Source organism: Cololabis saira, chromosome 22, assembly GCF_033807715.1.
Source record: "Cololabis saira isolate AMF1-May2022 chromosome 22, fColSai1.1, whole genome shotgun sequence".
NCBI lineage: Eukaryota > Metazoa > Chordata > Actinopteri > Beloniformes > Belonidae > Cololabis > Cololabis saira.
Window position 1 is genome coordinate 11,228,450 of NC_084608.1, and position 55,139 is coordinate 11,283,588.

At 40.1% G+C, this 55,139-nt stretch overlaps 1 protein-coding gene across 1 annotated transcript; it reads right to left on the reverse strand.

Moving 5' to 3' along the window:
• Nucleotides 1-14,580: 14,580 nt before the first annotated feature.
• LOC133423023 (receptor activity-modifying protein 3-like) lies at nt 14,581-54,029 on the reverse strand. Its single transcript, XM_061713108.1, has 4 exons — nt 53,708-54,029; nt 24,727-24,756; nt 24,328-24,487; nt 14,581-15,192 (listed from the first exon to the last, which is right to left on the reverse strand). Exons 1-4 carry the CDS (start codon nt 53,757-53,759, stop codon nt 14,937-14,939), a joined length of 498 nt encoding a protein of 165 aa, XP_061569092.1. The 5' UTR covers nt 53,760-54,029; the 3' UTR covers nt 14,581-14,936.
• Nucleotides 54,030-55,139: the final 1,110 nt, after the last annotated feature.

A 55,139-nucleotide genomic window follows, 5' to 3' on the forward strand; every position in this document is an offset into this window, starting at 1 on the left:
AGCTGAGCGTGGCAGAGGGATCACTAGGGGAAAGGAGAGGGGAGGAGGAGGAGGAGGAGGAGGAGGGCAAGAAAAATATGGGAAAGGTGAAAGCCAGAGAGAGGATTAGAGCAAGACATGAAAAATGTCAACACTGAGGGGATGAGGAAGAGGTGCAGGGGATGGTGAAATCCACTCACCGAAGGAAACCGTGAAGATGCTGCAGTCAAAACCGTTCGTCTTGTTCCTGTATCCAAACATAACGCACGACTACATAATTATGGACCAGCTGTCATTTTTCATAATTATACAATACAATAGATGTTTGTTGGGTTTTTTTCCCCCCTGCATATTTAGTTTGTTTTCATAAATGTATCCAAAACTTGTGTCATTTGTAGTAAATTAATTTGTTTCCTGGCTGGAGATTCATGACACCGTCTTCTCTGCCCCGCATACCGAGCATCTGTCGAGCATGTTTTTCTTTCCAAATGTTGCAACGTGACCTGGTTTTGTCCTCAAGAAAGCAAAGGCCAAGCCATTCTTGTTAAACGTTGTTTGCTTTCCTGGGGTAAGCCGTGAGTTTAACCAGATAAGGTCCAGTTAAGGCAGAAAGCAGTGTAACTGAGCTCCCTGAATCCGAAGGATGGACTCGATTAGTACGCCTGATTTTTATATTATTCTTATGTAATCTGAAATATTTATACCAAATATGGAAGATACTTTCATCAGCCGACTTCATTCGTTAAAGATGACAACTGGTTGTGTGTTTATATAATGTTTATCTTCTTTCTTCTCTTTCATAGGAGGCAGTGGCGGTCGTTTATCACCAGGCCAGGGGTGGCTGATCCTGCCACCACCCACCAGGAAACAGTCCCACTGTGTTCTGCGTGGGACTGTCCGGGCACATCTGCATGGAAATAATTGACTTTATGCTTGTCTGTTTATATAAATAAACATTTTATTAGCTTAGCTGGATTTGTTAAAACATCATGGATATGATAGAAAGAAGATATACGGCCATCGCATCCTATTTGTCAGTGTTGCTACATCTTCCTTATATAATATATTGTGTTTGTCCAAGAACGTGATTGTTTCAAGACAGGAATCCAACAAGCCAATTCGGACTCAATCTTCTTATTGATATTGTTTTTGATCCCTTGTTTAGGGTGTAAAGAAAGTGCTTAGAGAGACAGATGTTGGACGTCCTGTAGGAGCAGCAGATAGAGGAATGAGTGGCAGCAACGTGACGCAGAAACCTCTAGGTGTGATGCTGCTTTCCAGCTGGCTGACACTAGTTTTACATCACTTGTTTTCACCAAAAAGGGGACGTGGTGAACCTGAAGGGAGGGATGGGAAATTTCTCATCGATCAGAAACAGAGAGGAGCTGCTGGGAGCTATAGTTCTCACTGATTTGAAATGTAACATTAAACAGTGTTGTCGCCATGGCGCGGCCAAGATATCAAACAATCATAAGCACATTGAAGTTCACTACAATATCTAGAACATTTTAGAAAAGGACAGATGTGAAGCTGCGCATTTAATGACTGATGACTGACTGACTGACTAATGAAATTAAAGGTATAGTCTATGATCGTATTGAAAAACATTTATTGTTATACTGGGTGAAATGGTCGTTCCATCCTGAGAGTAGCCAGTGAATAATGTGTTCAGAAAAAGGAAAGAAAAACATCCGACCTCTCTGACAGCTTTAATTCTGTAAAAACGAAAAACTTAGAGGAGGTGCCACTTTCAAATCTTGCTAGCTCTCCAACATCAGGGACTATACCTTTAATGGACACATTTTATAATTTTGGTTTGTCCAGCTGAGCCGAGCAGAGGGATCACTGGGGGTAAGGAGAGAGGAGGAGAAGGAGGAGGACGAGGAGGAGGACGAGGAGGAGGAGGTGCAAGAAAAATATGAGATGAGTGAAAAGTTTAGGGTAGCCTTGCACCCAACATGACACCAGAGACCCACAATCAAAGAAAGAAACAGAATCACAAGATAAACCCTTCCTGAAAAGGAGCAGAGTCGGCTCTGGACAGCCGAGGGCCGGCTGATGTTCACTGAAACTGATTGATTGTTTGGATGACATGCTTTGAGTAAACTTGTTTTGGTTTTTGTTCATTTGTCTAGTCTCTTGCTGGCATTAAACACAATATAAAAGCTGCTCTGTAACTACAGTCTTCATGCCCCTCTCGGTAGATGAATCCATTGATCCATTATCTATCCAGCTCTGTACGGTTCACTTCAAGAACTCTGCTGGAGCCCACCGTAGCTGTCTTTGGGCATAAGGCAGGAGTACAGCCCGGAGAGGAAGCCCATCCATCACAGGGCCAGACATGCTCACTCCTATAGGCAATTTACAAGCACAGATTAGCCAAACATGCATGTTTGGACTGTGGGAGGAAACCAGAGAAACCCAAAACAAGCACTGAAGATTCACACCAGGAACCTTCTAGCTGTGATTTAACAGTGCTAACCGCCAAGCCGCCCTATTGCCCCCACCACATGATGTTTGGACTTAAATGTACACATACGCCGGCTTACTTAACGCCAGTGGTTCAGACCCACAAGCATCTGGGTCTTGAGCAGCATCAACTAAAAATCCAGTGGTGTGCTGGGCCTGGTTCGTTACAACATCCTCTGTAAAAGTGTTGCAAAAACACAAATATATTTACTCTGTTGCTGGCCTGAAAACAACAGATTCAGCTCTTGGTCATGATTGGCCAACTCTTCCTCCCCAGCAAAGACACCCGGAGGCATGTCTGAAACAAAAGCAAAATGACAGCGGACATATTGGAGAATACAAGTATAGAAAGAAATGTCATCATCAGGTTATGTTTATTTTTATTCAGAACTGTCCTTTTTTCTTTTCTTTTTCTTTTCTCTCTCTACCTCAAACTGCTGCACCTTAAATGTTTATACTGTTTATTCTGTATCATAGAAATTCCACATTTGTTTTATTGTGTATTCTATTTTATCACCAAAGAGCGAAATTACCGGAGTCAAATTCCTTGTTGGACAATGTTCGAACCTGGCCAATAAAGATGATTCTGATTCTGATCTATGATATCATGCAGAGGCGATATTAGACTGAAAATTTAGAAAAGAACTCAAAAGGAAGCGTCTTCAGTGTGCAGAGAACCAAGTATTTTACACGTGGGGTCAACAGCACAACATATATCTTGTTTTTTGAGGATTCTGTGCCTTCGCAAATGGCCATTAAATGACCATCATTATAACACTGTAGATAATCAAAATTACATGAAAAAGCAAAATTAATACTTTAATCAGAGTTAGAGTTTAAAGTATTGATTTTAGTATTAGTATGCACTACTCTTTTAACCTCAACTACGTTTTAAAAAGTATTGAGTTGAATCAATGCATTTTAACGCCAATTTTTGTAACCTAAATCCAACAAAGTTTTGATTTAAAGTGATGAACTTCACAAAAACTTTCAAAGAAAACCAGCATATTTTAAGGAGCCATAAAACTTCTACCCTGCAGTATATTCCACTTCACAGGGTTCATGAATCATTTTGAGACATCCGTGACTTACATTGAGATAGAAGCCTCTGACAGAGGTGGCATCTTCATAACTCTAACTTTCTTGAGCGCTGACATGTTCAGACCACTGTGAGATGTGACTGGCTTTGCGCTCAGATGTGACTTCTTTAGAAAGATGGAAAGTACAACATTTGTTTACCAGGGCAGGACAAATAGGAGAAAGATTGGGGCGGTTAGGGTAGGAACGGTGAGCTCATCAGACTTCTAGAGACGCATGAAAAAGTTAAAAACCAGAAAATAACACAAGGTTGTCTGTGAGGGTGGAGGAGAGGAGTGGGAATTCTGGAGGGTGAAAGATTGGGAGGATGTCCTGTTTGGGTCATGTGCCCCAGAGCTTTTTACTGTGGGAAAGAGTGTGTGTGTGTGTGTGTGTGTGTGTGTGTGTGTGTGTGTGTGTGTGTGTGTGTACTTATGAGGAGTAGCTTTTAAAGGTGCAGTGTTCTTGTAAGGAGATTAGGAAAGCTGTATTTTTTAGAAGATTGTGTTTTGGTCATTACAGTTTTCTGAAAAAGCTCTCAGACTTATGTAAGTTCCTATAATGTCTTTGCAGATGCAGAACCCCACTATTTTTGTGTGGGAGAAGAAGAAGGTTCCCTCTCTTGGGCCTCTGTAGGAAAACACAGATGCACAAGAACTTTATGATTAATATAAAAGCAAAAGACGCCACACGACCCCTTTAGGAATAAGTCATACAGTGGAGCTTGGATGAATATCAAAACCATTTCTGAAAGCATGATATATCTGCAGTATGTGTGCACAGAAATGCTAAAAGCATAAAAGGAGCTTTTGAAACACAATGAAAGAACTTGTCCACACAGTATCTTGTCTGTTTGTGAGAGAAAATAAAGAAATGTGCACTCTGCAGTTCATCTTCATATAATAATGGCAAGTGACAAGGTTCAGATATGATTTATATTTGGCAATTACAGTGCCAGCTAAAGCAGCAAATGAACTTCAGAAAGTTGAAAATCAATCATTTCAACCCACACTAAACACGAGGAGCTGGGCAACATCAATAACAATTTGGTGGAGTTAGAAAACAAAATGCTCCATTTATGAAAGTCATATATCTTTTGTTGGATTGGAACACTACACTGAAACTTTGGAAGAAATCAAACAAATGAATGAAAGACACAAACAAATCTCTCCATATACTCAGGCTTTGCCTGTGCTATTGATTTGTATCAATAACTCTGAAAATCTTCAGCATGATTTATAAAAAATATGCCATAAACTCAGAATAAACCTGTAGGCCTGCTTGTAACTGATTCACTATCGGCTTTTTTGAGAGTTTCAATTGATCTGCACTTGATTTAGTTTCCCTGTTTTACATGGATTGGTATATTTGTGATCCAGTTTATCAACCAGAAGCCAAAATCCTTAAAGGAGCATGAGGCAGGATTGAGGTAGGATTTAGGAAAAAAATCCGTATACATTTTAAGTTTTCTAGTAATAATGTCAGATGAAGAGTTCCAAACCAAAAAGAATGATTCCTCTAGTGTATCTCTCCGTTGCCTTGAACAGGCTGTGTCCTGCAAAATGCGCTGCATTTCTGGGCCCGAATTTCCCGCGCTGTCCTGCGGATGTGACGTCACATGACGCTGCATGCACGTTCTCCCCGTTCTCCCGTGCCGGCTTCACTGTTGGCTGCAGTACCCCCGGTGGCCGTCGTGGCGCTAATGAGTCTCATTTCTTATTCTTGCCTCATGCTCCTTTAATTATCAACATAAGAAAACGTTAATGTAAAGACAAATGACCCTTATCTGCATGGTTCCTCTGCTCATCACCTCAAGTGGGGCAGCAAATACCCTGGTCAGTGCAGTTTGGCCTATTAATAGCTTTTTACTGCAGACAGAGATGACTGCAGGTTCTCTTTGCCTTGTGGGGTTATATCCTTATATGCTGCATCATGTTCCTTCCTGCTTTTAATATATATTTACATCTTCTTGCAGTATGTGAGTTATCTTTTGTTATTACCTCCTCACCACTGTTTTTTGTCACCACATCATAACATCTACTCCAGCTACCAGCATTGTTTGAAACTACTTCTTACTCAGTGATATATTACTGGCTAAGTAAACTCAGTGTACGGCTGCCATTGAGGTGAAACTGCATGTAGACTTCAAACTCAATAAGAAAAAGCTGATAAAAGATCTTTAAAGTAGCTGCTTCATTGCCACAGAGGAATAAGCTAGCTACATCACAGTGGTGATAGGACACATATTAGGGATACTGTAACTTGTACATTAATGTGTGAAGACCACATTTGTGCTGAACAATGCACACGAGTTTGGGGACAGCATGTACTGCATGATGTCATCTGCAGGACATCTTTTTCAGTGAGGGCCTTGCTAATTTCAGCAGGACAAAGCCAAATTCCCGTTTGCAGGTCTCAAAACAGCATGGCTTTTGTGTGCTTAATTGGCCTGGCTGCAGTCCAGACATGACACCTTATGAAAACATTTGGTGCATCATAAAAAACCCGGTGATCCAGCACAAGGTCCTGTTATCAAAGGAGCCCCTGAACTTTTAAAGTTCTGAAATCTTCGAACAAGCTGGAATATAAAAACAAAAACATTTTGCTTTCAAAACTGTAGAAACTGTGGCCTCATTCATAGTGGATGATGCATATTTGATCTCAACCATCCAATGGTTGTATATCCAAGGTGGCTGAGCTCCTGTAAGTTCATCCACTAGTTCATCAAGTGCAGTTTTAAAGTTTAAAACATAATATTTAACTATCGTGATGCTAACTATCAGATGTTGTTGTACTCCCTGCTTACTTGTCTCACCTCGGTGTATGAATGCTTTTTATTGATTTATCTACCGGTATTTAGATTTGAGACAATGTTCTTTACTCATTCTTCCAGTCAAGACAAGCTGATGTGTCAACCTGTGGCTGACAAGACCCAGAACAGTGAGGGAAAGCAACGGTAGGAAGAACAAACACGAGAGAACATTGGTGATGTTCCTACTGCCAGTCCATGTCCAGTTTTAGCATCCAATCTTCGTGACTGACCGTTACATCACAAATTACAAGTGATCAGATCTAACCTGTGTCCTATGGGAGGTATGGTCGCTATGGTAACCTACTTATATGCATGAAACGTATGTAAACAAACCAAATTTTCAAGAACACGCCACAGACAAAGGATGTGTCTGTATATTACTTCCTTTTTGTGGCGATGTTTCTACTGGTACCTTAGAACAGCAGGATCCACACGGTTCAGACTGGTTACTTGTTAGTTAAAAGGTCATTAACAGCAAACAGTCATTCCGGCCAATCTGGTAGATGTAGTTATTGTTTGTATGGCACTTATAAATGACAGAAAATAATATTTGAAACCCTAATTGAAACCACACTGTTGAGACTGAGATGCAGCAGTATAAATCCAGCTGGCGTTGCATATGAAACCACCTCTGCACACGTTCTCCTTGGCTCTGTTGGGTTTCATTCGGTACTCCTACTTGATTGTTGGTAAAGCTTGTGCATGAAATTAACAGGTGATCAGCCTACAAGTTGGACTTTTGTCTGCATCTTTTGCGTGACTGTTCTGCATATCATCATCTTGATAAGCCCTGCCACGTTAAGAGTAAAACAGTGGGGACATTACCCACTGAGTGGTGTACCGAGAGTATCAATGCAACCCCTGTAAAAACCCACAGAACATTTTTAAGTAGCTATTTTTAGTTAAGAATAGTCCACCTTGAGTATTACAATACTACAAATTAACATCAGCCTTGAAAGGCCACTGGCTTTGTGCTCTACCAACATTTCACCCATTACAACAGAGTAGGCCTGTGTTCAAGCCTGGCACTCTCACACTTCCTTCTCTGCTTTTGGTCAAAACGGCTGGGTCAACCCACTTCCCAGTATTCTTCTGTCAACTCTGGGAAAAAGCTTTAATATCCTTCCTGAGTCCAAGAAGCTGGCTGACGAAGCCCCACAGAAAGCCATCCTTACGGGCAACAGCTCTGCGTTGTGTCTCCTTCACCGCAGAGTGAACTATTGTGTCCTCTGTTCGCATCACTAAACTCTGCTGTTTCACGAAAAAGACAAAAAACATCTGTGTTGTTTCCTGGAAAGCATTGAACAGAGTAAATATGGCCTGATTTTAAGCCATCTGTTTGTTTAGTGGCGTCAGTAATGAGATTGCGATTGTCTCGTGGTCTGTGAGTTCACCGCTGCCAGTTTTGAGCCTCACAGTCCACCCAGTGGAAGAATAGACTGTCAACAGCAGAATCAACACCATTGACTGTCACCCACAGACAGCGATGGCTGCATTGTTTAACTCTGTGTTTATTTATAAGATGCAATGATAAGATTTGAAGCTGCATGCCTGGTGTTCTCTGCATTGTTTCAAAGGTTTACACAGACACATAGCCAACCAGCCGGGGATTCAGTTTTATGGCTGTTTGTATAAACTGGAATAATGCAGTCATCCCAATAACTGAATACGATCTGAATGCAGACGCACGTCTGTTTAAACTCTCCCAGGGTTCTGCAATGTTTTTCTTTTGTGGTCAATATGGAGTTACTTTGCTTAAAAATGGCTATATTCTCTAAATGGTAAATGCCATATTTTGGTTAAACCTTTTAAAATAAAGCTGAAATTCTACATTTGGATCATATTTTGATTGTTTGTGGGGAGGTTGGGGGGCGGGGTCGCGGTTGTGCAAAAGGCAAAATGATAAAAACTCTGCCACTGTTCAACTGTATGTTGTTTATGGAAATTGGAAATTTCCCCTATGTGGGACTATTAAAGGATTTCTTATCTTATCTTATCTTATCTTATCTTATTTCCTGGTAATCGGATTTGTTACACCGACCTAAATTAATCATAAAATTATCAACGTAAGCCTCTGGTCACTTATAGAGTAGTTATTATTCAAAGTTTATTTAGACGGGACAATGCATATTATTTAACACTACATTACGCAGTGTAAATACACCGGGTTTAGCAGAAATGCTAGTTTCCACCCGCAGTCCCCACAAACAACCAGACACACTCACACCTACGGGCAATTTAGAATGATCAATTTACCTAGCATGAATGTTTTTGGACTGTGGGAGGAAACCGGAGTACCCGGAGGAAACCCACGCAAGCACGGTGAGAACATGCAAACTCTACACAGAAAGACCCTGCTGGGCCTGGGAGTCAAACCGGGGATCTTCTTGCTGTGAGGCAACAGTGCTAACCACTAAGCCACTGTGCTGCCTGTTATGCCTCTGGAGTCACATAAACATACGACGGTGATGAAGTTCAACGTGAGGAACCATCGATATGTCAAACTAAGTAGCAAGTCATTTCTGTGAAACTTAAAATGGTCAAAACTGTGTCTGCATAGAGCAGGACGCCTCACTACTACGTTGTCAAGGCCTTTAAACACACACAGAAATAGAGTTTTTAAACAGTCATTGTCAACACAGACATCTGATCAGGAAATGCACTTGTTTTAACCCCAGCAGGATAATGGAGCAATAATAGCATGACCTTTAACAAGCAGGTACTTGTACAAGCCTTTCTCCTCCACTCTGATTCAGACTCTGCAGGTGTTTCGGAGCGTTAGTATTGAATAACTGGAGGGTTCCTGGATGTGTTTGTGATCAACTAAATTAACTTTTGACAGGAAAGCAGACTGATTATCCCTATGGCCTCAAGTGCTGAATTCATGAGAGCCGGTTAACATGTGTTAAGTGTTGTGATGACAACATTATGATGTTTTAGGAACCAGAGAGTGTTGTCTGATGAGATCAGAAAGAAAAGTCTAGAGAAGCCTGTTAAAAGTAAAGGCTACAAGACCACCTATAAGCAGCTTGATGTTCCTGTGACTACAGATCAGAGGTGTCTTCAGTATTCACATTCATTACTCAGGTAGAAGTATAGATACTAGAGTTTAAAAATACTCCTGTAGAAGTATCATCTCAAGTTTTTTACTCGAGTAAAAGTATAAATGACCGGTTTCAAAACTACTTAAAGTATAAAAGTAAAAGTAATGTAAGGGGGAAAAAAGCCATTAAGGACAAAAGCCATTGAAAATGAATGCATCTTAGTATAATGCAAATATATTAAAGAACCATATATGTGTACTATTGAGCATTAACATGTGTTTCAGAGAGCAGGAGATATGATGACTAGTTGCCTATAAGTATTGTAATGGTGCAAAAAGTCAAACTTCAGAGGCATGTTATCATTTATCCTAACCTTTATTGGAATGTACATCCAAGTTTAGTTGCAGGAATCTGAGGGAACGGATGTAAGAACAAAACTGGACAAGAACATCTGAAACAACCACAACCAAATTCACTCTATCCGGATGGAGCAATTTAACTGGATAGTTTTTATTTAAAGGCCGAAATGAAATAGAGTAACAAGGCTGTTTTTAAAATATAAGGAGTAAAAAGTACAGATAATTGTGTGAAAATTTAAGGAGTAAAAGTAAAAAGTCGTCTGAAAAATAATTACTCCAGTGAAGTATAGATAACCAAAATTTCTACTTAAGTAAGGTAACAAAGTATTTGTACTTCGTTACTTGAAACCTCTGCTACAGATGCAAATTTAATTCAGATGTTAAGGGCCCACAAGACCGTAGTCAACCTTGACCAAGCAATTGATGAGAAATTGAAGGGGCCAATAATGTCAATGATAACCTAAGGGCCTAGAACAGTTTCCAAGCCTCAAAGTCAAGGTACAACCGTGTCAGATCACACCGTCCATCACCGTTTGAGCCAACGTGGATGACTGAGGACTCCACTGTTGTAAGTAAATCAACAAAAAAAACAGAAAACAGACTAGAATTTCACAAAATGCATATTGACAGGCCAGAGTAGCAGTCCAATTCTTCCTGATTTAAGTTAATTAACCCGCAGATATCGTTTGAAAAGTATACCTTTAAGGTGAAAAAGTATTATGATTTAATTTGATTTAATTTCAGATTTTTGTATGAAGCAGCGAGTGATCAATTAAAGGAGCATGAGGCTCCTTTTAAGAAATGAGACTCATTAGCGCCACCCTTCACCACGACGGCCGTTGGGGGTACTGCAGCCAACAGTGAAGCCGGCACGGGAGAACGGGGAGAATGCACATGCAGCGTCATGTGACGTCACATCCGCAGCCCAGCGCGGGAAATTCGGGACCGAAATGCAGCACATTTTGCAGCACACAGCCTGTTCAAGGCAAAGGAGAGATACACTAGAGGGCTCATTCTTTTGGGTTTGGAACGCTTCATCTGACATTATTACTAGAAAACTTAAAATGTATACGGATTTTTTTCATAAATCTTGCCACAATCCGGCCTCAAGCTCCTTTAAAGAGTACACCAGTTACTCCTGCCATAATTTATTTACCCTGAGAAAGCACTTTGTTCTGAACAGTGATGTGTATTTCTGTTTTGCTATATTCATTTAACCCAAATATGGTTCATAGTACATGTTCACATCAACTGCTCCTGCTTAACGCCAGGGATGGTGACAGAAAATTCCCCAAAAACGATGTATACATTTTTAATCATGTTGTTTTTTCGTACCAAGACAGCTGCATCTTTGTTTTCTGAAATGTTACAGAAAACTTGAGTGTGTGGGATCAGTATTTTTCTTTTCTTTTGTAAAAGTGGGTCCTGTCTGAAAAAGAAATGGGTTCCTCGCTTATAACCTGCACACACTACAGAGGATATGAAAACTGAGTTGACTTTGGAGGTTTTATCAGCAGTTACACATCCTAGTAAAGATGTCTGAGACCAAGAATACAGCAGGTTATGTTAAAACTGCCCTCTTAAAACCAAGCAGGTCCTTACTGGGTAACAGTGAAGATTTGAGGATGTCCTGGGATTTCTGGTATTGTGATGTTAACAACCAATCCTTTGGGTAATGTGGGTTAGGCGGTGGGGTTGTGGTACACTCTGGATGAGACCCACAGATGTCAGTCAGATCCCATCGGATGGAAACCACACAAATACTCTTTCTTGTGTGTGATCGCAGCTTGACCAGATAACCACAAGTTAGCCGTAAGTAGCATCTACAAGTGTACAGCCTTCACTTCTTCTGAGATCAGCCAACCAAATACCGACCTCCACAGCTGTCCTCACGCTCAACGTTGCTCCTTCACGCTGTATTAATCCATCTGAGGTGGTTTGGGAATCTGGCCAGAATATCTGCTGGATGCCCTCTGAGGAGGTGATTCAGACATGTCTCGTCAGGACGCAAAAATGATTTAACTACAACACAGTAAGTCTGAAAAGAACATTAGTTGGATATTGAAATACATTTTTGTCATTACTTAAACGGGTCGTTCATTTTTTCAATTTGAAATGCATTAATTATTTTAGTCACTTGAAATAATAGTGGAATTGATTTATGTTAACCTTAACATCATTAAAAATTCTTAAAAATTGTACATGCAGTGTGTGCAAAAGAAAAAGATTGATTATGCAAACACACACACACACACACACACACACACACACATACAGGCAGGTACACAAAGAGAGAAATCCAATGCAGACATGCATGGTAACAGCATTATCCGTGCTGTGATGATGATGATCCAACCTTGAAAAAAATAATACAATTATTATTTTTCAAACATTAAAAACAACCCTTTTTTTTAGCTACTCTTATTTCATATTGTGTAACAGTGTTTGTGAACACCTTAAACACTTCAGTGTTTCAATTGAGGCTCAAAACCTGAGCTACAGCAATGTTTTGGTTGGTCTGTGGTGTTGTATGGGGCACAGTTCAGGTGATTTTCTTAAATCAGTATCTTTAAAAATTGCATTCTTTAAATAATTAAACAAAACCAAAATTTCCATTTCTAAAAAAGAAAACGTTTTAATGTTCAGACTCAGGTCTTGTGTGTGAAAGTGCATGTTAATGCAAACACTGATCCTCTCCTACAACCTTACAAATATTTGGGTTATCTTCAAAATAGAAAACATTGTTTTTGTGCCTGTTTCACTTTATCCAAAATTTAGACAGGTCTCGATTTTTAAATGTCTAATCTTGTGGACCGACGTCGCTTTTACACTTTCTGGATTTCTGCTAAAGTCACAACACTTTAATCCTTTACAATCAGTATATTTTCAAAATTTGATTAACTTATGGAGATTTTTCTCTCAAGCAGCTTTAAATTGTCCAAACACACACAACTACAGACAGACACACACACACACCCACACACACCCAGCTGTTTTACAATCAAAATGGTATCATGCAAGTTTGGTTTTAGCAAATCAGTGAATACACGTCACATCTTGCTATGAAGAAACAGAAAGTGACAGACAGCAGATGTCCAAAGTTTCCATAACATTATTATTTACATTAAAATATACAAGACAAAATGTAACAAAACAAATGTTACAAAGTATTTAATTTCTGGGGGGCTGTACACAAGTACTCTTCAAAAACTTACTCTTTGGGAGCTTTTATCCGCATAAAACACAGAAACAGTTTTAGGTTGAATGCAGTGTTTAGGAAACCTTTTTCAAAGAAACACCAACGTTTACATCCAGACTTATCAGTAGCTACGTGTCCTTCCCTGGTTCATCAAGCTCCTTCTACATGTTTATAACAACTAAGCAACCAACCCGTTGTTTCCTGTTACACAACACGTGCATGATTAACACACGAATAGTCACGTGATATGCCTTTCTTGGCAAGTCAGGATGGACAGTGATTCTGAAATGTCATTAGCTCCGTTGTTTCCAGGCTACCGACACAACACTTGAATGCTTTGGTGATCTCTGGAGATTTTAAACACAACATCTGGATCTCTGCACACTCCCAACAGTTTGTCAAGTCATTTTTTCATTTCCCTTAAAAAAAAAACAATGTATACTGCAACAGTCTAATTTCCCTTTGGAAATGAATGAACTATGATTCAGTTCAAGTGTAAGCGTGGAGAAGGACACAGTGGGACACAGCGTGTGGATGAGAGTTGAATAAGAGACTTGCGTTGACGGAAAGTAAAAGGCAGTGCTTGGTTTAGTTTCCCTTGTAGCTGGTTGTGACTGTTTAAAGAGACACTGATGTTCATTAAATCGATCTGTGTGTATTTCTTACTGGTCTGAGTGACACTGGAGGGGCAACAGAGATACAGTAGACAGCACAGGCGGAGGACCTAACTGTACAGAGTGAGGTCTTGATGTCAGTTCATAATTATTGCCTCTTTGAGAAAACCTCCTCTATATAACAGTATTTTTACCAACAACAATATCTGATAAGTTACACTCCTATAAAATAGTCCTTTTGGGCTCAGGTAGTCACAAAGAAATCCAGGTCCCAAAATATTTAAATCATAGTGTTGCCTTGTCTTTGGGCAGAGCATCCTTTCCAGTGGTGAATGTCCATTCAGTGAGACTAAATCTGAAAACACAATAAAGTCCAAACTTGGCTTCCTTCCCGCCCATCATACAGTATGTTAATAAAATATTTAACATCAGTTTTCCTCAGTGAGTCTCATTTCCCACCGGTTTAGAGGTCAGTGGCTGACTCGGTGGATACTTTGGCCTTCAGCAGTGATACAGTGCTCCGACAAGAATCTCTGAGGTCAAAAGTCCGGATCCAAGGGCTTTCAGGAACGCATCCCAGAACTTCCCCGCTGGGCAAATCACCCCAGTAAGTGACAGCATATCTCAGGACACATACACCTGGTGCCTCAGAGGAATAGCGCAACATTTGGGGGGAAATGACATTCAACTCCTTCAAAAGAATAACGTCAGTAAAGTCGATGCCACCGGCTGGTCACCTTAGCATAAAGACTGAAATCACAGAGAAACAACTGGAATGACTCTGCCAAGATGTAACTGATTCCAGTGACTGTGTGAGGAAGTACAAAATAACTCAATAATCTGTACAAGTCATTGAAGCAGTTTTGGGGGATTTATGTTAGATTTCTGGTTCATTTTAATAAAAGTGAGCAAATGTTCTTGACAACTGCTCCAGAACATTTTATGTTGGAGAAACAAGATAAAACATGAGTCATTTTTTAGCTTAAATCCAGCTGTTCTGCCTTGTTTTCAGTCTTTCTAAGTTTTTCTATATTTACTGTATAGTTGTAAGACTGGTATCATCTTTTTATTTAACTTGCAAATAAACACATTTCCCTAAAACTACTTTATAGAAACAAATACCGTCAAATTACGTCTTGAAAAGTCTTGTTTAGCACTTCAGCATGATAAGTTATCAGGAGTGAGTGTAATATATTATAATATTAAAGAACATCACATTGTACTACCAAGCATGACTTTCCTCTTTTCCACAGAAGGTGCAGATGGTTCATGATGCCACTTGGGGGAACATTTGAACGAGATTAAAAGTACTCTACACTCCTTTGTTGTGCAGGGCATTGTCTTCAGGTAGAGATCCAAACCTCTCTCTTCCATCGCTGCAACCTAAGCCAGGAGATCACTCCTCTTGCTGCACCACACCACCATGGCAACCATAGCCAAGGTGAGGAACACCGGGATGAGGATGAGGACGGCGAGCATGTCGTCCGGCGGGTCGACCCATACCACCTCCTCTAAGGTGCAGTTGGAGAAGAAGTACTTGTGTATGCGGATGATGTAGCTCTCTACCAGCGGATTCGGCCAGTAGCAGTCGACGGTGAGGGACTTCGTCTCTGTGCAGTGGGTGAAGAAGTGGTACTCACTGAGGTGAAAGACAGAAAATATAAAAGAAAATCTATTCTGAGTTTCATTTCAATACAAGGACATAAATTCACAGAATCAAAACTTGTAAGGGTGAATAGTTTTCTATCAAGACTTGAAATTACATTAACTATTCTACATGTGGGTGTCTGCTGGATAAAGAAGCCCCACTGTGGTTTGGTGAGTATTAACATAAGGCTCTGAGCTTTGGTAAGTAATCCATCAATCTGACCAGGGATATAGTGCTGTTTACTCCCTTTTTCTTCGCCCACTACCCCACTTTATTCCAGCAGGGACACTTAGACCTACCCTGGAGCTTTTCAGGCCCACAGCTCAGCTTTGATGAATACATTCAGCTACTCCAACTAATCCCCCTCTCTCCATCATGAACTCTCTACAGTCCAAGTCCAGCTTTTATTCTCATGACATCCAGGAGTCATGGCACCAGCTGAAAAGTAAAGTGAGCAACAGGCTTCCAGCATAGGCTCAAAGTCTTAAGATGAGATGTCTTGTTTCCCCTCACTTGGATTTACGGCACTGAGCTGCTGCTCAGCTAAATTGCTGCTGAACCAGAGATTCCTAAATATGTTTTTTTTTAATGCATATTATCTTATTGTTGTATCTTGATGTTCATAAGATAAGATAAGAAAAGATAAGATATCCTTTATTTTCTCCCTCAGTGGGTAAACTTATTTTTGTTGTCAGCAGTACACTTAGCACACACATGCAGGGGAGGGGTAAAAAGACTGAAAAGTCAGAAATAAGAAATATATAAAAAATACAAAAAATATATACAAAATATGTATAATCACAGAATATGAACAGTATATACAGTTGGTTGATAGAAGAAATGGTGCAGGAAAAGCAGGTGGAGTGTTGTGAGGTAGACTGGCAGATTGGCAGATATTGCACATCTTATAATATTGCACATCTTATTATCATATTATTGTCCACTGGCTACTGAGAGCAGGCCTGGTTATACATTCTGATGGCAGCGGGGAGGAAGGACCTGCGATGCCTCTCGGTGGTGCATCGTGGGTGACGAAGCCGGTCACTGATGGAGCTCTCCAGGGCTCTGACAGTCTCAGTCATCAGTTCTGTGCTACTGTGAACTAAACTCTGACCGGGACTAATGCAACTTGGTAGCACATCCGTGTAAAGAAACATCAGTGAAATTGACTCAGTTAAAAAAAAAAAAAAGCAAAGTTTCATGCTTAGTGTTTGAAGTGAATATTAGGCATGACTAAAACAAGTGTGTGTCCAAAATGAGCAAAACAGAGCCTAAAGAACTTACAGTACATCTACAGTATTCGTTCCCATCTGAGTCAAAGTCATTGGTGATCGTGATTAAAAACATACAATTTGTCCATAGCAGCCACAAGGAAAGACATTTCACAATAGCATTAGAAGGTTGCACCATCGGTAAGACATTTAGGTGAATTTATGGTGCTTCTTTTTTCTCATCAGCTTTCCCACAAATCAATGACTCAGATGACTATTTGGGCTCCAGTGTCTATGTTATTGTACAGGAAACCATGTCTCATAGCTCTCTCCCTTTGCTTTCTGGCTCTGCTGCTACAGAGGACTGCAAGAGGTCGGAGGTGAAGAGAAGAAATGAGGTGGAAAAGCTGGATAAAGATAGATGCAGATGGGTGGTCGTGGCTCTAGGGGCTCCCTGAAAACAAACTTTGGCTTTGGGAAGAAAAAACCTCTGACTGTTCTCCCACCCACAAACACCTACCCAGCTACAGGAGAAGTTAGATTGCTCTTTTCAAACAGTGTTGCCAAAGATGCCACAACAGAAGAAGCAGCTCAGTTTTACCCAGGAGATGTGCATGTAGAGGGTAGTCGACAATTCTCAACATTAGCACCTCATTTAAGCCAACGCAGAAAGAAATTATGGACTTTCTCTAAGGGAAGAAAGGCGTTTTTCTCAGTCCCAAGCCACTTTTGTTTTGAGAAGAAATAGGCAAACCGTTTTATATTAAAGAACCAAAACTATGTTAAGAACCAAGCAAACAGATACTGTTGTGCTGAGATCTCCTTAAGAACATTGAAGACAGGCAGGAATGTTTGTGGCTGCAGACGATCCCGTTTGGCAATAAATTTAATCAGGTTGCACAGCAATACGTGCCTCCAAAAGTAATTAAAACTGAGGTAATCATGTCTGTGTTGTTGGGACACAGATAAGGATCTCAGTGGTGCATAAATAATGTATACGTGCACTGCAAATAACCTGTCCTCATTTCAATTTTAGTGACGTGTCTGTCCCGTATCTGTGCATGAACATCATATTCTGACTGATATGATAGTATTACTAAACAATAGAGTATATCCCTACTGCTATACTACTACTATAATAAACATGTTGTCACTTAAGACAATAATAATACATAGAAATAGGTTTTAGAACACCTTTTTCTGTATTAAAGTTAAACTGATGTATTTCTTCCAAAATGCACAAAAACACATTTTTGGATTGCCTCAAAGAGTATAAGTAAGAACTCCTTCACAACCTTGAAAAGTAAATGTACAACATAAGAAACAAATGGCATATAACCAAACTCTGTTAGTTTCCTTCTCTTTTCTTCACTGGTTTCTGTTAGCAGCTCAGAGTCTTTAAAATTCAAAAGAAATCAACTGCTGAAGCACATATTACCTGTGCAAGCAGGGCGTAAAAGGCTGAGAAGCTAATATTAAACTAGGCTTCTGTTAATCATTAATCTGTTTTAATCAAGTCCTATCCACCTACCTTGAAACACCCTGCTCCTGCTTTCATTAACTCTGTCACCATATTTCTTTTCATATTTTTTTTAAAATATTTTTTTATATTTTTTATTTTTTCTTATTTAATATTTGTTCAAACTCTGGTTGCAATCTTGTCGAAGTGATTTTTGTATATGTCTGTCTTGTTTTTTTTTTTTTGTTTTTTTTTTTTGTTTTGTTTGATTGTTTGTTTTTGTTTTGTTTCCCTGTCTGTATTGTATTGTATTGTCTTGTCTCCTTTCACTGTATTGTGCTGAATTGTGTTATGTCTTGATGTTTTTTGTGTAGGACCCCCTCGTAAACGAGTTGTTACAACTCAAGGGGCTTATCCTACTAGAAATAAACAACTTCAACTACTTCTGTGGCAGGGTGGAGGAGCAGCCAATCAGCCTCTCCACCCTGCCTTCCCTTCATAAAGAGTAGCTGCACACCAGCAAGAGGGCTGCCGGGAGAGGGCTCTGCTGAAGGTTCTGCTGGTGCACGTGTGTCTGGGTGAAATAAAGGAGTTCCTGCACTAAACCCTGTGTCCTCTGTCCTGTCGGGTGACCCCCGTAGCACTAGCCTTGCTACAGCTTCGTTCCCACAAGAGTCAAGGGACTGCACGCTAACGTTGCTTGGAAGTGACTGGATACAGACGACATCACCAGTCTATCTCTCTTTAATCTTGCGTGCAAACCACAAATGTACTCAATGTTGGAGTTTTTAATTGTGCCAAGCTTTATAGTTTATTCTGAACGTGAGCTAACCTGCTAGCTCACTTTAACTGTTACAGGAGGGATTTCCATTCTGTGACGTACACAAAAGATGCAATCACATTTTTGTTGACGTTTTAACCACCATGTGGTTTAGATACCATGTCACAGACTGTGATGTCATTTTTTCATGATCAGCTGGCAGTAGTTGTTTGAGCATTCATCGACTCTTCAATAAGAGGTCCACACAGCAACAGTGTAACGATTCATTTAACCTTTTTTTCCATTTTAGTGTCATACATAAGCAAAAACTGTATCTAAAAGTGTTTGGATGCATATCAGGGCACCTGAAAATAGACTCTGAGGTTTTCCTATGTTTATTTCTTAGTTGCATCATTAAACAAATACCATCTGGCATCTTAATACCTGCTCATTACCTGATCGTGATACCTGCCCATGGCCTCCTTTAATCATAGTGGCGTTGCTCATAAAATAATGCAACATAGTAACTTCTTTGTTTTACTGAATTCACAGGAACAGATATACAAATCTTGCTTATTTAAAGGTATTGTGACATCATTTTTAACATGCTTTTAACACTATTAAAAGTCTTGGCCAACATCCCTCAAATGTGTCTAAAAGAGTGTAACAAGAAAAACTTCACTCTAGTACTCTTTTCCTGGCTGTTTATTACAGTGTTTTTTTGCGCCGTGAAAAATGCTTCCTTTCCCCCCTTTCCTGTCAATCATTGCTCCACTCCTCCTCCAAACCTCCTCCTCCGCCAGCCATACGCTCACAGCGGCGTCGGAGAGTTAAGCCGAGAGCGACAGGCGAAGCATGAACGGAAAAGCAGGAGGGCGAACCACAGCAAACAATCATAAAAATAAAGGCATGCAAGCAGCAGTGTCCCCTTATCTTAAGTCCAGTCAGTGGCCGCGGGTCTTCTTAGCAGATTTCCTCCGGTGATTAGAACAAAAGAGGCTCTAAACTGCTCCGTGTTAAGCCTCATTTATGGTTCCGCGTTAAATCGACGCAGAGCCTACGCCGTAGGGTTCAGCGTATGGTGCGCGTCGCCGCGTAACCTTACGCCGTAGGCTCTGCGACGGTGTAACGCGGAACCATAAATCAGCCTTTATGGTGCGCTGGAGAGGAGAGGAGGCAGGGAGCTGGGTGGAGGGGGCGGTGATTTAGCGGATCGTTACGTAACGATCCGCCACCAAACCACATGCGCCGTTTTTGCACAGTTATGCGGAAAATCCCAGAAAGCACACAATACACTGAATGTTAAAAGTTCGTTGTTTTTTGGGTGTAATTGATGTCAAGACACCCAACAAAACACAAAAAATCAATAAAAATGTGTTTTTCATGTCACAATCCCTTTAAGACATTTGCAGCCCCATGAGCTCACATATTTCAAGTAGCATTGTTTATAAAGTTATCTTAGGGCACTTTTTTTTAATTGATTACAGCTGTATCATACATGTTTAGCTTATTTTATGCATTTTCACAACTGCAAGCCAGTGAAAATCTTGAATCAAATGCAGTAACAGTTTATTTTTGAATTGAAAATGATTCAAGGTGTGTTCTTATCGTTACTGTTTGATGAAGAAAATTGTAAATATTTTGCCCTGCCTAATGTCATGTTGATAAATCAATTCCCTGATGAGAAGTTAACACACCAACAGCGTAACATTTGCCTGTTTGCTTGCGTAATAAGTGCCTGCCCAGTGATAGAGGCTGCTGGCGTCCTCTGCAAAGCCATTGACAGACAGGGTAGCTTGTGTGGAGGTGTATTGTGGTGCTGATGTGTTCTTAAAGTATATGCTATATTCTGTAACCTCTGTGACTGAAAGGAAAATAAATACTTGTTATAGACTTATCCTTCTTCCTGTGACTCATGCTCTGTGAACAAGTTTGAAAACAGTTGGTGAGGTTGGTGAAAATAAGACAAGGAGTGTTTTCTCTTTACAGCAGACATGCTATGAGAAATGAAATGTAACTGTCTGAAAATGTGATGTTTTGGACATTAGATGAGTTATTTGTAGCTAAATCCAAGGTGAAATCACATGACTAGAGTTTCTAGGGTGACTGCATAGCTGAACCAATATCTTGCCAACAAAAACGTAATTTCCCGACATTTCATTGAAACCTCAATTAACTTGGATGCCGTGCCGTTATTGCTAAACGTTTTATTTCTTCACTGACATTTTAAAAAATATTGAAAATGGTGCAAAGACCACAAGAACAGGACAACTCACCACTGGAGGAGTGTTCTCTGGAAAAGCATCAGTGTCATGGTTTCCTTATTCACCATCAATTTATGCCAAGAGAAGCCTTTAATCCTGATTAGCTAACTTCAACCACAAGCTTGGAGAAAGTTTGGTCATGGTTTGCATGAATATATCAAAGATATATTATTCTCATAACCTTGTAATGGCAAGGCAAGGCCAGTTTATTTGTTTAGCACAATTTAACAATAAAGTGATTCAAAGTGCTTTACAGACATTAAAACATCACAATAGAAATAAAAAGCTATATTCTTAAGGTAGGCTGACTTTGTTATTGCCTTATGGTGTTTATAAAAATGTTGTACTGAGTCCATCACTACACCCAGATTTCTGGCCTGGTTCATGGTTTTCAGGTGTATACATTTGGAGCTCTGAGGTGACCTGTAATAGTTTATCTTTGGCTCCAAAGACAATTAGCTCAGTTTCGTTTTTGTTTAACTGGAGAAAGTTGTGGAACATCTTGTCATTAGTCTCCTCAATGTATTTCCCAAGAGCCTGTAGAGGGCCTACGTCTCCTGGTGACATTGTAATATATATCTGTGTGTCATCTGCATAGGTATGGTAGTTCATTTTGTTGTTCTTTATGATCTGTGCCGGTGGGAGCATGTAGATGATGAAAAGAACAGGTCCCAGGATGGAACCTTGGGGAAATCCACATGTAATTCTTGTCTGCTCAGATGAATAAGGCACTGTAAAGTTGGGTAGTTTTTAAGAAATATATGTCACTTTTGGATGACAACCTGGATCCCAGAGGTGGAGCCCTCCTCCTGGATGATAAAATATAGATTGATACTAAAACTGTAAAAAGCATTTATGAAGCAATACCACTGGTGACCACATGGAGCAACATTTTAGAAAGATCATGTGGCATAAGACACAACAAAGTCTATTAGCGGAATTACCTGATGTGCCAGACTGTTCACACACTAACAGATAATTCAACAGAGCTATGTGCCTCCGTGTGGTCAGACCTGGTATTGTTACAAAGAGGGTAAAAAAAAAAAAAGAAAAAAAAAAGACAACAAAACGTATGTCAATTTCAGCAGGAATTTGAAACATTTGCATTAACCCCCAGGGCGACTAGATTTTAACATTTTTGAAAAACAAACAAAAAAGACAACACATTGTTTTGGAGCAGCATGTGTTGGAGGAGGTTCTGCTAGAGGAACCAATAAAAAAAATTCCCCTCGCCACAAAGATTCAATACATGTTTTTTGACACACCAAAGGAGTTACTGCTGCCAATGGGCATCAAAATTAAAGACTGTTATTTATCATGATGTATTCCTTATTTTATCCTCCTTTTAAATCAAACTTCTGACTTCATCTTGAAGGTGTCTGACACACACAAACGTTATTCTTCAGATCACATATAAGAATAAATCAAACCGTAACGTAATTTCTTAAGCTCAGTCCCCCCATCCCCCACCCCACGCCCACGGACCCTAGAAATGACCCTGACTGTGCCCGATGAAGCCTTGACCTCACCATGGACTGCTGCTCCCAACAAGGTCTTTGATTATACTAGGACCTAAGGAGGTAACAAAACCCACTAATACACTACCTCATAGTCACGAAATCCAAACCCTTTTGTACATAACCCTTACTAAACAACAGCTGGACAGATGTTGCACAGATGTGTATACCTCATGATTCAACAGTGAGGGCTCTGTCTTGCATGACAACTGTTGGGGACGGATTCAGATGAACATGAAGAGTTTCCCAGCTGAACCTACTCATACGTGGAGTACAGGTGGCGATAGAATAAACATGCAATGATAAATAGAGGATCCCTCATGTTTAACCAAAATGGAAGTAAAATAAGTCACTGTTTGTTAGTGCATACCAAAAGAAGTTCAATCAGTAAACATAAACTGTGCTGTTATGTTCAAATCCACAGAACGCCCACTTTCACACAGATGAGAACTCAACTGTTGACTTTAACAGTGTGTGTGTGTGTGTGTGTGTGTGTGTGTGTGTGTGTGTGTGTGTGTGTGTGTGTGTGTGTGTGTGTGTGTGTGTGTAGGGGGGGGGGGGGGGTATGCTGAGAGTATCTAGTGGGTATATGAATTTCAAATTGGACAGTGAAGCAATAGAAGAAGGTCTTCCAGTCTGCAGAATCGTGTTCTCTTTTACATCATATTATGAGAGGAGGCACTGGTTAAACTGCTGAGAAATCAAGAGTCCCACCATCATGGCCCACCTACTTAAATATTGTTCCTAAATAAATATTGTTCAAGACCACAGGCAGTCATTCGTTGCAAAAATATTTCCTGATGGCAGGCCCTGTTTAACCGGTCCACCCAAAGCACCCTGCTGCATTGTAATTCCTTTAATTATATGAAAAAATCCTTTAATTATATGAAAAAAAACACAATAAAAAGTTTGAGGTGTTGACTTAGCTCCATAGTCTCCACGTATTGATCCAGTGAAGCTCCTGTGGGATATGTGGGAAACTGAAAGTATGTATGAACCATAGAAATGCACTGAGAACCTCTTTATCCCTGATACAACAGAAGGCCTTCAGAGGTCTTGTGGAGTCTGTCTTGAAGGCTTTGAGTTGTTTTTATGGCTTGTGGGGATTTATGTAAAATTAGGTAAATGGTTCTTATGTTACTAGGGATTGATATCATTTTCAAACTCAAACCGCTCTGCCCAATGAATGGATGCATCCTGAGGAGATCACTCACATCATTATAAAAGGGATCAATGTACAGATTTACAGTACAGCGTCCTCTAAACCAGTGTCTCCTAACCTGGGGTCCGGGCCCCCCCTGGGGGGGCGCCTGAGATCTCTGGGGGTGCGCAAAACTTTGTCTGCTTTGAGGATATGCAGTTGTCAAAATTATATTTGCGCATGTTAAATAAATAAAAAAATCATAATAACACACCTAATGGAATACTGTAATGCAAGTCTGTATAAACCCACGTAGTATTTTAAAATGACCAAATTATATTTATTTAACAGGATAAAAACTTAAAAACCTATTATTATATCATTATTCAACATTTAATCATATTACTACTCCAACAGGTTGTTAAAGGAAAAATGTTTAAAAAAAATGTGCTCTATATATGAAAAGAGACATTTTTCAGAAATTCTTTTATGTCCTTGCAATTATTTTTTGTGCGTATTTTATACATTGGTGACACAAAATGAAGGTGAGAAAGACAAAGTCATATGTATACAGGGTAAACCAAAGAGAAATGTATCACAAAAACATAATTAATGTTCATTTTTTCAATTAAAGATTTGTAACGAATCACTTTACTCTTTCGCTGCTAGTACGTACGGGTCGGGGGGCCCGGCTGGTCTTAGACACAAGTAGGGGGGGCTCCAAGGAAAAAAGGTTGGGAACCACTGCTCTAAACAGACCGCATACGTCCTTACCTGATGAAGTGTGTGAGGTTGCACCAGTGCTGTGGATCTATGTGAGCCATGTCCCGCTTGAACTCCTCCCCACAGACCTCCAACTCCCACTGCAGACGAGACTCGTTGCAGATTTTCCTCGTCCAGGGGGAAGTGGGCTCTACGTTGAAACTGTCTGTAGCTGTCGGGGAGAAAAACATGACATGCATTTATGCCTGGTATGCTGCTGTGTGTTTGACTTGTAATCTTCTATTATTTATGAGATACTTGGGAGCTTGATCTTCATATTTTCTGTTATACTCTATAATGTCCATTAGGAGATTCATTTATTTTGTGCACATTTCAGTTCATCAGTTTATGCTGTGCACTGTTCTTGCTATTACTCATTACCATAATGGATGAATGGACGGACATGCTTACCTGACAACCCTCTCATCATCCAGGTGTTAACTATAAAAGAAATCAAATAAGAAAACAGTTATACTCCTGTCCCAATTAAAACATGTTGGATGCACAATATTAAAGAACACAGACTTTATACTCTTCAACATCAACCTTTGACCCTCACGGCTCACTGCCTTCTCTCTCACTGATTGTTATAATAATTTGGACATTTTTGTCAGGTTTCTCTGTGACAGACCTGAGGCCCATGTACTCCATGAATACCAACACCCACAGTGCATTTGCAGAGGGAAAAAAAAAATCAGTTTTCATACATTGTTTGGAGCTTGAGCTGCATTTAAGCAATGCAGGGGTAACTCACGATGCAACACGTCAATACAGCTGAATACAGGCAGCACTATATATGATGTCATGGTATACAATTCAAATCTAAGCTTTGAAGTGGTGAAATTAATTCACTTTTATTTGGAAGCAGGTGTAGATTGATGGTTTAGTCCGAACAGTGCATTCTCATAATCTAATTGAGCAGCACTCACATGCATGCTTGTATTTACATTTTTTTACATCAACCCCATTGTAGCAAGGCGAGTGCTACCGGGGCTGACCGAAGGATGGAGAGACACGGAGTTTCGTGCAGACCCTTTATTCAAACTCCAAATCACCTCCAACACGTGCAGAAGCACCTTCACCCAGCTTCTCAGACCCTTGCTGCTGGGCAGCCGTGCCTTATGAAGGCTGGCAGAGTGGAGAGGCTGATTGGGCCCACCTGTGCCCTAATCAGCCTGAGTGGCTGCAGCTCCTCCACCCTGCCACACCCATCAACTGCATTTAACATAAAAGAGCCCTTATTCATGCGTTGCGCTGCATCACCTTCAAGCTGAGAGTGAAGGTGACCACGGTGTCTTTAATGATTAACAGAGCCCTCCTTCATATAACTGTGCAATAAAGGTCATCCCGTGACTTTTAGCAGCAAACTAACTCCCTTGTCGTTTCAGCGATCTTGTTCATCATTGCATGATCTTTGTTTTAAATGAATGAGATTGGCACAAAAACTCAATAAGAGTCGTGTCCTTTACCGTCCTCCCGGATGGCAACTGAGAGAGGTAAAATGTACCCCCCCCTCCCCGATGACACACCTTTGCACACTCATGCATCCTTCTCTCAGGCTTCTAATTTCGTCTCATTTTTTCCCCTGCTCCTACTCTCTGATCCAAAATTGTGCACACGACAACTGAAACTAAAAAAAAAAAGAAAAGAAATGCTGGTGTACAGGAAGGTGAATCTCCCTTTGTAGCCGAGCTCACAAAGAGGAGGATCATGTTGGAAGACGCCCTGCAGGACAAAGACTGTTACCAAGTTGTTGTGCTAAATATAGAGACTTCCCTGTTTGAGCACCTCAGGATGTTTTCAGATGGAGTCTGCGGTTTGATCAGAATAAAAGTTAGTTTGTTTCATCATTTTAAGTGTTAATTCGAATTATCCTATTTCAGTGGATTCTGTGTTGTTTCATTCAAATAAATAAAGCTATATGATAAATTCTTTAGTTCATAAACATCCTAAATCTGGTGCTACATCTTATCTTAACACTAAATCTAAGGACGCCTTGTTTAGCAGCCCATCTCTTTCATGAACTCTTATTTCTTTAACTATTTTCAAAAACTCATGCAAGAAGCTAAAGCTAGTGATTTCATCTAATGCTCAGCAAGGCAGTAAATAAATTGGCATCTCATAAAAAAGGCATATGATCTAATTCGTTATTATTCTATCAGAGTTTAACTATATCAACTTGTTTTAAACAGACATATCCGAGCACAGAACAAAGATTGTGTTCATTTCAAGATTGAAGAAAGAGTTTTACTGCCAGGCGTGTCTTGAGTTCTGCCAGTTACTATAACATGTAAAAGGAAACAATAGCATGTAGAAAATAGAAGATATAATTGTAATTTAACATAAAAACTGTAAGTGAAGCAGATTCAAAAGGGTAAATTGTACTATGTCCTACCAGGTATCGTACAGTGGTATACATGTATGTACTGTAAATAAAAGTGGATGAATTGTATGTATGACACACAAATGTTGACCCTTGATCACTTGTGGAAGCTAGTTGTGCAGTTAATAGATAGAATGGGAGCTGTGGAGACTATAAATTAAATCTTCATGGCTTTCATGACCCATGATTCATCCCATCTTGGAAAGTCCAGGTCAAAACACTTAGGAAAAGGCAACCGGAGGCTGTTAAATTAGGGAGGGCTCCTGCAGAGATCTCAAGTGCACTTCTCATTAATCCAAGGAAGCACAGAGCAGTTGGTGTGCATACAATCTCAGAATTAAGATTAAGGTTTGATTGTGTTAATATAAGTCCTCCCTCAGATACAGTTACCACCAGCAGAGAATCAATTTGTACTTCTACATGCTGTAATAGTAATTCTGCAAAAGCATAATAAGAGAGATAATGTCCTATTGGGAAATTGCCCTAAATCAAGACTTTAAAAAAAAGGAAGCAGAACAGTTGCTTCAAGGGAAACAACGGCTCTCAGACCAGCATCTCCCATCTTCATTAGAACGATGGACGCGCAGCTCTGTCAGCTGCTGAAGGACGCCGGGTTCATGACAGACGACAGAGTCAAATCCGTGTGCTTGTCTATTTTTCAAGAGATTAAACTCGATGTGCCCTCTCTTCAGAAGGGAATTAGAGACACAGAGACAGAAAATCATTCAACAACATTCACCCAGTAATCACAACGGAAAAGAAAGTGCTTTCATATCTACTCATCAATACGTTAAAAATCAAATACTGCAGTGATTTATAATAATATACATGCCAAACATGTCCCTCTTTGAAAAATTGGCTTTCACTCATTTTATTCCAACCGCTCTGCTTACATTTCACTTTTCCAAACTGGGTGCAGACAAACCCCAAAATAACTTCTTGTCTGTAACATACAACATAACACATCCTGACTGCATAAGTTAATGTGTTGAAAACACAAACGTCACTTATGTATTTGAAAGCAACCAACATCTGAAAGTACAAGCTTTGTGGCGCTCTCTGCAACGTTTAAAAGATCAGGGGTCGTGAGGATGTGGTACAGATATGCAAATATGTTCACATGCATTATTTATTAATTTAAAGACTAACGTTAAAAAAGTGGATTAGGAACCTTTTTGATTAAAAACTAGTGTGTCATGTTATTATTTCATATTGACTCTAGAAGCTCTTAAAGCATCTCTGTTTAAAAAATGATGAAGCGAGAATAAGATGATTAAAATCTCATGTTTATGTTTGTACAGATTAAATGTTTCTCCTTGACAGCAAATGCAAGTTATTCAAAACAGCTTCAACTCCTCATGAACTCAAGTTGCTTGTAAATTTAGACTGCGCTCGCCCCCTTCCCCCTCAGTTCCTTAAGCTGATTTTACTGTGATTGGGCAACTCCTGGATGCCTGTGGAGGGGCAGCACCCGCTGCCTGCTGGGGGTTGTTTGCCTGGAGTGAGTCATTGTCACGACAAAAAGTGAATAAACAAATAAGAAAAGAAAGAGGAGCATTGCAGACCTTTTTAACAGCAGTCTGACTTGTTGGAGGAGGAAATGCACAACTATATGTGTGTCCATGCTCTGAAAAAATCCCTTTTTCTTTGTTTGAGTGCATATAGATTACATTAAATTGGATTCAACTTTGTCATTACACATGCAGCAAGTGGAGGGCAAGAAATTGCAGTTAGCATCTTACCAGAACTGCAGTAAGCTACAAGTCCAGGGGATGCAGCATCTACAGTTGTAGAATCTGCAGTTGCATGTTTATTCAGTGAGCTCTTCTGGTTCGCAGCTCACAGTAGCCCCTTTTATTGCCGGATTCCATGTTTTTATTTCCCCAAATTAGTGTCCACCTATCTCTTATACTCTAAATGACATGGTCGGTGTTAAGCTGACCCCCAAGCCTCCAAGAGTACACTGCTCTGATGTAAAAAAGTTGACACAGGATGCCATGGGTGGGTGCAACCCACCAGGGCTGAGATTGAAAACCTGGTAACAACTGATCAGAGTAACAACAGCAGCAAAATGAGCAACTGGGGGGAGGAGGAGGTATGCCAGCTCCTCAGCCTCAGTGCCGTGGACACCATAAACCATATTACGGGGACTGTAAAAGATGGGCCAAAGTGGGGAGCAACAGGGTCCTAAAATGACCACAAGAAACAAAACTCTAGGTCAGGGGTCGGCAACCCAAAATGTTGAAAGAGCCATATTGGACCAAAAACACAAAAAACAAATATGTCTGGAGCCGCAAAAAATGAAAAGTCTTGTATAAGACTTAGAATGAAGGCAACACATGCTGCATGTATCTATATTAGTTATAACTGGGGGAAGATTTTTTTTTCATTATGCACTTCGAGAAAAAAGTTGAAATGTCGAGAAAAAAATCGAAATGTCGAGAAAAAAGTAGAAATTTCGTGAAAAAAGTAGAAATGTCGAGAGAAAAAAGTCGAAATGTCGAGGAAATAGTCAAAATTTCATGAAAAAAGTCAAAATGTCGAGAAAAAAGTCAAAATGTCGAGGAAATAGTAGAAATTTCGTGAAAAAAGTCGAAATGTCGAGAGAAAAAAGTCGAAATGTCGAGGAAATAGTCAAAATTTCATGAAAAAAGTCGAAATGTCGAGAAAAAGTCGAAATGTCGAGATTAAAAAGGAAAGGAAAAGGGAAGAAAAAAAGAAGAAAAAAGAAAAAAAGAAGGAAAAAAGGAAAAAAGAAAAAAAAAAGGAAAAAAAGAGAAAAAAGTTTTTAAAAAAAAACATTTTTGAAAGAGCTCCAGGAGCCACTAGGGCGGCGCTAAAGAGCCGCATGCGGCTCTAGAGCCGCGGGTTGCCGACCCCTGCTCTAGGTATATACAGCTCTACCGTCTGTACAGTTCATATAGCCCTGTTTGTGACAGAAATACATGTCATGAGCTTCCAGGATAGGTACTTCATAACCTAATTTAACGAGTATTTACCTCTGGGGAGGAGTAGGATTAAGTGGCTCCACTTACAAGTGTCTTCAGTGAACAGAGGTGGAAGGATACGGTTAAAAAAAGCTTTGGCACCCAGAACTCAGATACTTTGTCCATTCCTTTAGTTAATACCTGGGCAAATTGTGTCAACTATATCTAATTCAACTGTCACAATAAGCTAAAACCAATCCCATGTGAGGATCCTCCAGCTGGCTGCCCTCAATGAGCTCAATCATTTCTTATAGCGAATCACACGGCTTTGAGGAATTAGGGATTTTCCTGCGACAACAATGCAAAATTCTGCAGTGACAAAAATCTGTGATTCCCCCCAAACACAAGCAGGGTGGAGAAATTGATTAGCGTGTAACCACAATCTAACTGCATGAGTCTCTGATTATGAGCTCACAGATCAGCAGAGGGAGGTTTTACACAAAGCCCCTGCTGAGGAGACACACACAGAACTGGTGATGGTGAAATGTGGGTATGAAATGATCTCGTACGAGTGATTTGTGATGTTTGGTGAATGATTTCTAGCAGTTTGGTGAATCTTGGTGTGTAACAAATCAAAAGCCCTCGCACTGAATCTAAAAAAAAACAAACAAGCAGCCAAAATACCAGAAGAGTGACTTTAAGAAAAATATTTATGGTTGTATCATTTGACTTTTGGCTGCGTGAAGGCGATGGAAGTGGATAAAAGGATCACACATCTCAAGAGGCCAGATCTGGAAACATTACCGGTCACTGAGAGCAGCTGGGGAATTTGAAGAAATACTTTTCAGAAATGCTTACACATAAAATTGTGAGGGGAAAAACGGTTTCTATGATTAGTTTTTACAGTCAGATAAATTAACCAGCTGCAGGGTGAGGACCTGTGAGAAATATGAGAATATGATTTCTATTAAAATTGCATCGTTATCCTATTTTCCTTAGAGACTGAATGCTCTGTTATGTGTCTCAGCTAGTTGCTACCTCTACTCACAATTACAAGAGTTCATAAAAACTAGAGAGAAATTATATTTTGGTCAGTGAATCCATAAAAGCCACCCTTTTCACTTTAAAGATGAATTAATTTAAAGTTCCTCTGTTCTGGTTTGGGGTTTTGGTTTTCTTGAGGTGTTTCATGGTTCTCCTGGTTCTCATTAACTCGTGCTCCTTTGTGACTGTTACATCTAGACTCTGGAAACTGTAGATTAATTATGCAAATTGCATTGTGCAGGTGCCTGAAGAGGATAGGCGAAGTGTTTCAGTGCTGGAAGAGGATTGGTGACCTGGAGCTGCACAGATGGATAAAACGGCCGTGACCAGCCACTTGTAGGGATGATTGATTGAGGTGGGCTGCCACCGAGGTAAGTCATTGAATTTTGGTTGGCTTTTAGTTTTTATTTTTGATAGGTAAGTTTGGGTTATTTCAGGTAGTTCTGTTTTGTTTTGTATTTTGGCCTTGGTCCACCCTGAAGCCTTAACTCTATAGTTGCATGAAAAAAAAACGTTTGTGAACTCAATAAATTTCACTTTTCAAACTGATAATGTTTACTGGCTGTTTGAGAATTGAGGTCTTTTTCATGTTATGTCCCTTGGGAATACTAGACTGGGCGTAACAGTGACTTACTTCCTGTTTTAGTTTGAAAATCCACTTCTCAATTGGTTACATTATCATTGAACTTCCGTTTTTTCCAAACTCTCTTGACTGTTCACACATGCGTCTTAATCTTAATCTCTTTTCCCCTTGCTAGTCCGTTTTGCTTCGCCCTCGGTTGCTGTTCATGTACTTCTTATCATCTCTCTTCAAGTCTCACAGGACAAGATTTTAGGAGAGTTACGTTTATAAAAAGAAAAACACGCTTCAATGGAAAAACTGACCCCCATTTGACGCAGTTTCAGAATTGTCGCTTTTGTTTTACTAAAAATGGAATGGAAATCCACCTTATGACATTAAGTTCAGTCAATGATCTTTTAAAAATAGTTTTTTTTTTCTTCTTTATATTTTTTTCTTTAAGATTTGCACATTGTGTCTTTTTTTTTCTTTTTTTCTTTCAGCTGCTGCACCGTAAAGCCTTTGAGGATTACAATTGCAATCCTGTATTCTGTTAAACATGTCGGAATTGAAAATAAAGTTGACTTAACTTTTTTATTTTTTATTTTACTTGTAAATCCTATGTTGTGATCTGGGCTTTACCCTGACGTGCATCTCCCCCACAACCACGGTTGGCTCAACACAGACGGCAGCAAATGAGACTGGTCTGCTTGGCACCATTGTGTATCACTGAATGTATTCCCTGCTGTTTCTTCTTCTTTGTTTTCAAGCCAGGCAGAAAGATAGATTACTGCAATACCAGTAAAAGTCATTAAGACATTTATCAGCCCCAGCTCACATTAATGTGCTTCATTTCCTCCATTGCTATGTCACAGTTGCATAAATTAAGCAAACAAAAGGGCATGCAACACTGCAAATTCTGCAGAAAACTTCCCCACCCCTGTCCTAGTGTTTGGTGCCGTAACTGCAGAATGACACAAGCAACAACAAACCAGTCTAAGTGCCAACAGGGGTGCACATAGTCGCTGCTCGAGGGCCCGTCTGCAGCGCGTTATACAGGACTGTCTCAGAAAATTAGAATATTGTGATAAAGTCCTTTAATTTCTGTATTGCAAAAATGTCATACATTCTGGATTCATTACAAATCAACTGAAATATTACAAGCCTTTTATTATTTTAATATTGCTGATCATGGCTTACAGCTTAAGAAAACTCAAATATCCTATCTAAAAAAATTTGAATATTCTGGGAATCTTAATCTTAAACTGTAAGCAATAATCAGCAATACTAAAATAATAAAAGGCTTGCAATATTTCAATTGATTTGTAATGAATCCAGAATGTATGACATTTTTGTTTTTTTAATTGCATTACAGAAAATAAAGAACTTTATCACAATATTCTAATTTTCTGAGACAGTCCTGTAGATGTTTCCCTGTTTTAATGACACATATTCCACATATCAGGGTGTGTTTAAGCAGGGAAACATCTAAGACGTGCAGGACAGCGGCTCTCCAGCACCAGTTATGAGCACCCCTGACTGATGAGGGTCCCATACATAAGCTGCGTGCATACAGTAATTACCATGTAGAGGCTTAAATCACTATTATTCTTTGTGTAAATTTTGGCTCTCAAAAGAATTCGCTGTTTCGCATTAGCTGTGTTCATTGTACAGTATTTTCGCTCTAAGAAGCTCTGAGCGAAACAGCTGAGAAGTTTCTATTGGACATACATTTATTTATTGTAAACCTCTTGTCAAACCTCTAAGTTGTTCAGAAAACAGTTTTTTTTAGTGTCCTGTTTGCTGTATTTGTAGAGACAGTATTGTTTCTGTGCAGTCAGTTGGACGATATTCTATTTTCATGCCATTCATCGGGCCGTCAGCTTCCTCCTCAATGAGGTTCGTGAGCCTACGTCTGCTGTTGCTGAGAAACAAGTGAGCGGGACAAGTCACACACGTTTGCACTAATGAGGCCTTTCCTGGCCATGGCGAAAGGAGCTGATCAACGATCAAGCTCAGTTTGTCACATTATCAGACCAATAATGGCTGTGAAAACAAAAACCTGATTGAATATCAGCCTTTAATGATTTTCAAAACATCACAAGACTTTACCGAGCATCAAATTAACATTTAAATGGCTTATTCAACAAGCTTTGAATACAAGGGGATGGCTTTTGTTTATGTGAAGATAAAGCAAAAGAGTTTTATAGAACAATAACTAGATTTTGAAAAGAAGCAAGCATTAAGATGTAATGAAAATGGTTTAATTAGGCCAAGTGTTTGTCATTATGTAGATAAAAGGAAAGAGTTGCACTGCAGGAAATTCATTAGATTCTCTGCATGTGGGAGTTTATGTTTAGGAAAACACAAAAAAGGCTGCAACTAATAACCTGCTCAAGACATTAAGAGGGAAAAAAAGCCTTTTCAACATGAACATGAAGCTTCAAGCAATAAACATTGAATAGTTATTGTGCCATTACTTAAATGACTGGATAAGTGTGTTTAGAGGCGATAATGCTTCATTCTCAAGCAGAGAGGTTGTTTTTGCTCTATGTGAATTCAACCAATATTAAAATAAAGGATTAGGAGGACCAGACATGGTCATTTCTGGCTGGGACAGAAATAAATCTGTGTTTCTGGATTCTGCTTGGCAGCGTGCCACCTTCGCAGCGGCTCGCCGTCATCCACAGCCGGTCAGATAAATATAGATAAGAGGAAACGTAAGATTAAAGGAGGTAGAGCAACCTTAACACTAAGATTAGATTGTTTTTAATTTATTTATCTTATTTCAGATCAGCTTCATGTGTATTTACAGAAAGCGGTTGTAATAAAGCTCTGATTTAATTAAAAAAAGGGTTACATTAACATATCTGGAAATGAAACTTTAAGTTTTACAACCCAGCAAAAATATTTTCTTAGTTTGAACACAAGGAAAGAGGGACAAGTACACTCTAAACAGGATATTACACACACTCTGCCTGACTCTGTATATTTGCCTACGGCAAGAGTGTGTCCTGTTTTTGAAACCAATGCAGAGAAATTAAGAGCGAGGAAAATAAGGTGTCATCCTGACTTCCTTCTGCACCATTTGTCTTGCTTTTTGCACACAAATTAAAGGACCGGGCCGATACAAATCAGCTGAGGTTTCTACAGTCGGAGGGAACGAGAGAACAGACGAAGAACAAAGACGAGCTGAAGAGAAATGAGAAAGAAGCGAACGCCGGCTTCTTCAACATTAGCCGTCGCTGCATTATTCTTTATTGTCTGTTTCACTGCGGATGATATAATTGAGTTTCCAAACATAACTAAAACAAAGGATAGACTGCAGATTAGGTGGCAATACACAGTGTGTTATTTTCTACATCCTTTAAAGCTGACTTGGATTCATCAGTAGCCCTGACAACAGTATCTTCATTATTAAAGTCTATTCCCCTCTGAATAACACTGTCAAGAGTGAAGGCTATTTCCTTGTAATTAAATACATGTTGTGAGCTTTACTAAACTAAGGAAATAATGAAGAAGCAATGTGAAAGATACATGATGACAAACTGATGTAGTAAATAATGAAGTCATACCTCTGAAGTAATGAAACAGAGAACAATAAAGTATCTCAGTAATAATGTCACAAGGATTACTTGGTGATGAATATTTACTTTGTATTACTAAAGCTGCATTTACGCTTCAGGGCTTCATGGCCAATTCATCGCCTGAATCTTTTTTGTTCGTCAATCAAGTCAACACAACCGAACATATTATCCAACCTTTGTGACGCATTCGTGGAGGTCAGCAAATGATCGGACATATTTCAGAGTGGAAAAGAAACATTCACAACCGTCTGCTTATCCCATTCATATCTCCCCTGTGTCCTCGTGTGAACGAGGCCTGAAGCCAAACTAAAAATACTTAAATCCAGTCTTTTCTTTTTACTTTTTACAAATCTGCTGGTCGTATCTGATCTGTGCCACATAGAAGAAAATCTAAATTAATCTGAAGTGGGTCATTTGAACTCTGCAGCGTAGCTTCGACATTAACAGAACGAGACGTTATTGGTTGGTTAAAAGTTCATTTAGAGCCCCTCATAAGGAGAGAGAACCCTTGATTTTAAGAATATGTATTAACTAACCATATCAAATAATGAATTACTAAATATTAGGGCAGTACTTGTGGGTCAATGTTCAGTTTAAGAAGATATTAAGCTGACATTGCTTTTTCAACTCTCATTTCTCATTAGTTCTCATGTAAACTACATTATCATTCTGTAGCTTTACCAGCGTTATATTTAGCTAAACATTATAATCGGTATAAGAAAAGAATCTGAGATTGTCTCTTTGTAGGTGTTGCCACGGCACATGTTTCCCACGCATCGGCATCGCTATGACTCAGGTTTTCCGTTGGATGCCCTCTCTGACACAACCCTTCCCCATATATCCAAGCTTGGGACCGGCACCATGAGTGGCGGGGACAATGGGGGCTTTGTGGGGTTCCGTGTCCTACCCAGGGACACTGGGGGCTTTGTGGGGTTCGGTGTCCTACCCAGGGACACCTTGGCCCGTAACTGGGCTGACGATCGATCTGGCAACTTTCCGGCTGGAGGATAGCCGAATCTACCCACTACACAGGACGCCGAATAATAAAATGCACAATTTGTATTGATCGGCACACATGAAACGATTTAGAAACCAATTCCCTGAGTGCGGTTTTTCCAGTTTGTTTTCTCAACATTTTTTTTATTTTTTGTTGGAAAGGAATTTGAGGATTTGTGCCCATGTTATTGCAAAGTCTTCTCACTATATTATGTGTCCCAGAATGACTTTGTGTTTGATATATTTACACTTTTGCACGGTCAGAGTTCTGATTTGCAATGTGGTGGCTGTCAGCTACAGATTAGACCCCTCAGAAGCCTTTCACACACCCCCACTGCAGAAAAACTAAAAACACTCCTTTAGCGGTACAAGCATAGAGCCCAGGGGTACACCCTTAAACATAAAGAGCAAAGTAAACTGGTAAACAGAACACTTTGACCAAAATTTACACTTTGCCTCCATTCATTAGATTAATCTATCACACACATTTTATTCAAAGCAAATGAAGAACAATGTGGGAGTCACTGTTTCAGTTAAGCACTTCAACTTGTGAGATGAGGAACCTTGAGATCAGTCCTTCACCCTATTGACCGAAAGACAACCACTCTCTTCTGAGCTACAGCTGCCCCCCCGCCTACATGAGTCAATACATCAGTCTGCCTGCAAAGGTTACGACAGTGTCGAAAGAGGAACTCTGTTGATGCTGTGAAATCTCAGTGAAAATCATTTGCGCATTTCTGAGTAAAATGAGGACATGAGAGTAGATCTTGAAAAATCTGCATGTCTGAATAAATTTAAGGCTCACACAAACACCACTTAGAATTCATTAGTTTAAGCTCTTTGAAGATAACAGACTCCTTAGCTTCTCGAGCCACACTGCCCACTGTGATCACAGTGGAAAAACAAGTGATGCAAGCGAGATCAGATCGGCTGCAGACCTCGGAATGACAATGGGTTTTGTTTGCTTTGCAGAAGACATCTGAGCAGAAAAGCAGAGGAGCACGCTAGATACTTCTTTTATAGTGTGTTTGTTTGGTTTTGCAATAACTGGAATCAGATATCTAATTATCTACTCCATCGAGAACACTTAGCGAGAACACTTAACCAAACACGGTAAAACATATTCTTTCACAGAGCTGCTCCCAGTTTCAGGCCAGTTTAGAGCAACTCAAAGAGTAATTGGGGTCATCATCAACACAGGATGACAGCTGACAACTGACTTGTAAAGAGGACTTTTATATCCCTACAGATAAATAAGAAACCAATGTTAAATTGAATGTCAGAATGTCAGCGTTTTATATTTGTAAAACCCTTCAACAAATATTTATCAACAGGCTGGGAAAGAGTGTTGAGTTTATTTTCCTCCAAAACTGAAATCATTTTCTACTTTGCTCTGATCTCCTAAATATATTCTCATTAATCAAAATGAATTTGATATTGATTTAATGTTGAAATCAAATATATATTTGAGAGACTTAACTTGTGCACTGATTTTAAGAGTGTCTCCGTTGGACCGTGCAGCAGTAACGACTCGTGTCAGAGGAACAGACATGCTGTCAGACGGTCTTAGTGTCAACCAGGCACCCCGACAAGAAGACGAATGACCTCTCAGCGGAGGACTGATATAAGTGGCCACTGCGGCCTCCCGATGTGACAAATCAACAGGGGGGGGGGGCTTAGCGTCCTAGTGCAAATTACCGTCTTTTCAAAAAAGGAGGAAAGCTTTGTCTGATGAATAACCTGCAAGTCTCTGTCAAGCTCTGCAGCCCGGATCTTCCGTTGACTCGAGTCCGTCTGAGAGACAGTTCAGTACCGTACAGTGGTACGTTGTTGTAGGGCTGTACGATTAATCGATTTTAAATCTAAATCGGATTTATTAATCAAGACGATGTTAGAAAAAGGAAAATCGGAAAATCGATTTCCCTCTCTCTTTTTCATATAGCTGGAAAAGAAGAAGAGAGCTGTCTGCATTACAGACAGAGCTCGTCTAGTCATCTTTGTTTGGTCAAGAAAATTGTAAATGTTGTCACTTTACTAAACTCAAGGAGGATTTACAGTATCTTTCAATTGCACTTCATTCCCAATAGGGAAATTTGTTTGCTATTTTTCTTTAAAAAATAAAGATAAAATATTTGAAACAATTTATTCCATTGTTTTTTGTAGTTTTACCAAAAAAATCTAAATCGAAAATCGGGTTTTCAGAAAAAAAAAATCTGGATTTTATTTTTGTCCAAAATCGCCCAGCCCTACGTTGTTGCATCGCGGAGACTGACATAAAACAACAAAAGCTTGTTAAGGCTTTCTGTTGACAACAAGGAAATGCAGTTGGAAAAAGATCTTTCCGCCTTGAAGACGAGAGCTGCTTCAGGAAATCCATAAAGAAGCAATAAGAAGATAATTTAATCTACATTGTCATAAAAACAGATTAACGTAGCCCCAAGTTTTGATAAACAGTAACCCACAGTATAATTCTTTTGCATGTATGCTGATATTTTATCAGAGCTGACTGAGAAGACGGCAGAGCTGCTGTGCTTTTTATAGCTGTCACGTGTCTCACTCTTAAGACCACCTGAGATTGCTGATGAGTTTGTCACAACATCGATGTTTTTTCACTGCAGATTGTCAATTATCAAGCTCAGCACCTCATCTTCATCAGAAAATAGTTAATGGAGGAGGAGACGTTTTAAATCCTGATGTGTCATCTGTCAGTGTCTGTCAAAAGAGGACATTTACCTCTTGATTTATGCCTCAGTCAACCGTGGCCAGCTGCTGCTGCTGCTGCTGCTGCTGCTGCTGCTGCTGCTGCTCTGAGGCGAGCGCAGATCTGAAGATGCCCACAGCCACAGGAGAGGCAGATACACTCTGTCGCCTCCTGAAATGCACTCAGCTCTGCTTCAAAGCTGCTTACTTAAACAAAAAGAGAAAGTGAAGATATTCTCCATTGTCACTAAGGCCTGATCAAAAACAATCCAGTGGGGTTCACAATGAGGCGAAGTCGCAGGGAACGACTGCTGAGGGATCATCATTCGTCTGCCGGCTGATGGACGGCGAGGGGCAAGCTGGATGCATTCAGGGAAGGGGACTGAACAAGAGACCCGTTGGGAGGAAAGGCCTCTCTGAAGATACAGGACTGTCTCAGAAAATTAGAATATTGTGAGAAAGTCCTTTATTTTCTGTAATGCAAAAATGTCATACATTCTGGATTCATTACAAATCAACTGAAATATTGCAAGCCTTTTATTATTTTAATATTGCTGATCATGGCTTACAGCTTAAGGAAAACTCATATATCCTATCTCAAAAAAATAGAATATTCTGGGAATCTTAATCTTAAACTGTAAACCATAATCAGCAATATTAAAATAATAAAAGGCTTGCAATATTTCAGTTGATTTTTAATGAATCCAGAATGTATGACATTTTTTGTTTTTTTAATTGCATTATAGAACTTGGATTAACTTGGATTGCATTAAAGAACTTTATCACAAGTAAAGTAATTCCTTCACATTCAACAGGCCTGTTCACTGATTCTCTTTGGATCTAAGCTGGCCTCTTAAGGAGAATATAATTTCTCAGCCTAGTGTCTAAAAAAAACCATCTCATAGGTATGCTTGACCACAACACATCCACCGCCCACTCTATTAGTAAGCATGGTAATAATATCTAACTGTCACCATGTATTTTGCATTCCCAGCCATATTGGTATTAATATTTAATAGCTACTTGTCTTACTAACAGCAAAAAACCGTCAAAGTGAGAAGTCGTTGGACGGTAATGGGTCAGAAGAGACCCAAACTGGGCTATTTGGTGTGACGGAGGAGTACCGCCACAGCAGAACCTCCATTTCATTGTCCTTTTGGTTCCTGCCATCTCTTTTTCCAGGTTTCCTCAGTAAGTGCTCTGATGGACTGTGTCATTAACTACATAATTACGCCATCCGGTTATAACAAGCGTGACCATCTACTCTGTTACAGAATCAACGCGCTTTAAAGGATTACTACGCTCTAGCTTGTCAGCCCTGCCCACTTACATATGGCGCCTGCATTCAGTCAGACCACCTTAATCACAGATTCTGTCTGACAGCAGGGTTCTGATGCAAAAGTGAATTGCAGTTCTTCACTTATGCAAAACAACCCAGGGCATCGTCCCTTTTCCTAACGTCTGTCTCAGCTACTCTCCCTATAATTGCTGGTCTTATACATCTTTCATCGCCTCCTCCACACTTTTAAATCATGTATCTGACTTTCCCCAACTGACAATCACAGTCCAAACCTCAAATGACCAACTGTCAGAGGTGAGAAAGGTTTGCTTTTCTTTCTCAACCCCCAGCATTTCTATTTGTGGTAGAAAATGAGTGTGACAGTGTAAATAACTTCCTGGAAGGAGCGACCAATGGTATCCTCACGTCGGTCTCTTTCCACTCCGTCTGATGGCCTTTCACCTCATCCTGAGGTGTGTGTATTTGTCATAAACAACTGGTCAGACAACACACAGACCATTATTTTGCAGGAATAACTCAGCCTTAAGGCTTGGATGGAGTGGAGCCCGAAAGAAACAGCAGGGATCTGGGGGTCAAGGAGGAGGGAGAGGAAGACTAGGCTGGAGAGTCACACAGATGTGTAAGGCGAGGGGGAACTCTGGGTACTTGGCAAACAAAAGCAGGAAGAGGGGGAGGAGGAGAGAGGCAATACTGGCTGGCCCTGACGGAGACAGTCGGACATGAAGTGCCACTGGTGAAGAAGAGAGAACCCATGACGGAGGACTTTCTGGGGAGAAAAGCTCTCGTTTCCCCCCGACACCTGGGTGTCTGTGCGTGCGTGAGGGATGAGAGCAGCTGAGGCGGCGGAGCTGCAAGTCGTGGGTGAAAGTCAGGCATCATGACGGCCTTTTGGGATAACGGCTCAATATAAATGCAGTCCATTAATCATGTGAAGGGGAAAATTACAGCAAGGCTTCAGCAGAACAAGCCCCTGAGGAGGGAATCCATCCGTTTATGAGCTAGCATGGCTTGTTTTTTGGGAGGGCTAAAGCTGCTGCATGAAGCAATGCATGAACACTTGGTCTGCTGTCTGAACATGGTTTCAACATTTGCTTTTGGGGGGGAAATAATAATACAGGACTGTCTCAGAAAATTAGAATATTGTGATAAAGTCCTTTATTTTCTGTAATGCAAAAATGTCATACATTCTGGATTCATTACAAATCAACTGAAATATTGCAAGCCTTTTATTATTTTAATATTGCTGATCATGGTTTACAGCTTCAGAAAACTCAAATATCTAAAAAAATTTGAATATTCTGGGAATCTTAATCTTAAACTGTAAACCATAATCAGCAATATTAAAATAATAAAAGGCTTGCCATATTTCAGTTGATTTGAAATGAATCCAGAATGTATGACATTTTTGTTTTTTTTAATTGCATTACAGAAAATAAAGAACTTTATCACAATATTCTAATTTTCTGAGACAGTCCTGTATATTCATATGAGAACAACATTGCTAGGATTAGATCCCTGAAAGAATCCTCAATTAGTCTACATTTGCAGAAATAACTTTACAGTTACTTTACAGTTTTTCGCAAAAGAAAATCTAAACTCTGAATTTGTGATAAAGGTAGCGCTGCAGGGGGTCGGTGCTTACACTGAACAGTGTATTTTGAATAAGCGTAATTCTTGTAACTTGCGATTGCCACTACCGCTGTTGAGAAACTAGTCAGATGATGAAGGCAGCAGATGATGACTATTCAGAGGAAAAGCCCTTATGTAGTGTGTAATGATTAAGTAGTGTTATAGTAGAACTACATCGTATTAGTGAGGCCAAAAACAGCTGGAAACTACATTTTGATGACTTTGGATTGACCAACTAAGCGCTGCCAGAGACGTGGAAATGCGCATAAAGCTTTTCCATTATATCATTTTTTTGATAAACTAGATCATTGAATCACATGAAAAACCATATCCTGGAAGCGTAAAAAGGTTTTTGGGATATTTAGGAGTTTTTTGCAAATTAGAGCCATTTCCTTTACAAGGTTTTCAACCTCCGATGAACTAAGAAAATATTGCCTGAAGCTACATCCTTCACCCCCTGTTTCACCAGTCTCACAATACAAGCTCCTGTGCAACAACAACCTTCAACCAAGAGCAGATACGTGCTAGTTTGAACAACATTAATAAATCACTTCATGTTGACCTTTGGAGTAAATGCCACTGACGGGAGGAACAGTTGCAGGGCCAAAAAAGCAGCTTTTTCTAAGTCCAACCTGTCTCAGTGGAAACCTCGGGGCTGCTGGGCATCGGGAGGTCCCATCAAAGCTGTCATGTTGCAGTGGATAGTTTTCCCACGAGAACACCAGCGATTTGCCTCAATCCATCAAAGTCACAAAATGAGTGACCATATCCCTCTGTGTGATCCAGATCTGTAAAAACTATCATGTCCCAGAATGTCCAGGCCATCAATCACTGCTTCTTAGAGCAATCTAATCCAGAGTCTGCATTTTTTAATTTTTCATTATCGCTATTGAACATTTCTTCACCACCAGTAATTGCATTAGGGCACTGCCTGCCACCCACTGACATGGAGGAGTATTTAATTATTCACTATACTCATCACAGGTGCTCAACAATGGAAATTGTTTTGCAGTAACAATTTTTCTTTTTGACTAATAAAGTGGGACTGAGTTACTTTCACACTAGGCCTGTGTTGAAAAAATCGATTTCCCAATTCTAAATCGATTCTCGTATTAATTCCTAAAAATCGATTCATATGTCTAAAGATCGATTTTTTTTTTTTTTTGGGGGGTTTTTTTATTTATTTTTTTTTTTATTTTATTTATTTATGTATTTTTTTTTTCATCATTACATTACAACTTTTGGTTATTTTTTTGTTTATCCCCAAAAAAGGAATATTTTGTTGGACACGAGAATAACTGGTGCCATGTTTTTGCCTTTAAATATGTTTAAAGGTATGAAAACATTAAAGTGTTAGGTTATAATTGCATAAATTGTCTATATTTCATTACTTTATATACTGTCTTGGGGTTACATTTGCAAAAAATGCTAAAAACCAAATGCTCAAAAATTAAAAACCAAAATAGACCGAAAATGGAACAAATAAAAACGGAATGTGGGAAAAAATAAAACTGATTTCATCCGTCTCTGTTTCCTCCCTGGATCTGTTTGGTAATTCTGACCCACACAATGTTTCTGAAAGCAGTTCTATCAGCATTCTGGGAGTAGTAATATTTTGCATAACTACAGTCATATAATTCATGCAACAGCTCAAAAAACAGTTTTAATAACACTAACCCAAATCAATATCGGAATCAAATCAAATCGGATCGAATCAAATCTTGATAATCGATTCTGAATCCTAAGAATCGGAATCGAATCGATTCTTGACATTTGAATCAATCCCCAGCCCTATTTCACACGTGTGTGTGCTTTCTCTGGTGCAGCAGCTTCCTCCCATGGTCCATAAACCTGTGTGTCAGGTTTTAAGTCGCCTATAGGAGCCTGTGTGGCTCCTCGTCTGTATGTGGCCCCGTGGTGCACTGGAGACCTGTCAAGGATGTGTCCCTGCATTTTACCTGGAGAGAGTGGAGATTTCAGCTCCAGCAGACCGTAAACAGGAATCGGAGGTAAAGATAATGGATGGGTGGAACAGAGCATTTGACAGCATCTTACTTGGATGGTGCCAACAAGGTTTTCAACATCCTGCCTGACAGAAACACGGTGAACGAGAAAAGACAGATGAGGGAAAAAAGGCAAACAGATGGCAGGAGAGAAAGGACAACGTTTTGCACGTGAAACCCAGCATCGCTGTCACGGATTTAAACTGCAGAGCTCAGTCACGCAGGGTAACGACAGATGGGAGAGCCGTGGGGTCAATAATGAATCAAAGGCTAAAACAGACAGATTTGTTGTGCTCTGATGGCCGAAGAATTATGACGCAGCTGGCAGAATCCTTCTCTGATACGGTCCTTTTATTTTACTTGCACTGTATTACACCACTAAAACTAGCCGTGCAAATTCAGCTGTTAACTCACTATAAAATAACAAACTGGCACATAATGTATAATTTATGGATTTAGTACCAGAAGATGACTGTAATATGTATCACATACGAATACTTTTTCCACATTTTTAATGTAATGTAATCTATGATGAACATTTTCTCTTTATTGTTTTTCCCATTTTGCTCTTTTTGATTTTCATCACTGTTCCTGTAATGACTTTGATTTTCACTCTGGCATTTGCTCTGAGTCGGGTTTGAGCATCAGTTAACTACTTTCTTTTTATGCGTTTTGTCATCAAACGAGGAAACACACCAATGCACTACTTATCTAGCTCTAGAAATAAATCAAAATCTGTACAATTGCATAACAGTCACTCACAGGACGTTTACAAAGTGTAAGCCAAAGGTTTGTTCTTAGATTCGGAGGATGCCCTCTACTAAACTTTTACGACCCAAACACAACATGCAGTTGGGAAAGGTTATGAGGACTTTTTCATACAATCTGAAGTCAATCTTCACAGAAAGATCAGTCGTTGATAAATAGAAAACCAGCCAGTCTTCCCAGAAGTGGACATTTCCGCAAGTTCACCCCAAGTTCAGGTCCAACGAGACTCGCACGTTACATTAAAGGCTAAAATCCATGACAAAACCAATTGAGGAAGACTGAGCAGGGGCTGTTAGAAAAAATACTATGTAAATAAACAAGCATGGTTGAGCTTTGAAAAGTTTCATCTGAACAAAAACCCCAAACTTCTGAAACTGTCACAGATGGGACAAAAATTCAGGTGTCTGCTCACAAGGCACGGTGCCATATTTTGAAAAAACCACCCCAACATGACAACATTAGGGCCTCATATCAACTGTTAAGCAAGGCACTGGAGGGGTGGTGATGTGGAGGATCAAACGTGATACCAAGGATACTCTGAATACCAAAGTATTCTTATCAAATGTGAATTCAAGAGAGCTGCGGATAAACAAATGCCTGGAAATCCCAACAGCCTGAAGCAGTATGTTGGAGAAGATTCCGCCTGAATTCCTCCAAATGCTGTGAGAGACTGATAAAGTCATAAAGAAATGATTACAACAAGTAACTGTCATGTCTGCGTTTCTTGCAGCAGCTGCATATCATTTCTTATTCCTGTGATGAATAAATGTTAAGCGATTCTCCACCTCATTATGCGTCCGGATCTTCTTCAACTGAGTGTTGGTTGTAAACCGCTTCTGAAGTGTCATATAGCCGTGAATACTTTGTCTTGTTGTGCATATTTTGGGTGATTATTTCTGGTCATGTGGTCCGCTTTCAGTGCAAAATTACTTTTTGGCCACAATAAAGAAATACTCTGAATAAAATGACTCGTGGTCACCCTGTGAAATAATGAACACTGGAGATAATGCCGGGCTTCAAATTCAGTTCACTTCCCATTTCAATGGTGCTCATTAGCACCTTTGTTCTGATTAGAAATCTGACAGAAAAGCAGCACACCGTCAGATCTCCTGAAACCAAGTGTCAGCGAACTACTGAACCATCCTGCGCAAATTCTCTCCTCTTTCTGCACCTTCAAGAATACGTTTAATGACTCCTGAAAACGGCATTACGTAATGGTCAGTGGGTTTCCTGCTTCCAGATTAAAGTGGATTTTATTTACAGCCATTTTGCACAATGAAATGATGATTTTGTTGGTGCTGAAGGCAGTTGTGGGGTTTACTGAAGAGCTTTGCTCTGTCTGAACTTGGAGGTTGTTGTGGGGGTTGAAATGGTTGTGTTCTGATTGCTATGTAATTATTTCAAGTTTGTTGGGTTTTTTGCAAGTTAGCACTGAAACACTTAACTAGAAATATTTAAAAAACTTCTAGCAGTCCTGAAACCAAAGTATTAAATAACTATGAATTGATCTCGTTAATTGTTGTACTGACCTGCCATGGTGTTCTTAACAAAAATACATTTAACTATTAGGTTAAATCCTTAATTCCTTAAAATGTTAACAATCTGCAGACCATAGTGTGCTGCTGTGCCTCACATAGCAACTCAGCAAGAAACCTCAGCATTAAACTGCGATATGCAGGATGAGCAGAGACAGAGTTCAAGCCACCTCTGGTGCATGAATCTTTAACAGGGATCTGAAAGATTCATAACGCTCTTAACATATTTTCACTTCGCGCTGCATCTAAAGCTCAACAGTAACAATGTCCGTGAATCAGGACCACATTCACCCATAAAACCGCAGACTCTTACAAACGTCTGTCCACTGTGGTCTAAACTCCAAATATTCACTCTTTTGGGTATAATGGAAAAGGTGTGAGGATCATTCATTGCTGATTTCTGGCCTTGTCCCATTCACACAGAGATTTCTCCATATTTTCTGAATCTTTTGATGATATTTTGTACTTTAGAGGATAAGATATTTAAGAAAGTCTTGGGACAGTGAAGGAAGCACTGAGACGTGAAGGACAGGTATCCTGGGGCTGATTTTCAAGAACAAGGATGACATCCTGCAGTTATGAGCAGCAGTAAGGTTTAATGCCAAGACAGAGCTCTGCAGTTGCAGCGTTTGCTTTGAGAATGCTGATGAGGAAGTACAAGGAAGGTCAGAAGGAGTTACACTGTGCCTTAGAGGTTGAGCGTACAACAGAGGGCTGAAGGAGGAATTGTGGTATCGTATGAGGAAGTGCGGAGTTGCAGAAAAGTATTTAGAGAGTTACAAAATAAGTAGAAGGTCAGTAAAAGTAAGACAGCAATGAGCTGTCAAGTAAGCACAACAAACCAAGGATCGGCCCTGAACCCATCGGTTGCCATAGCGATGGACAGGCTGACAGAGTAGAAGTGAACGAGCTGCAGGAGATTAAAAAAAATGGTTTTAAGTGTTTGAAAAAAAAAAAAAATGAGAGGTGCGGAAAAGAAATGACAGAGATCGTAGGCAGGGTGGAGTGGCCGTACAAGAGGTTCTGGGGTTATCTGTGACAGAAGAGTAGTGGACAGAGTAAAGCCAAAGTTGTACAAGGCGGTAGTGAAAGCAGACCTTTTCTATGGCTTGTAGAAAGCAGAAGTGAAAAGAGATGGGAAGCAGAGCCGGAGGTGACAGATGGAAATGTTAAGATTTTCTTTGAGAGTGACAAGGAGGGATAAGATCAAAAACAAGCACACCAGAAGAAGAGTCTTTGAGACAACGTGAGAGAGGCTGACTGAGATGGTTTGGACTAGGGGTGGGCAAAAATATTGATACGGCAATATATTGCGATACATAGTCTCCCGATACGATATCGATATTCAATGTATGTATCGCTATATATTTCCGTATCAATATTTTTGCCCACCCCTAGCTGCACGTTATTTTGTGATTTCAGTGTGGGTGAGACACTGCATTTTATTTTTGTCATTTTAAGTCAAGGGCAAGTAGCTGTACTGTATTTTTGTGATTTCAATTACAGTGTGGGTGAGACACTGCATTTTATTTTGAGTATTTTGTATCTAAGAATAATGCACACACTGCACTTTTCATTGTGTTTCAGTGTGTTTTTTCATGCAAATATGTTGCATAATTAAAATGGAAAGTTTGAATTACATTGTTTTGACTCAGTCTGTCCAATGCATTATCACTATCATCTGATGTACATATATACAACTTGGATTTTAAGATGTGTAATGCATTTTTAAATTTTTCGGTGAACTCTGTAGAATATCGCGATATATCGCATAATCGGGATATCGCAATTTGTATCGTATTGTGGCTCAAGTATCGTGATGCGTATCGTATCGTGAGGTCCTTCCCAATACCCACCCCTAGTTTGGACAGACAAAGAGGAAGGACAGTGAATACATCAGTGGAAGGATTCTGGAGACGGAGCTTCAAAACATGGGGAAAGGGGAAGACCAGAGAGGACATTCCTGGATGTGGCGAAGGATGATGTGAGGTTTGTTAGTGTGACAGAGGGAGATGTTGAAGAAAAGACAGATTAAAATACGACTTCCCCGAAAGGGGAAATCTGAAAGAAGGAGGATAAGAGGTGTCATGTTCAAAGTCTTCACAATGACATACTGTGGAACATTTTTCCAAAATTGGTTCACATTTTGCAGGTGCAGTGTGTTCACAGATTGGTGAACCTCTGCCTGCTTTTTAAATCTGAGAGTCTGCCTCTCTGAGATGTTCTTTTGATACCCAGCCATCTCACCAATCTGTTACTAATTAACCTAATTAGTTGAAAGATGTTCCTCCAGGTGTTTCATTTGAGTAACACCTACTTATCTGGCCTTTTCTTGGCGCTCTCCCAATTATTTTCATGACATGTTGCTGCTGTCAAATTTATAAACAAAAAAAATGTTTCAGGATATACTAAAATGTCTCATTTTCTACGTCTTGTTGTGAATAAAATGTGAGTTTATAAGATTTGCAGAGCATTATACTTTGTAATGCAATCTCAATATGTCTGGAACTGGGGTTGTAAAATACTTTTATACCATATAATAAAATAAATTTGATGCATACTATAAAATGCTGAGTGAACCAGTACGTTAAAGTACTGTACTTTATTTGCCTCTCAATTAACTTCAGAGGAGTAGTCATAACCTTCACCTACTTTTATGTTATTTGCATTCAAAGTACTTGTGGCGTATTACTGATCAGGAAAGGATGATCCATTCACACAAACAGGTCTTTAGAATAAAAAATAATTACTTGAGCTTTATTCTCTGCATTCTTTCAAAATATGTCTTTCTTGATCTTTTTCTGTAATATCGGTATCTTTTGTTGACATTGGTTCGACAGAATAAAATATTCAGCCAGAGCTGATTTGGTACATTTAATGAGAATGAATATGTGTAAGTATACACATATCAGACAAAGTACCTTAAATGCTCTAGTTGCCTTTAATTTTGAGAGTGGCTAGACAGGAAATGGCACAAAGGGCGACAGCCTCTGAATATACTGCGCCCACTTGGCCCACTAATCTAAATCTTTAAAATACTCAACATGTGTCTGCCCCGAGTCCACCTAACGTTTGTTTCCTAATAAGGCGTGAAGACATTTCAAAAAAATAAGAACAAAAATTAGCAGTGTGTTAAGAGTCAACTGAGATCCAGTTCTTTTCAACTGAACACAGAAATCATATTAAGTTAAATTACAAGCTTAAACAATTTTTGTTAAAATGGCAAACTTCTGAGAAAGATGTCTGCAGTCAATAACAGGGAGTACAGTGTCGTGATTTATTTAACCAACACTAAGCCAAAATGCAAAGCTGTGTCAGGAAAAACTAAGCACACCCTATGATTTAATAGCTTGTAGAACGAACATTAGCAGCAATACCTTCAAGTAATTATTTTTCATATGATGTTAACAGCCTCTCGCATCATTGCAGAAGAATTTTGGCCAACTCTTCTTTATCAAGTTTCCAGGCATTCGTTTATTAACAGCGCTCTCAAAGTCCAGCCACAGAATTTAAATCAGATTACGGTCTGGACCTGGTTCGATGCCACATATTGATTCTATTCAGTATCAAGACATTTGGTTGTAGATTTATGTGTTTGCATCGCCGTCCTGTTGCATGATCCAATTTTGGCCCTCACACTGGACTCTAGCTTACTCAAGTAAATTAGGAGTTTATGGTGAAAACAATGAGTGCACAGTGTCAAAGTCCTGTGACTGCACAACAAACCCAAATGGTAATCCCCTATAACACTGTACAGTATATGAGAGTGGGTTTGAAGTATATGCGGTCATTGGCCGGGTTTGTTTTTTTTCTCCAAACATGGTGCCAGCATGGCCAAACATCTCAGCTTGGTTCTTGTCTTGGTCATGTATTTCTATGGAACACTATTGCTGAAGTTCAGAGTTTGCAAACCTTGGCAACCCTTTAGGTATTACAGCCGGGACACACCAACACAACGCCGACTGGAGCGTAAGCTCTGAGCGTGCGTGAGGCGTAACACGTCCCCATAAGTGCAGGCAGCGCTAATCTGCGATGTCGCCGAAAAAGAAAAAAAAAGAAGAACAACCGGAAATGAGGGATCACTTTAGTGTAGAGGTCTGAACAGAGCCCGCTGTCATCAGTCAGTGTTTTCACTTCTGATAGAAGTCGAAAACAATACGATGGTTCATAATGAAAATATAATACAATCAAACACAATCCAAATCCAAACCAATACCATGATAAAGTGTAGTTTAGCGTCCGTGCCATCGCTGTTTTCTAGTACCTTTACCTTCATCATTTCTGGTTAACTCTGATTCGCTAGTCAGGGGCTAGCACTCCACCAATCAGATTGGTCATTGAGGCCGACGGCTAGTGGCCAATTCTACACGTCATATCAGCCAAAATGACGTCTGCACGGGACACCTGCCCGACTTGAGCCACCAACCTCTTCCGCCTGCCCAACGGCGTCCGTCGGCTTATAATCGGGTTGGTGTGTCCCGGCTTTTACTCATTACGTGAAACGCTGAATCCCCAACCAGCCTGTAGGAGCAATACATCCTTACTATTTGTAGTATGCCAGAAAACCACAAGACTCAAAACAATATACACAACAACAGCTAACCAGTGCTACCAACTTAGACACTTGGTTGCTGTATTTATTGAGTTTTCAGACCCCCCAGTGACTCGCAACAGATCTAGCAACTTCTTTCAGGTTGGCCTGGAAGGGTCCAAGGACAAAGCTTAGCTGAGCAGCCGGCAGCATGTGCTCAGCCTCGGCTAAAGTCAACGATCATTTCCGATTTCACCACCAAACAACATTTGAAATACGATACCACTTAATGTGAAATCATTAAGTGGTATCCTCAGCTAACTTCTGTAACGTGAATCAGCTGAAGGACCCAGGAGCCATGGTGGATCATTTCATAACCATTCCAAGTGAAGTCAGGGGCACAAGAGGACTGATAGTCCTTGTTTCAAATCTTGCAGCGCTTGTTCTGATGTTGTTTCAATTCCCTTGAATTGATGATGTTTTGACTGATTTGATAAGAAAAAATGTAAAGTAGCATTAATTAGAATCATAGGTTAGCAGTGGCTAAGTCAGCCAAGCTAGCCAAGGCTACTGGCCTGCATGTTCTGCCCATTTGCAACATGGGCAGAACACTCTTCAGAAAACCTACATGTGAACTCAATTCAATTCAATTCAATTCAATTCAATTTTATTTATATAGCGTCTAATACAACAAAGTTGTCTCTAGAAACTTTCCAGAGACCCAAAACATGAACATAAACCCCAGAGCAATTATTACATAAACAATGGCAGGTAAAAACTCCCATAATGGGAGAAAAGCCTTAAGCCAAACAGTGGCAAGGAAAAACTCCCCTTTAGGAGGGAACAAACCTTGAGCAGGACCAGGCTCATAAGGGGGGACTCACAGAGGGTTTCTTACACACAGTCTATGAGTGAACTTGATGGGATTTCTGCTCTGATTAAAAACTGTCAAATGTCTTGAATATTTTCCAGTTGTGAATAGGTTCACTGTACAAAGATGGATTACAGTTTATTTGAAAATGTCCTCATAACACTTCTCAGATTGACGAACAGCAGCAACTGCTCATCTGATATTACTGCTGATGGTTGTCCTTCTTGGTATTGTGTTAATCATCATCATAAAAAAATCAAACACGAAGAAGCAGCAGGCACAAGCAGAATGGAAAAAAAAACGAACACTGAGGTCTTACAAAGGGTCTATAAATAGTGTTTTACAAGAAGAGCTTATAAACCTTTTTTTACAGCTGTTTTCTCAGATAGCTGAGAAGCAGAGGAACCCCAAGGCAGTTTTCCTCGCCACAGTTGTGTGTGAGTTTCTGTTAACAGGGGTGAGCAGATGCTTAGCAGTCAGTGGGAATCACTCGTTCTCTGCTGTGCAGATGGGGACCTCATACTCTGCTACATCTACCATACTGGCCCAACATTAGACGAACAGAATCACCGTGACTCACATCATGTTTTAGTTGTCCTTTAACTCACTGCATCTGGGGATTTTGATAAGAAAAACCTTTCAGTCTACACGAGAGGAGGCCCCTACTGCATCTCCGTGCAGCAGGGGACTGAAAGCTCAAACAGTTTTTTAGTTTTTTTACACCAGCTTCCTTTTTCCTCTAGTATAGGATAAAACTCAGTGTGAAAAACATGCAATCGATCAGAATCTCGGTTAGTTTTCAGCTTGGCAAAACAGTTTTGTGAGAGCCACAGCTGTTATATTGCGAATGTCCTGGGGAATTGAAGCAAAATATCTTGGCAGGACCTGCAGCAGACCACAACCTCTTGACTTCAACAATCTGAACTCTTCAAAATAGAAAAATTACTCAGTAAAAGGTGAGAGACTGATGTCGACCCATCCCTGTGTCCATGTGTGGCTTTTACCGCTGTCCTGAGGCTCAGACGCATATCCTGACATATTTATTTAGAATTTTCTAGTATAATCCAGAAATCTTAGTTTGATCGATGACAACAAGTTTTATAATCAAATGCAGTAAAACTAACCCAGATCATGATACTACCACCACTGTGTTGCTTAACTGTTAAGAAAAATACTCTCCTTAAATTTTCTCCAAACATAAAGCTTCATATTTAAACCAAAAAAGGTATTTCTCTTTGCAGGTATGGACTTTTCATCTTCTCATGCATTACCAGAGATGTGTTCACCACACGTGAAACTAGAATCTGGATTCACAGTCTGTGAGTCCTGAGATCTGTTGAGCACCGAGGGCTCTTGCTTAGGTCCTTAGCATCCGTAGCTCTGTTCGTGCTATGATGACGGCATGCCCACCAACACATCCCCTTCCCAACATGTTCTGCTTGTTATAAACGGACAGCTGCTGAACGTGCTGTTGCCACGTCTGAATGACCCCCCTGTTGCTCCTCTTCTGTACAATTTAATGGCAGCAATTTGACCAAGTCGGACTCGTGTCGTATACGTATCACTTTCAATACAGCACCGATGTGGAGCGTAGCAGTCACATTTACGGACAAGCACACACTAAAGGGGTTAATCTGGCTTTTTAGCAGCTGTTGTGAAGAACCCGATGTTTCTGAATAGATAAAAAGCTGCCGATACACTGGAACAATAACCCGATGGGCCCCACTTTGAAGTCCAGAACCACAGACATTGAAAGTGACATCTTTTATTACCTTAAGAAGAAGTATTTTCAATCGGTGTAAGACCAGATGATGCCAAGACTAAAATCAGCCCAAGCTTTGCATCTTCAGCTTGCTGATCGTGCTTCTTCTACAGCTTATAGACCAAGACAGGGTGACAACAGCAGGCTTTAATTTAATGTTCTGATTTAATTCATGTTAATTCATGTTCTGATTGATCTCAATCGCCAGTAGAGCACCAGTAGACATTAACCCCCATACAAAGAATCAATCAAATGTAAATCACGGCGCCAGTAAACCTTTCACACAGTTAATTCATGGGCCTGGCACCACATGAGAAAACCATTCCATACGTGATTTCATTTACCAGCTAATGAGCCAGATCCAGAGATTCCCACTGGCTGTGATATAGGTCAGGTCTATCCACTGGGGCATGATGCCATTGTAGAGTGCTGTATATTGCTCATTTAGTGCATGTTCTGCGTGATAACAGTGATGCTCCGAGCTACTTGCTCATTACTGCACTTTGTAACCTGACACACTAGGGTCATGCAGAGGGACATGCGTGCAATGATGAAAACAATGGGACATTTAGATATAATAGTATGGAAAAGTGGAAACAAACATCTACAAATGAAAAGACATCTGGGGGGTTGTTTGTTTTGTTTGGTTTGTTTTTACTTGTGTGTTGTTGAAGCACTTATCCCTGAAAAAGCCCGAGAGGCGACTTGGTGATGGAGTTGGGTGGGAATGGGATGGAGGCTTCACTCATCATAATCCTCAAAAAAAATCACACTCCCAAAAAGTCAAACATACTCACCCAAAACCCCAACAAGAAAAAGTTTCAGCACTGGGAGCTCATTTGTATCCATCACGCCGCGAGAATCCAGCCCTGACCGGTGAATGAAAAGCTCAGCGGCAGCTCCGGGAAAATGTCCTCTTGAGCCGAACCATAGTTGAAATTATCCCAGATGCGCGCGTCCCGACATGCCGTGAGGACTCACCGGGGCACTGAGGTGGATGGCTTGAACGGGGTGGGGAAAACAAGAACAAACAAAAAAACAAAAAGAGATAGACAAGCAAAGGAGGAGAAGTGTGGTCCCAGAGCGTGACTCCCAGCTACGGCGTCTCTGAGCTGCGTGTGTGCGCTGTGAGGAGACGGAGATCTGGACCGCAGCGCTGCATCCTCCAGGGCTGGGAGGTGTGGGGGTGTGAGGGGGAGAGAGGGGATGGGGGAGTTAGTCCAGGGGCCAGACCACATATCAGCACCACTCAGGGTGACAAACTTGCTTATAAATTTTGAAAATTTCTGTAGATGATATTTTGGTATGATAAAGCCTGAATTTATGGTTCTGCGTTAAATCGACGCAGAGCCTACGCCGTAAGGTACGCGGCGACGCGCACCGCTCTGCGTTGGTGTAACGCGGAAACATAAATCAGCCTTAACCCTTGCTGAGTGGCAGCTGTATCATAGTTATCAGCTCATGAAGTTACCCACCCCCTTCAGAAAATTACATTTTAGATGTTTGTTTATAAAACTAAGCTGGTTCCTTATCTCATAATTATGTCCTTTATGTCCTGTATTTGCATGATAAAGACCAGTTTGTGACATCAATTATGTTTAGTTTAGGAGCCTAATGATGCTCTTCTAGTTTAAGGCTCACAATGACCTGTAACAATGATATAGTATGGGTATATTATACATTTCATCAATCTTTATGGTCCTGTGAGTATTCCAGTTTTTGTATTTTGTGTCTCTGTTGTTCCAAGATGACAGAGATAAAATATATTATATCATTTAGATGAAAATGGTGTAAAAATGTGTGTTGTTTATAGTTTAAAGAGCTACAGTGACCTCTATGTTGGTCAGAAAGATTCACATCTTAGATTGAATTAATGCCTAAAAGGTCGCCTTTAAAATGATACCAAAGACAATATTGTGAAACATTGACAGATATCCTGTACATGAGTCTAAACCAGGATATGCACCAGCATCTAAAATGTAATTTTCTGAAGGGGGTGGGTGACTTCATGAGCTGATAACTATGATCCAGCTGCCACTCAGGAAGGGTTATCATACAAAAATATCATCTACAGCGGATCTTTTGAAAAATCACAAGTTTTGTCAGCTTGAGTGGTACTGACCAGTGACATTTTGGGCTCTGGCCCATGGACTATATGGGTGTGAGTGTGTCTGAGTCTGGGGTGGCAAGGCAGGGGGGCTCTGGTTTCTGTTCAACTGTAATCATGCT

Bases quoted from the DNA above. Each gene is read 5' to 3' on its own strand.
- LOC133423023 (XM_061713108.1), bottom strand. From the start codon at position 53,759: ATGGATACAAATGAGCTCCCAGTGCTGAAACTTTTTCTTGTTGGGGTT. The intron at 24,488-24,726 runs GTAAGCATGTCC...TCTCCCCGACAG, and splicing joins GATGATGAGAGGGTTGTCAG to CTACAGACAGTTTCAACGTA. The intron at 15,193-24,327 runs GTAAGGACGTAT...CTTTCACCTCAG, and splicing joins AACCTCACACACTTCATCAG to TGAGTACCACTTCTTCACCC.